This window comes from Oryctolagus cuniculus, chromosome 5 (assembly GCF_051225735.1).
Source record: "Oryctolagus cuniculus isolate XC-2025 breed Fujian yellow rabbit chromosome 5, ASM5122573v1, whole genome shotgun sequence".
NCBI classification, from domain to species: Eukaryota; Metazoa; Chordata; class Mammalia; order Lagomorpha; family Leporidae; genus Oryctolagus; species Oryctolagus cuniculus.
Window position 1 is genome coordinate 82,991,570 of NC_142871.1, and position 60,948 is coordinate 83,052,517.

Sequence of the window (60,948 nt, forward strand, 5' to 3'; positions counted from 1 at the left end):
TGCAGGGCGACTCGTGCCCACATATGCATGTGTGCACTCTCTCACCTTTCGAATAAAATGTGTTATTACTTGTGCACCTTAAGCACGTTTGCACTCAGAATGCTTGTCTTGGTGCAGGACAAGAGCCTGGAGTGAAATGAATACACCTCAGGCCAAGGCAGTTGAATGTCCCCTTAACTGCCCTGCTCAGTTAAAGACACAGCAGTGACGCCTGTTTTAAGATAGAATTCCATGCAATCCAATGCACTGTTGTAGGGGCACAACTCAGTGGATTTGATAACGGTGTACACTACATAACCACCGCACAGTCATGCTGCAGACTGTTTCTACCACCTGTAGCTCCTCTCTGTGCTGCCTAGACTGTCCTTAGCAACAGCAGGCCATAACCAGTGGGCTTTTTGTCACCATAGATCCATCTGCCTTTTCTAGAATTTCACAGATGTGGAATCATACAGGAGTGACTTTAGCTTTTATTGAGTGATCCTGCTGGCCCAGTGTCCAGTGTTTGTCCTTCAAACAACTCTTAGAGAGCGAAGGATGGGGAGGACTCCATTGGCCATTTTTTTCTAGTCATAGTTTCATACTGGTGTGAGTAATAATATGATTATCTAGAGACTAGGGTTACGTTTTTATGGATTCAGTTTGGGGAATGGAAGAATGCCAAACAGTATCCCTTATTATAGTGGCATTCTGTGTTTTACAGGTTTGAAGTCATCACAAGGGGTGAAAACTTCTTTAAAAGTCTGCCCTACCTTTTTTTTTATATAGATATACAAATATTTATCTTTGGGGCCAGCACTGTGGCATAGTAGGTTAAGCCTCTGCCTGGGGCACTGGTATCCCACATGGGTGCTGGCTCAAGTTCTGACTGCTCCACTTCCAATTCAGTTCCCTGCTAATGGCCTGGGAAAGCAGTGGAAGATGGCCCAAGTGCTTGGGCCCCTGCACCCTTGTGAGAGACCTGGAAGAAGCTTCTGGCTCCTGGCTTCAAATCTGCGTAGCTCTGGCCGTTGCAGCCATTTTGGGAGTGAACCAATGGATGGAAGACCTCTCTCTCTGTCTCTCCCTCTCTCTGTATGTAACTCTGCCTCTCAAATAAATAAATCAATTTTTTTTAAAGAAGATTTATCTTTATTTATTTGAAAAGCAGAGGGGCAGAGAGAGGAGAGACAGAGAAATCTTCCATCTGCTGGTTCACTCCCCAAGTGGCTGCAACCATCAGGGCTGGGCCAGGACAAAGCTAGGAGTCTTGAACTCCATCTGGGTTTCCCATATGAGTGGCAGAGAGACCAAATTACCGGGGCCATCTTCTGCTGCTTTCCCTGGGGCATTAGCAGGGAGTTGGATTGGAAGCAGAGCAGCCCGGACTTACACTGGTGCTCCAGTATGGAATCCCGCACTGCAGGCAGCAGCTTAACCCACTGCACCGCAAAGCCTGCCCATACCCTTCCCTATTTATTGCTATTAGAAGTGAGACCTGCTCAGATCCTTCAAATTGGCAATGATCATAGGTCTGCCAACACCAAGTGAAGAGAGGCTTTGTAGCATGAGGCACTGTTTCACACTGTCCAGTCACATTTAGCACGTCCATGCTTGCGACCCAGCAAGTCAGCTTTCAGGATAAGCCATACAGACCAGAGATTATCACAGTGTCACTGTACTGACACATACTTGGAAACAGTTGGAATGTGCATCAGCAGGCAGACATATGACAAATCATAGACTACCCACAGAATGAAATTTTGTACGGCCACTAAAAGGCGTTACAAGTGATGGTGTCGCATGTAATGGTGAAGATTACCCTGGCGGCGTCTGCATCCCATTTCTGAGTCCTAGGGTGTGAGTCCTGGCTCCCCTCCTGATTCTGGCTTCCTGCCAATGTGCACCCTATGGGGCAACGGGTAATGTCTCAAGAACTTGGGTGTCATCTACCCACATGGGAGACTCGGATTGAGTTCAGTACTCCTGGCTTCAGCCTGGCTCGGCCCCTACTGCTGTAGGCATTGGGGGAGTGAACCAGCAGGTAGAAAGTGTCTGTCTCTCTGTTTCTCTGCCTTTCAAATAAGATGAAAAGAAAACATTTTTAAAGGTAAGTGTATTTTGGTGCAAAAAGCTTTGAAATCAGTGCCTAGTTTAGTTCACGGATCATGAACCTTTTGAAGACCCCCATGCATGGACTTCAGATATTTCAGCAACAAAATAAACTTATCTTTTTTAAAAAAAAAAAAAGATTTATTTATTTACTTGAAAGGCAGAGTTACAGAAGTAAGAGGGAGAGACAGAGATCTTCCACCTGCCGGTTTATTCTCCAAATGGCTGCAACAGGCCATCCTCGATTGCCTGCCCAGGCCTCCAGCAGGGAGCTGGATGGGAAATGGAGCAGCCAACACTAAAACCAGTGCCCACATAGGATGCCAGCACCGTAGGGGGCAGCCCCACCTGATATGCCACAGAGCCGGCCCCTAAACTTATCTTTTAATTCCATTTTCCATGAACTTTTTGAAATACCCTCCTACAGGCCTAGGAAGGAGAAAAAATAGTATTGTGTTGTTTGGGGCAATTACCTAGACCGGGGACTGGTAAACTTTTTCTCTCAAGGGCCACATGGTAAGTATCCAGGACACTGCAGGCTGGGTCTGTCCCTGGGGGTTTTCCACAGAGGGCGGTCACTCAGTTCAGCCCAGTTACCACTCACAGGGGCAGGAGACAAGGTGTGAACAATGAACATGGCAGTGTTCCAACGTAACTTCCTTATAAAGACAGAAAGTGGGCCCGAGGGCTGTGGTTTGCTGACTTCTGTAGTCATTTATTTATTTATTTGAAAGGCAGAGTGATGGGGATGGGGGGGGGGATGAGAGAGAGAGAGAGAGAGAGAGAGAGAGAGAGAGAGAATATCTTCTGCAAGCTGTTTACTTGCCCAAATGGCCACAAGGATTGGGACTGGTGCAGGCCCAAGTCAGAGACTGGAATTCCATCCAGGTCTCCCACACGGGCGGCAGCACTTTAGCCAGCTTCTGCTGCCCTCGCAGGCACGTTAGCAGGGAGCTGGACTAGAAGCAGAGCAGCCAGAACTTGAACCATATGAGATGATCCCATATGGGATGCTGGTGTCGGGAGTAGCAACCTAACCCACCGCACCATAATGTGGACCACAAGGACCAGTGGTCTTCAGGTGGCTCCCATCCCCACAGTGTCCTGTGTCACATCTGCATCTCTAACCGTTCATCACAGTGCACCAAGAGATGCAAAAGGCTGGAAGAGGTGGCAATCCCAGGGGGTCCCAGGAAGTGCCATGTGGAGCTGGTTTCTCTTCCTTGAAACTCCAGCTCTGACCTTTATGACTGTCCTCGGCTTAAATCCTTACTGCCTGAGTTGGCTGCAGTTTTCTTTTAATTTTTATTTTCTTTCATTTTATTTGAACAGCAGAAAGAAAGAGATCTTCCATGGGCTGGTTCACTCCCCAACTGCCTGCACTGGCCGGGGCTGGACCAAGCTGAAGTCAGGAGCCTGGAACTCCATGCTGGTCTCCCACGTGGGTGGCAGGGGTCCTGAGCACTTGAACCATTGTCATCTGCATGCATCATTGTCCCATGGTGCACGTTAGCAGGAAGATGGACTGGAAGTGGAAGAGTGAGACACTTGGCAATGGGATGCAGATGTCCCAAGCAGTGACTTTTTTTTTTTAGGATTTATTTATTTGAAAGGTTAAAGGTCTTCCATCTGCTGGTTCACTCCCCAAATAGCTACAATGGCCAGGGCTGGGCCGGGAGCCAGGAGCTTCTTCCAGGTCTCCCACGCAGGTGCAGGGGCCCAAGCATTTGGACCATCTTCCACTGCTTTCCCAGGCCATAGCAGAGAGCTGGATTGGAAGTAGAACAGCCGGGACTTGAACCAGCACCCATACGGGATGCCAGCACTGCAGGCAGCAGCTTTACCCACCATGCCACAGCTCTGTCCACCCCCCCCCCCAAGAAGCAACTTTTAACTTCTGTGCCAAATGCCTGACAGCTGCATTTTGCAGCCTTACTTTTCTTGTCTTTGTTACCAAAACATACGTTTTCAAACCCGAATTCCATGAAGCCAGCTTTTTGAGGAGAGGAGACAGGGAGCCTTGGCACAGTCACCTTGAGGCTGGCAGCCACATAATTTCCAGATGAGCAAGGTGTGTGTGGGAAGTGCAGGCAGCACTCACAGGCCTCTCTCACCGGCGCTGCCTCTGTTCCCAGGACGACTACATGGAAGCCCTGGCCAGGCTGCACCTCACCGTGACCCGCGCCTACAAAGTGAACACGGACATCAACTTCGAGGTGTTCATTCATAAAGTGGACGGCCTGTCAGATGACCACAAAATTGAAACCCAAAGAGACATTCATCAGAGGGCAAACGACGACCTTGCTGACGCCGGACTAGAAAAAATCCACCTCAGGTGAGCATGAATACCCCTTGGGGTGCCAGGAATAGACGGGGAAGACCGAGGCTTGGGCCCCAGCGTCAGCCCTGCGGGCTTGGCGTGCCCAGTCATTTACCTCGCTCACCTGCACATGCCGGGTTAGGCCTTGGGAAACATGAGCTTTGCATGTGCTCATTCTAATCGCGGATAAAAGCAGTGGATTTTTGGTTTTTGGTCTTTTAATTGGTCAGAGTCAAGGTTTTCCACCCATAGGTAACATAAAACCAATGATTATAAACCAGGAAGTTAATTCGTGCTGAAGTGTGTGGTTCTCAAGAAACACGATACTCTCCATCATCTACAACAAAGGTATCATCTGAAAACGATTCAAGTGGAAAACCTCTCAGAGCAAAATGACTTGTTGGCCGTTTGTTTTGCGGGGTAGTAGATGCATCATTTCACTTTTCAAATCGGAAAATGGAAGTACATTTAGACACATCAGTGTGAGTGGTGCAGCAGCTAGCAGAGGCTTGTGTGAAGATGAGCTGGCGTGGCGCCTCCTGCGGGCCGTGGAGCGGCCGTGTGGCCAGTGCCGCACCTGAGACCTGCTGCAGGCCGTGGAGGGGCCTTGTAGGCCAGAGCCACACCAGGCACAGGGCTGGCTCATTGGCAAGTGGGGAGAAAGGACTTCTTAGGAAGTGCTTGTTTGTTACAGAGGTCATTGTGACTTCTGAAGGGGGCCAGCCCGTGTGTTAGAGCTATAGATACTGGGGTTATGACGTAGCTGAACCTCCTGTTGCTCAGTGGCAGGAAAAATGTGATGAAATATTGTTTCCTCTTTCAGCTTTTATCTGACAAGCATATATGATCATTCAATATTTGAAGCTTTTAGCAAAGTGGTTCAGAAACTGATTCCACAGCTGCCAACTCTGGAGAATTTGCTAAACATCTTTATCTCAGTAAGTAAATAGTTCACACCTGTTAGAGTCTGCAGACTCAGTAATATTGCAAGAGTGAAAACAATCTTATTTCTGCTTGCTCTCACATCATTTCGAGGTTGCTTAAGTATTACTCTTGAAGTTTACTGCTACATACTGGTTTAGATCCTTTACAGTTTAAGTCTTGGAACAGATTTCTGTACCTCACTAATTTAATTGGAGTGTTCAATTTGTAGACGTTCAATTTTTTTTTTTAAGATTTATTTATTTGAAAGGCAGAGTTACAGAGAGGCAGAAAGAGAGAGGGGTCTTCCATCCGCTGGTTCACTCCCCAAATGGCCGCAATAGCCGTAGCTGGGCCGATTCAAAGCCAGGAGCCAGGAGCGTCCTCTGGGTCTCTCATGTGGGTGCAGGGGCCCAAGGACTTGGGCCATTTTCCACTGCTTTCCTAGGCCATAGCAGAGAGCTGGATCGGAAGTGGAGCAGCCAGGACTCAAACTAGTGCCCACATGGGGTGCCTGCTCTGCAGGTGGCGGCTTTACCTGCTACGCCACAGCACTGGCCCCTAGACATTCAACATTAATGGGACCCTCCAGAGGCAGGGAGCACATACTTGGTACTGCGAGGAGACATGTACTGTTGAGTGGCTTGGTTGAGACTCTTGGTTGTGCTCACATTGCCTCTATCACTACACGATTTGGGGTTTGTGCAAATTTTCACAACGTAGTGTTTTTTACTTGGTCTTTTTCTAACTGCAGTTACATTTCTAAGAGTTAGGAAATACTGCCCAGTGTGTTCACCTAAAATAAATAATTTGTGATAATTTCATTTCTTTCTTTTTTAAAAGATTTATGTTTCTGTGTGGGAGCAAACTGTTGAAATCCTTACTTAATGTATACTAAGCTGATCTTCTGTATATTAAGATAATCGAAAATGAATCTTGATGTGAATGGAAGGGGAGAGGGAGTGGGAAAGGGGAGGGTTGTGGGTGGGAGGGACGGTATCGGGGGGGAAGCCATTGTAATCCATAAGTCGTACTTTGGAAATTTATATTCATTAAATAAAAGTTAAAAAAAAGAAAATAAAAGTTCTTTTCTCCCTTAAAAAAAAAAAGATTTATTTATTGATTTGAAAGTCAGAGTTACAGAGAGAGAGGAAGAGGCAGAGAAGAGAAGTCTTCCATTACCTGGCTCACTTCCTAAGTGGTTGCAATGGCCAGGGCTGGGTCAGGCCCAAGCCAGGAGCCAGGAGCTTCATCCAGGTCTCCCACCTGGTGGCAGGGGCTTGAGCACTTGGGCCATCTTCCCTTTTCTTAGGCCATTAGCAGGGAGCTGGATGGGAAGTGGGGCAGCCAGGACATAAGCTGGTGTCCATTGTGGCTTTACCTGCTATGCCACAATGCTGGCCCCCAATTTTCATTTCTTATGTAAATATAAAGAAGTTTATGCCAGTGAAGTTTAAATTGTAATAGAATGGTATGATAAATTTTTAGAAACTTGATTGTTGCTCATTCATAGTTTGTGCTGAGGATGGCATATCATGTTATGTAGCCGTCAGTGGCTGATATCAACTGTGGCTTCTAGGCAACATGTTCTTTTTGTTTCAGAATTCGGGGATTGAAAAGGCATTTCTATTTGATGTGGTCAGCAAAATTTACATCGCAACTGATAGTACTCCAGTGGATATGCAAACCTATGAGCTCTGCTGTGACATGATAGATGTGGTTATTGACATCTCTTGTATTTATGGGTAAGTGAAACCTTCTTTTTAAAAAAGATGTGTTTTATTTATGTGAAAGGCAGAGTTGGAGAGAGAAAGAGAGGAAAAGAGAGATATCTTCCATCTGCTGGCCCACTCCCCAGATGGCCACAATGGCCATGGCTGGACCAGGCTGAAGCCAGGAGCCAGGAGCTTCCTCTGGTTTCCCATGTGGGTGCAGGGGTCCAAGTTCTTGGGCCATCTTCTGTTGCTTTCTCAGATGCATTAGCAGGGAGCTGGATCAGAAGTGGAGCAGCCAGGACTCACACCGGTGCCACATGGGATGCTGGTGTTGCAGGCGACAGCTCAACCCACTATCCCACAACACCGGCCCCAAGTGAAACATTGTTAGAGGCCGTAATCAGCCTGTCCTTCTCTTTCATAACTTTGAAAGATTTTGCATGTACTTGTTGTCTTTAATACTTTTGAATGATTGAGATTTGTAAATAAATATACCATTTAGCCTCAGGAATAATAACATACAGTTGTGGAGCAAATCACACCTTTTAATCTTTTTAAAGTGTGTATTTGTTTTATTTGAAAGTCAGAATTGCAGAGAGAGAAGGAATGATAGACCATCGATTGGCTGGCTCACTCCCCAGATGGCTGAAAGTGCCAGGGCCAGGTCAGGCGGAAGCCAAGAGCTTCATCTGGGATTCCCACTCCAATGGCAGGGGCCCAAACCCTCGGGCCATCTTCTGCTGCTTTTCCCAGGCCCTTAACAGGGAGCTAGAAGGGAAGTGGAGCAGCTGGGACACAAACCAGCCCCTAATTTTTTTTTTAAGGCTTATTTATTTGGGAGGCAGAGCAACAGAGAAGGAGGGAGAGACAGAGTGAAAGAGATCTTCCATCTTGATGGTTCACTCCCCAAATGGCTGCAGTAGCCAGAATTGGGCCAGGCTGAGACCAGGAGCTTGGAACTCTAACTGGGTCTCTCCCATGGGTGGATTGGGCCCAAGCACTTAGGCCATCTTCTGCTGCCTTTGCAGGGCCATTAGCAGGGAGCTGGAAAGGAAGTAGAGCAGCCAGAATTCAAACTGGTGGGCCGGCACCGCGGCTCACTAGGCTAATCCTCCGCCTTGCAGCGCCGGCACACCGGGTTCTAGTCCCGGTCAGGGCACCGGATTCTGTCCCGGTTGCTCCTCTTCCAGGCCGGCTCTCTGCTATGGCCCAGGAGTGCAGTGGAGGATGGCCCAAGTACTTGGGCCCTGCACCCCATGGGAGACCGGGATAAGTACCTGGCTCCTGCCATCGGATCAGCGCGGTGCGCCGGCCGTGGTGGCCATTAGAGGGTGAACCAACGGCAAAGGAAGACCTTTCTGTCTCTCTCTCTCTCACTGTCCACTCTGCCTGTCAAAAACAAACAAACAAACAAAAAAAAAAAACAAAACTGGTGGTCTGATATGGGATGACGGCATTGCAAGCTGTGCCATAATTAACCCACTGTGCCATAATGCCAGCCCCATACCTTTTAGTCTTAACTATTCCCCGAGGCAGGCATTACTAAAACCAATTACAGATGGAGAAACTGAGGCTCTGAATGGTTAAGTTTCTCATTCCTGTTAAGTTGAACTCTGATTTGATTCTGATCTCTTGAAAAATCTGTGAACACATCATGACATTATGTACACTTGGGAGAAACCATTAGTTCCTTGGACTCCAGATAAATGCTATATTAATAGCATTCCTACTAACCTGTTCTATAGGAGTGAGCTGCTGACTTTTAAAAAATAAGTTTTGATTGTTCTATAGACAGCAGAAAATTTAAAAAATTAGCAAACAATATTGCCTGATGATTTTGATGTTATTTATAACCATAGCCTTATAATCTTAGAAAATAGAGCTTCCTGTATCTTTTTTTTTTTTTTTTTTTTTTTTTTTTGACAGGCAGAGTTAGACAGTGAGAGAAAGAGAGACAGAAAGAAAGGTCTTCCTTTTTCCGTTGGTTCACCCCCCAAATGGCTGCCGCGGCCGGTGCGCTGTAGCTGGCGTGCTGTGCCAGTCCGAAACCAGGAGCCGGGTGCTTCCTCCTGGTCTCCCATGCGGGTGCAGGGCCCAAGGACCTGGGCCATCCTCCACTGCCTTCCTGGGCCACAGCAGAGAGCTGGACTGGAAGAGGAGCAACCGGGACAGAATCTGGCGCCCCAACCTGGACTAGAACCCAGTGTGCCGGCGCCGCAGGTGGAGGATTAGCCAAGTGAGCCGCGGCGCCGGCCCCTGTATCTTAAAAGTATCTAAGATACACAAGGAGTGGGGGAAATTGATGACGTCACCAGACACAGAAATTGCAGATTTGCCATTCAGGTGTTACACTGAGGGACTGGGTATGAGCAGGCCACCAGGTCTGTCGTACAGTGTCAAGGTGCCGCTGTCTGTTGGGTCTCAGATCCCATCTGTTCCTCAATGAGGTGGCTTCCATTCATCTTCCTCTTTCCCCAGTGCAACCGGACGCTGCCGCCTCCAGCAGATTTTGCGAGAACCTCGGTCTCGCCATTCCTCCTTTCCACCGGCAGAGAGCCTGTGCTCACTCACTGTGGTTTTCCTGTTCACTCTTATACACATGGTCCCCCTGGGTATGAACTGGGGAAGGCAGTACTTAGCTCCCCTAGACGGTAGTGAGGTTAAAGCGTCTTCAGGCTCACTGCCATCTGCCTGGAGAAAGAGACTCCATTCCCTGAGGTTCCCGCCCTGCAGTATTCCATTATTTGTCAATGTAAGTGGATGACCTTGAAATAGTCATGGAAAATGAATGAGCCCTGATTACAGTCTAGATTGCTGTGGTAATCAAGTACAATGAGCAACACAATTAATCTGGCACACATTGAACGATATGCCTGCTCATTATTGTGCCATATGGTAATTAGATGTAAGTGGTAAGTTGTTCATGTAAATGATGTTAATCAGAGTTGCTTTATCCTAGCTAAAACAAACACAGGGAGGAGGGAGGGAGGGAGGAGGAGGAAGGCTTTACGTCAGTGTTCTTCTGTGGTGGAGTGCAGTGTTCCTGGAACCCACAGGATTTAGTCAGAACCAGTCTGGGTCGCAAATGGTCTGCCAGCGCTGGGATTTCTTCAGATCGTTTGCTGCAGTGGTGATGAGCCAGCCTAGTTAACTGGCAGGGGGCGGGTGGGGATGGGTGCAGTGCCAGAGGCCCACCTAGGCAGGGGAAGAAGCAGGGGTCCCTGTAACTGGAGATCTTGCTGCCCGTTCCCAGCTGCCCAGTGGAGACCCAGAAACAGGTGACCTGAGGGTCTGCTGCAGCCAGCAGCCATACCCACGCACTTGCACAGCACCAGCGTGCACGCGCACACGCTGGAAAATGTGCCCCATTTCCATTGCTTGTAGATAGAACTTGAGTAGAACATAGCTGTTGTGATCACAAAACCTCACCCATTTCTACTTGTAATTTCTTGAGGGTCTTTTTTGCATTTCTGATTTGTTTCATTTATTACTTTTTTCTCATTATGAAAATAATATATGTTCCTTGTGGAAAATTACAAAAATTATAAAATAATCTCACCCCTAGAGACAGGCATTGTTAACATTAAATATGTTTTATTTTTATTTGTGTGTAATTTATGAATGAGATCACTCTGTATATATAATTTTATATATGCTTTTCTCATTTAATGTCACCTATGAATTTTCCTATTATTAACTTGTCAATAAAACACAATATTTAATACCTGTATAGTGTTAGATTTGCTTGTAAGTTTTTTTAAAAGATTTATTTATTTGTGGCTGGCACAGTCTCTTCCTCCTTCTCTCTCTGTGACTCTGCCACAGAGTTCTCAGCATTAGGATCAGTGCTACATACGCATTATTTCATTTAATTTTCATTAGAAAGCTCTGAAGTGGGACCAGCATTGGGGTATGGGGAGTAAAGCCACCACCTGTGCTGCTGGCATCCCATACGGGTGCTGGTTCGAGACCCAGCTGCTTTGCTTCCAATCTAGCTCCCTGCTGATGTGCCTGGGAAAGCCGCAGAAGATGGCCCAAGTGCTTGGTCTCCTGCACCCACATGGGAGACCCAGAGGAAGTGCTGGGCTCCTGGCTTTGGCCTGGCCCAGCCGCAGCTGTTGCAGCCATTTGGGGAGTGAACCAGGGGATGGAAGATCTCTCTCTTTCCCTTTCTCTGTCTGTAACTCTGTCTTTCAAATAAATAAATAAATCTAAAAAAGAAAGAAAGAAAACTTTGAAGTAATTGCTTTTGGTGTGCAGCTGAGGAAGTTAAGGCTCAAAGAAGTTCTTCAACTTGTCTATACTCAAAGTGGTAAATAAGAGAGCTGGGTCCCTGAGTCATCCACGTCTATAAACCACATCTTTTCTTATGTAGACCAGAGTTTCGAAAAAAATCTCAGACCTACAGAAAAAAAGTATAAGAGTAGTACAATGAATTCTTGTATACCTTTCATTGGGGTTCACTAATTTTTATCAATTTGCTATTTTGACTGTCTATTTTTTTAGGGATTTATTTATTTATTTGAAAAACAGAATTAGTGGGGAAGAGAGAGATCTTCCATCCACTGGTTCACACTGGTTGTTTCACTCCCCAGGTGGCCGCAATGGCCAGGACTGGAGCAGGCTTAAGCCAGGATCCTGGAACTCCATCTGGGTTTCCTGCATGGGTAGCTTGGGCCATCTTCTGCTGCTTTCCCAGGCGCGTTAGCACGGCGCTGGATTGGAAGTGGAGCAGCCAGGACTCGAACTGGTGCTCATGTGGGATGCTGGCATTGCAGGCAGTAGCTTAACCCTGTGCCACAACGTCGGCCCCATTGGTCTCTTTTTCTAACACTTAGTGTTTGATTTTGCTTAATCACTTGAGAGCAGGTTGCGGATACCATGCTGCTTTGGTCCTGGCCACTTAGATCTGTTCAGAACAAAACATCTCTCTTCCAAGATCACAGTTAAACAATCACATTAAGCAAAGTTAACATGGTTAGACTACTAATGTATATACCACATAAAAATTTTGCCAGTGGTCCCGATTGTGTCATTTTTAGCAGTTTTTTTTTCTTCCTGATCCAGAGTCTAGTCCAGCACCTGGCTGTCTCTAGATTCTTTGCATTTGGAAAGATGTTCTGTGGCCCTTCTTGGTCTAACGTCAGACCGTGCTTCTGATGGCTTGGCTGTTGCATCACAGGAAGAGAGGCAGCTGGTGGCCCTGGAAAGAAGGGCTGACCCGCTGCGGCCACAGGCGCTCCACAGGGAGTGTGTGGCATAACCGTGGGCTGTGTCTCCTCGTGCCTGTTTCCGAGACTGTTTGCTGGAAGGCAGCGCGAGTGCAGACTTAGCCTTATGCTGATCACCTTTTGTGTGCGAAAGCCAGTGCTTTCTCATCGATCCAATGAACCTGGGCTTCTGTCCTCTTTCAGTCTTAAAGAACATGGAGCAGGCACCCCCTATGACAAGGAATCCACGGCTATTATAAAGCTGAACAACACAACTGTGCTGTATCTGAAAGAGGTGACAAAGTTCCTGGCTCTCGTCTGCTTTGTCAGAGAGGAAAGCTTTGAAAGAAAAGGTAATTTCCTGGGGTGATTTTTATGGCTTGGATAACAGTGTTCCCCTTGGGTGTCCGGGGGCCTGCAGGGCTAAGGGAGGCCAAGGTGGTGGTGGGGGGTGCCTGCTCAGCGGGGCTGCTGCGGGGTCAGTGAGCCAGCCCTGTGGTGCAGGAGAAGGCAGTGGAACCAGGTGAGGGTTTTTAACTTCTGGGCCAGTGAGGCTGGCAGGGGACCCTGGGCAGGGAGAAGACTCCCCTTCAGCCCTCCTCTCTAGGAAGTCTTAGGTGTGTGACCCTTTGTTCTCCTTGGGGAAAGGAGGGGACAAGGACTCCTGCACTGTCAAAGCTGGAAGGCAAGCATGCAGCCTGCACTCAGTTAGGTCCTCAAAACGCAGGGAACTGGCATCATGTTTCCAAAAAAGAAGACCTGAGACTATTTAGTAACCTCACCGGCTGCCTTTTCAGGACCAAGTTCAATTTTATTTTAAAATAAAAGCAGTGAACCTCATTTTCCCTCTATTGTCTAAATGAAGAAATAGCCACTTACTGATGCGGCTAGGTAGTTTTGCTGGTAGCCAGAGTATGGTTCAACAGTCTGTGCGTAAAAACCAACTGGCGGTAGTATCATGCTGGAAAGGCCTTTTTTTCCCTAATAAATCATAAATGTTTGTTATTAAGATGCTTTGAAAAATTAAGAGTGCATAAAGGAAGAAGTGAAACCACTCATTTCACCACCTAGAGGTCAACCTCTTGGTGAATGTTCAGGAGTTTCTCTCCCTGCCTCTCTTCCCTCTTCCTTTTCCTTCCCTCTCTTCATCTTGTTTGTCCTTTCTTCAACACAGCTGGGGCCGTATGGGCCAGGTAGTTCTTTATCCTGTTATCTTCACTTATTATATCAGGAAATGTTCCTGATTCTTGGCCAAGAAAAAATAATCTGATTGTTTTAATCACAAAAGTCATAGATTCATTTAGAAAATTTAGAAATAACAAATAAGGGAAAAAAAAGTGTTGGTAAGCTTCTTATTCAGATAACCCCTCTTAATATTTTCTGTGTAACTTCCCAGCCTTTTTCCTGTATACATATAATAAATATCATACATATATACATACAGAAGTATGCACTGTGCAGGCATATATGCAAATAAACTTGTTATTGCCTATACATTTCATGTGTGTATATTCATATATAGTATGTACTTTCCCCTGCATATATTATATTTACATATATATGTAATACATGTATATAATATATACTATATATACTTTTACCTGCATATATATTACATATATAGGAAAAAGTAAAAATACATAGCAAAATTATATGTATATATAAGTAAAATTATATCTACTTTTCCCTATATATAATATGTATATATACTTTTTAAAAGAACTAGGAGATTGAGTCGGCACCGTGGCTCACTAGGCTCATCCTCTACCTTGCGGCGCCGGCACACTGGGTTCTAGTCCCGGTCGGGGCGCCGGATTCTGTCCCGGTTGCCCCTCTTCCAGGCCAGCTCTCTGCTGTGGCCCGGGAGTGCAGTGCAGGATGGCCCAAGTGCTTGGGCCCTGCACCCCATGGAAGACCAGGATAAGTACCTGGCTCCTGCCATCGGATCAGCCCAGTGCGCCGGCCGCGGTGGCCATTGGAGGGTGAACCAACGGCAAAGGAAGACCTTTCTCTGTCTCTCTCTCTCTCACTGTCCACTCTGCCTGTCAAAAAAAAAAAAAAAAAAAAAAAAAAAAAACTATGAGATTGAACTACTTTATAGCACCTACTTAAATTATTACAGACATCTTTGTAGTTCACCATGCCTTTTTTAACCACATTTTAGCGACTGGATTAGATTCTTCCACTTTTACACATGCATATTGTTTCTAGAGTTTGGAGGTATAAATAGTACTGTGGTGACCTTCTTTGCACTAAATATTTGTGTGCATCTTTGGTTATTCCCTCAGGAAGAATTTTCAGTGGAATTATCAAATAAAAAGGGTTGATTCCTGTTACATTTTGAAATGTACAAAGATGGCCGGCGCCGCAGCTCACTAGGCTAATCCTCCACCTTGCGGTGCTGGCACACCGGGTTCTAGTCCCAGTCGGGGCGCTGGATTCTGTCCCGGTTGCCCCTCTTCCAGGCCAGCTCTCTGCTGTGGCCAGGGAGTGCAGTGGAGGATGGCCCAGGTGCTTGGGCCCTGCACCCCATGGGAGACCAGGATAAGTACCTGGCTCCTGCCATCGGATCAGCGCGGTGTGCCGGCCACAGCGCGCCGGCCGCGGCGGCCATTGGAGGGTGAACCAACGGCAAAGGAAGACCTTTCTCTGTCTCTCTCTCTCTCACTGTCCACTCTGCCTGTCAAAAAAAAAAAAAAAAAAAAAAAAAAAAAAAAAAGAAAAAGAAATGTACAAAGATGAGTAAGTTCAGATTTGTCAAGAACTGTCAGTATGATGTCTGAAAGTCCCCAAATTGAGTATTTAATTGTAACTTTCTCACTGAGCCAAATTCCTCTCATGAGGCTTTCTTCCTAAGGCAGTTTGTTGCAGATACAAGCAAAGAATTGTTGAGGTTGTTTTCACATGTCGTATCCAAATCCCCACTAAGTTAAACCATTTCCTTGCTCTTTGCTGCTTTCCTACTGTGTTCCCCCACTGCTTCCCTGGTCTCAGCACCCTGGTGTGTGGCTCACTACCTCTATAGAAACAGCAGAGGGCGCCACACGGGATTTCCTGCTCTGGAAGCTGAGCTGGTGATTCCCGCCCCGCACTGTCAGTTGCATAATTTGAAAAATTCCATCCTATGCCAGGAACTCCAATTATTTCTTCAGAAAGGGCTCTGGAAGCATCCATCACTTGATAGATGCAAATACTTGTTGAGCGAGTTATTTTAAGAAAGCTACAGATAGCAGATAGCACCAACCACTGCATCCTGACCACATAAACATACTCCACATTGACCTCCACACTTTTACAAATGAATGATGAAAAATGCATTCCTGAAACATAGGGTTATCTTTTATTCCATTCCATTGTCATGCCTCTGATTTATTTCTGACACAGAATATCCTCCTCTCCTCCAGCTCTCCATGTAAAATTTGCTAACATTGAAAAGCTGTGGGCGTCATTGGTTGGTGGGTCCCTAAGCATGGAGTTGACACGAGCAACTGTGATCTCTTAAATCTGGGACTTTCTTTTCCCTGGGGCTTGTAAGAAAGGTTTAAATATAATAGAAACTCATGGTTGGGTAATTGATTGGTACTGTGGCTTTGAGAGCCCAGCAGATCAGGATTTGCCTCCACACAGAGTCAACTTAACAATACCTTTTTGGGGGGGTTGATTTTTTTTTATCTTTTTTTTTTTTTTTTTTTTTTGACAGGCAGAGTGGACAGTGAGAGAGAGACAGAGAGAAAGGTCTTCCTTTTGCCGTTGGTTCACCCTCCAATGGCCGCCGCGGCCAGCGCACCGCACTGATCCAAAGGCAGGAGCCAGGTACTTATCCTGGTCTTCCATGGGGTGCAGGGCCCAAGCACTTGGGCCATCTCCACTGCACTCCCTGGCCACAGCAGAGAGCTGGCCTGGAAGAGGGGGAACTGGGACAGAATCCGGCGCCCCGACCGGGACTAGAACCTGGTGTGCCGGCGCCGCAAGGTGGAGGATGAGCCTAGTGAGCGTGGCGCCAGCTGGGGGGGGGGTGTTGATTTTTCATCAAAGATTAATCTTCAATTCTGAAAGATTAGAAGGTGTAGTTCAGTGTTTTTCAAATATTTTGAGTCATAGACACTTTCAACCATGGGTGACTATTCGGAACCTCACCTCAGGAAAATAAAATTTTTTTTTCCCAAAGAAACCTTTTATTTAGTGAGTACAAATTTCATAAGTACAACTTTAGGAATATAGTGATTGTTCCCACCATATCCGCCCTCCCGCCGCCACTCCCACCCCTCCTCCTCCTCTCTCTCCCATTCCCAACCCCATTCTCCATTAATATTCATTTTCAATTAACTTTATACACAAAAGATCAACTCTATGCTAAGTAAAGATTTCAACAGTTTGCCCCCCCCACACACACAAAACTGAGAGCAAGTTTTACTACAGGTCAGCACACGTTCCCACAGACTTACACCTAAGGGTAAAGCTAAAAACTTGCCATGGGACTCCAAATCCCATTAAGTTGGCAGGTACTAATGCCATCTTACTAGTTAAAGTGATCATTTTAAGTGCATAACTGATCATAGAGGTAGGAATAAGTGTCAAAGGGATCACATAAATAAGACCAGTGTCTGCTAATAACAATAGATAGAAATAAAAAGGAAAGAATGATCCAACATGGGAAGCAGGCTGCACAGCAGACTCAGAATGATAAATGCCCTAAACAGTACTCAGGCCTCAGAATCAGCCCTTACGGCATTCAGATCTGGCTAAAAAGCACATGAGAGTATTTCAGGCATGGAAAGCCAGGACACTATGGCAAAAAATGGCCTACATGAAAGATCTCTGTGAGTGAGATTCTAGTGGAAAGAAGGGCCATCAAAGAAGGAGGTATCTTTCTCTGAAGGGAGGAGAGAACTTCCACTTTGATTATGGCCCTGTCTAGATAATGATGGAGTTTGTGGACTCAAAAGGCTTCCCTAGCCTTGGCAGCTCATGACAAGAGCCTCGGGTGATCACTGACATCATACATAAGAGTCTCAATTGTTAACAACAGGAGTCACTGTGCACTTGCTCCCCATATAGGACCTCTGTCCTTAATGAGTCATACTATGAGAGTTAACAGTAAAGAGTACTTTATACTTTGTGTGTCTGTGTGGGTGCAAACTGTTGAAATCTTTACTTAGTATAGAGTTGATCTCCTGTATATAATTAAAATGAATCTTAAAGCAGAATGGGATGGGAGAGGGAGTAGGAGGTGGGATGGGAGTGGGGATAGGAGGGCAGTTATGGGGGGAAGAACCAGTATATTCCAAAAACTTTACCTATGAAACTTGTATTTATTAAATAAAAGCTTTCTAAAAAATAAAAAGAACAATTTTTACTATTAACTCTCATAATACAACTCATTGAGGACAGAGGTTCTGTATAGGAAATAAGTGCATAGTGACTCCTGTTGTTAATTTAACAATTAACACTCTTACATATGATGTCAGTAATCACCCAAGGCTCTTAACATGAGCTGCCAAGGCTATGGAAGCCTTTTGAATCCACAGTCTCTGTCAGTATTTAGACAAGACCATAAGCAAAGTAGAAGTTCTCTCCTCCCTTCAGAGAAAAGTACGTTGTTCTTTGATGGCCTCTTCTTTCCACTGGGGTCTCTCTCACAGAGATCCTTCATGTAGGACATTTTTTTGCCACAGTGTCTTGGCTTTCCATGCCTGAAATGCTCTTATGTGCTTTTCAGCCAGACCAGGATGCCTTAAGGGCTGATTCTGAGATCAGAGTGCTATTTAAATTGATTGTCATTATATGAGTCTGCTGTGCGGACTGCTTCCCATGTTGAAACATTCTCTCCTTTTTGATTCTATTATTATTACCAGACACTGGATCTTATTTACATGATTCCTTTAACACTTAATCCTATCTATATGATCACTTAAACACTTAATATGGTCATTTTAACACTTGATATGGCATTTTTACCACCCCACTTAATGGGATTTGGGGTCCCATGGCAAGTTGTTAAACTGTACCCTTAGAAGTAAGTCTGTAGGCATATATACAGAACTAAAGAGTTTTACAGTTACAAACTTCCTCCTCCCTCTCTTACCCCCACTCTTGTTTTTTACTGAGATCTATTTTCAGTTGACTTTATGCACATATGATTAACTCTATGTTAAGTAAAGAGTTCAACAAATATTATGAAGAAGAGAAAAAAAAACTCTTCCTCGACAGTCAAGACAAGGGGTGTTCAAGTCATTGCTCCTCAAAAGTGTCAATTTCACATATATAGATTTCCTTTTAGGTGCTCTGTTATCACAGATCAGGGAGAACTTACAGTATTTGTCCATTTGGGACTTGCTTATTTCACTAAGTATGATGTTTTCCAGATTCATCAATTTTGTTGCAAATGACCAGATTTCATTTTTTTTTACCTCTGTGTAGTATTCCATAGTGTACATATCCCATAACTTCTTTTTCTAGTCTTCAGGTGATAGGCATGTAGGTTGATTCCATGTCTTACAGCTATTGTGAATTTAGCTGCAGTAAACATGGGGGTCCAGATAACTCTTTTATTTGCTGATTTCTTTTCCCTTGGGTAAATTCCCTGGAGTGGTCATATGGTAGGTCTATAATCAGATTTCTGAGGCATCTCCGTACTGTCTTCAATAGCAGCTGCACCAGCTTATATTCCCACCAAAAGTGAATTTGGATACCTTTATCTTCACATACCACTAGCATTTATTGTTTGTTGATTTCTGTATGAAAGTCATTCTAACTGGGGTGAGGTGAAACCTCATTGTGGTTTTATTTTGCATTTCCCTGACAGCTAGTGATCCTGAGCATTTTTTCATGTGTCGGTTGGCTGTTTCAATTTCCTCTTTTGAAAAATGCCTATTTAAGTCCTTGGCCCATCTCTTAACTGGGTTGTTTGTTTTGTTGTTGTGGAGTTTCTTGATCTCTTTTTATATTCCGGTTAATAATCCTTTATCAGTTGCATAGTTTGCAAATAATTTCTCCATCCTGTTGGTTGTGTCTTCACTTTCCTGAGTGGTTTCTTTTGCAGTACAGAAGCTTCTCAATTTGATGTAATCCCATTTGTTAATTTTGGCTTTGATCGCCTGTGCCTCTGGGGTCTTTTCCAAGAACTCTGCCTGTGCCAATATCTTGCAGGGTTTCCCCAGTGTTCTCTAATAATGTGATGGTGTCAGGTTGTAGATTTAGGTCTTTAATTCATTTTGAATGGATTTTTGTGTAAGGTATGGGTCCTGTTTCATACTTCTGCACGTGGAAATCCAGTAGGAAAATAAAATTTAAAAAAAATCCCCATTCACAAAGCTTCACCTGCAGGTCTCCAAGCCCAGCTGTGGCCTCCTGACCTGGAGCAATCTGTGGCTGTTCTCTTGTCGCCCCCTGCTGGCTAGTTCTGGCTATGGCGACATGAAAAGATGGAGATGATTTCTGTGTGACAATTGTAAACACTTTTGTTTCTTCTCCAGGTCTGATTGACTATAATTTTCACTGCTTCCGGAAGGCCATCCATGAGGTCTTTGAGGTCAGAATGAAAGTGGTGAAATCGCGGAAGGTTCAGAGTCGGCTGCAGAAGAAAAAAGGGGCCACCCCTAATGGAACCCCTCGAGTTCTGCTGTAGGTGAGGTTTCAGGAATCAGGCCAAATCTTCTGGAATCAGGCCTTTGCCATGAGGCTTCTGCACTGTGACGCACTAATGGAAGAGGAAGGAGGAGCCTGGGACTCATGACACATATTTGTTGTTAAAAAAAAAAAAATCCTGGATCCCTCTTGATCTTATCTTTTTTTAAATAAAGTAAGCACTTTGAAGCAAACACTTGTATATCAACAATGAAGTGGAACCCACTGTACTTTCGTTACACAAATGTAAACTTCTGTGATCTGTAGTCAGGAAAATCCCAAGTGAGAACTGCCAGGAACTGTACATATGTTGCACTTTTTCATGTTTTTTTCCTCAGTGAACTGAACTTTGATAAAACGACTTTTCTAAGCTTTTTTCTGTACGTGGTGTCAAGGACGTGCATACATGTAAAGTATAACACTATGGCAATCAGCAAGGAATCCAAAAGGGATGCATTGGTAATGACTTTTTGTAAATTTGGGGATCTTTGCTACCAGTTGTTGAGAAAAATCATTTTTCAGTGGGGCTGGAACAGACCGGGGCTGTAGGCTCCTGGAGCAATAAGAATTGTTCCCTGTTTATAACCAGTGTGAACAGGAATTTTGTAGAATGTCGTTAGCAGCAAACTGACCTACAAGTTTCTGGCACTGGGGCTGTGCCTCCTTGCTCGGTAGTTTTCGCGAAGTTCTCGGCCCCCCACGCCGCTCTGTGATCACGTGGTTCAGGGGGATGATCTCTCTATGCTACCTGACTATGCTTTAGAACCTTTGGGACCAGACCTCCACAGTGCTGCCGGTCACTGGGGAGAAACAAGGGTGCAGCTGAGCTGCAGCGTGTCGAGAGGCTTTCCTGTACCTTCCCCCCGGGGCTTAAGTAGCTTCGGAGGCCAAAAGGTCTTCCAAATGTAGGTGACTGACAGCTACAGACAAAGCCCCTGTGTAATAGCTGGCTGGCCCCTGTGTAATGGCCTGTGGTTGTGCTACCTTTCAAATGGCTATATAGGACCAGTCCCAGCGAATGGAGAAAAAACTCAGCTCCCCACCATAAAGCATCATTCAGCTGGTCACGCCGGTCACCTCCGCGTCATCTTGTCCCCTCTGATCATGTGCCTCAGGTCTGTGTGCTGGCTGCAAACCCCTGGCGGCCAGTGGGAGAGGCGGCCTGGAGCAGACATTCACGTTCGCTGTGTCATTGTTTCTATGACATCCTTTTACGTATGTGTATTTTCACTAACAGGAGATTAAAAGCCCTAAATCCACCGGAATGCCGAAGCATTCCAAGTAGGTAATTCTGAGTCCTGTCAAGGGGTAGCCTGGAGGACTTGCTTGTGCAGCATTAGAACATAGTTGTTTTTGTTTTATTTTGTTTTTTAAAGCAATCTTGGGGATATCAAAGCTGCTCCTGGCAAAATATAAAGTCTCAAAAGTAACTGTTCAAACTCTCCTACTTCTCCCTATGGCTTCTTCCTGTCCTTTCCCCTTTGTCTCCCCAAATCCTATTCCTTTCAAGCTGGCAACTGCAAATGAAGACAGGAGCTGAGTGGGGTTGAGGGTTTGAGCCTTCCATGGTGTCAATATTTCGAAAGGAGAGTTTTGAACATTGTAAAGGCACGCTAATGCTTCCTCTGATTCCTGCTCATAAACCTGGATGGGTAGGACTCCAGGGTTCCAGGGGAGTCTTCTTCACTTCCAGAGCTATCCACTGTTGGATGTTTGCCAGTGGGTCTGCACATGTGCATTGTCCTTATAAATCTAATTCTCTAGTGTTTTGATTTTTTTTTTTTTTTACAGAATGTTTCTCTTTGAATAAGCAAAAGAATCACTTTTCTAATGTAACTTTATCCTTAAGAGAGAGACATTTGCCTGTCGGGGAAACCACATATTACTTAGGTATATATTAGTATAACCAGGAGGAGCTTCCATTTTTAAGCTGGGTGTATGATGAGTTTTTGTTAAACTGTGCCTTAAAGAGCCTATTACTTCAAGAGCAAATGAGTCTTTGGGGGAAAGGCAAAAATAATCCTATGGAATAGGACCCAAGTTCATGGTAATAAGTGTACCCTTTGATTAATCCCATGTTAATAATAGATTATGGCCTCAAACTTTATGTGGCAATGACCTATGACCTCTTAATTAAAGGAAGATGTAGAAACTACGTCTAAGCATTCAAATTTTCAAGTCTCTGCTATTGGAATGACAGCATTTCTTCACTTTTTTTGCATTTTATTTCTGATATGGGAGTTAGCTTATTTCAATGTGTATGGCCGTGTTTTGTTCTCAGATCTGATGCTATAAGTACAAAGCTGAGACACATGGCTCCCGTGACTGCCCTGGAACATCTTTGCTTGGTTTTAAGGGTTGAGAACTTGAACCGTAGGTTTCTAGAGCCGGGCAGTCCTCTGCCTTTTGAATCCGTTAGAACTACCTAGAAGCAAGACTCTGAATTCTAAGCTTTGGTTATTTTCTGGGATGTAGGTTAGTGTGAGTGACCAGTATGGCGTTTTCTTTTCTTTTTTTTTTTTTTTTTAAGAAACATAAATAAAAAACAATCACAAATAAGTGTTATTTTGTGAACATAGTCTATTTTGGACCCTTGAAATGCCTAAGATCACAGCAATATTGTTACGTACGGGTCGTATGCCAACTCTGCTTGAAACATGCTCCAGAGGAACACAGGACTCTTGACCAGTGTGTGTGCTGCTTGTACAGCCTGGGCGTGGTTTGTAATCAGATGTGCTCTATGCTTTACTTTAAGCACTACAGCATTTATAACGATTGTTAAGCTGTTGCTTTTAAGGATGTGACTGCCAATTTAAAAGCATGTGTCATGTTTATGATTTCTAAGGCTCTCATTTTACTTCAAATGTACTCATTGCTAAGCTTTCTGGGAGCAGAATGTCCTCTTGGGTGAAGAGGAAGTGTGGCCTTTCATATCTGTGAGGTTGTTTACCATACACATAAGTCACTGTTCCATTGGCACTGTTCCATTTAGGAAAATGTGTGTGTCCTGATGAACCGGCTCTCATTTTATGGAAATGAAGACAAATCACACTACTTAAACTGAATTCACACTTTAGTTTTTAAGTCATCTTTCTGTATTTTTATGGGGACACGTCTGTTAGGATTTCTAGAGCTGTTGTTTGAGTAAACTTCAGATATTAATTCTTGCTGCGCTGGCCCTCGACTCCTGTGTGTCTACAGATCCATTTGCCAACAGCCGACTGCATCATTCCTCACCTTGCTAAGATTCCACTCCACGGTGGGCTTCACAGATGCCCTCGGAGTTCTCGGAGAGGGCTGGCATTAGATGCCGTATCTTACGTAGGAAATCCTCTTTCTCATAGGAGAACCTGATCTGAAATCATTATTTCCAAGATTCAGGATTGGTGGCGATGCTGAATTTCAGAGAAAGAAAATGCTTAATAATAAATAACAATGACTTCATACTAGTTGTTACCGATTGAGTGCATCCAATACACCAGGCGTTGCTCTGAAGTGCTTTCACAGAACTAATCCTCATAAATCCAGGAGGTAAGTATTAATCCTTTCTATTTTACACAACCAAGGGCAAAGAGACAAAAGAATTTGGTCCAGGGCACTTGGAGTTTAGGGTTTGCTGCTGCATGGACTTATCTTCTGGGGAAGTTAAAAAAAAAAAAAAAAGTGCTGATCCTGCCATGAGCTCCCCTTGCCCACTTAGAGAACTTACAGGAATGGTGTCCCACATGTACTCCACACAGCAGAGAGGCAGCAGAGGTGGCATGGCTGCCTTCCTAACCCCTCCAGTCACTCTGATGTTGAAGATAGCAAAGTGTTTACCAGAAGGAAATTGAAATATATTTCACAGCCATTTGGTTTTTAAAATAGGAACAGTATATCAAGCTCTGAGAAGAGAGAATAGGCCTTTGGTTTTAGCTGTATTCAACTTTTTACCTTGAGTTTGAAACATGCGTAATGATGACTTAGAGAAAATAAAGCACTGATGTGAACTGAAATTCAAAGAGGTGCACTTCAGCCCTAATCCTCTCCAGCTTCAGACCTGTGTCTACAATTGCCCCAGCCTCCAGTTGCGGCCATCTGCTGTGAGTCTTATCTAACATGTCTGGAATTGGCTTCCTTCTTGCCTGATAGTCTGGGGAGTGTGACCCCACCTACACCGTCCTTGTCAGACACATGGGCTTCATTCTTGACTCCCCTCCTGCTCATCTGTGGTCGCTCGCTGGGTTTGTTAGCTCAGCCTTGTACAAGCATCTACTGAATCTGTTCTCTCCTCTGCTTTGCCACTGTCCTATGCACAGCCCTGTCTCTTCTTTCTTGGATCTCAACAGCATCTTAACCAGTACATCGCAACCTCCCCCACCCTCCAAGAAGACCTAGAGTGATCTTTTTCTTTGCTTTTCACTAATACAGAAAGAACAGATTTCCTGCATTGCAAAGATACAATTTTTTTTTTTTTTTTTGACAGGCAGAGTGGACAGTGAGAGAGAGAGACAGAGAGAAAGGTCTTCCTTTGCCGTTGGTTCACCCTCCAATGGCCGCCGCGGCTGGAGCGCTGCGGCCGGCGCACCGCGCTGATCCGATGGCAGGAGCCAGGAGCCAGGTGCTTTTCCTGGTCTCCCATGGGGTGCAGGGCCCAAGCACCTGGGCCATCCTCCACTGCACTCCCTGGCCACAGCAGAGGGCTGGCCTGGAAGAGGGGCAACCGGGACAGAATCCGGCGCCCCGACCGGGACTAGAACCTGGTGTGCCGGCGCCGCTAGGCAGAGGATTAGCCTAGTGAGCCGCGGCGCCGGCCGCAAAGATACAATTCTAAGAACATCCTGCATCCTGATATTTCTCTCCTTCCTTCCTTTTTTTTTTTTTTTTTTTGTGATAACAGACTTTCAATTTAGTTTATAATCACAGGCTTAATACTCCACTAAATATAATGTTCAACAGATGTAAAAGTAGAGAGACTACTGTTAGGAATATAGGAAAGGGCTGTAAACAATAATCAAATCTAAACCACCACAATTCTGACTTCTCCATCCCTTGTTAACTATCCCCAGCAGCTCCCCCCATCTTGTCCCTCCTCAGCAGAACTGGACAAGCATGTGGGAAAGAAATCATAAGCTCCCCTGCCTCCCCCCTCCCCCGTTTTATTTATTTGAGAGGCAGGGGGAGCCCCCATCTGCTAGCAAATTCACCAAGTGCCCTCAGTAGCCCCTAGCTGCGGTTGGAGCTGGGTACTCGGTCCAGGTCTCCCGTGTGGGTGGCAGGAACCCAGTTATGTGAGCCATCACTGCTGCCTCCCCGGGTCTTCATTAGCAGGAGCTGGAGCTGGGAACTGAACCTGGGTACTCCGGGTGGAGGCATTTTCAACCCAAAGCCAAACACCTGCCCTGGAGCCATGCACTTTGATAACTTTGTCAAATCGTGTTCTAAGAGAAATTACAATTTGCTTTCTCCCTACAACTACAAATACTTACAGGGCACCTGTTAGATGCCAGACACTGCTAGTAAAATGGCTAAAAGGCAGATGCTAGAGATGAAATGATTGTATATCTAAAAAAATAAAAATAAATTTTAGGTGGCCCCCTAGATGTCAGTTTTTAGAACTGCATTGTGTCTGACTTCAGCACTCTCCAGTAGGAAACATGGATAGTAATAACAAGCATCCAAGAAATTGTAGCAGATTGGTAGCTATAGTTAGTATTATTAATTTAATGTAAGCTTAAATTTGCCATAAGAAGTCAGCTATAAAAGTGCAAATAAATTAAAGTAATGCCTTAAATTTAGGAGGTGAAATACCTTAAGTGAGGAGTTTTAAATATGGTGATTTCATACTTTTCTAACTGCACATACTAGAGTGTTTTAGAAAGTGTATGGAAAATGGAGTTAAAAGATAAGTTTAGGCCGGTGCCGTGGCTCAATAGGGTAATCCTCCGCCTTGCGGTGCCGGCACCCCAGGTTCTAGTCCCGGTCGGGGCTCCGGATTCTGTCCCGGTTTCCCCTCTTCCAGGCCAGCTCTCTGCTGTGGCCCGGGAGTGCAGTGGAGGACAGCCCAGGTGCTTGGGCCCTGCACCCCATGGGAGACCAGGATAAGTACCTGGCTCCTGCCATTGGATCAGCGCGGTGCACCGGCAGCGGTGGTCATTGGAGGGTGAACCAACAGCAAAGGAAGACCTTTCTGTCTCTCTCTTTCACTATCCACTCTGCCTGTCAAAAATTTTAAAAAATAATAATAATAAGTTTAGATGCCGGTGCTTTGCCATAGTGAGTAAAGCTGTCACCTGTGGTGCCGGCATCCCATATGGGATTTGGGCCATATTCTACTACTTTTCCAGGCCATACCAGAGAGCTGGATCGGAAGTGGAGCAGCCGGGACTCGAACTGTGGCCCATATGGGATGCCAGCACTACAGGTGGCAGCTTTATCCACTATGCCACAGCACCAGCACAAGATTTATTTTTATTTATTTGAAAGAGGTACCTGGAAGAAGCACCTAGCTTCTGGCTTCAGCTCAGCTCAGCTCAGGCCATTAATGCTATTTGTGGGTCCTTTCTTAATTCAGGTGAATATTGGTCTTATCTCATGCTGAGAGTCAATGAATTTGCCCTTTTTTGCTATCTTGACCCTCCCAAGAGTCAGCTGGACATGAACTTTGTGATGAAAGGGGATTTAGCAAGCTACATGGCTGGAAGAGGGCATCTGAAACCGTGATAACCATTCTGTTTCCCCAATCTACTATGCTCTGGGGCAAGCAGGATCATTCTGATCTCCCAGAAGAGTCAGAGCGAAGGCCCCTCTTGTAAGGGGCCCGCTGTAGAGCAATCAGATCTCAGTCCTATGCATTCCATTCTGTTTGCTCTCCCTTGGGCTATTGGTCGTTGGTCTTGCAGAGAGAGAAACTTATTTTTTTTATTTTTATTTTTTGACAGGCATAGTGGACAGTGAGAGAGAGAGAGAGAAAGGTCTTCCCTTTGCCGTTGGTTCACCCTCCAATGGCCGCTGCGGCCGGCGCGCTGCGGCCGGCGCACCGTACTGATCCGATGGCAGGAGCCAGGTACTTATCCTGGTCTCCCATGGGGTGCAGGGCCCAAGTACTTGGGCCATCCTCCACTGCACTCCCTGGCCACAGCAGAGAGCTGGACTGGAAGAGGGGCAACCGGGACAGAATCTGGCGCCCCGACCGGGACTAGAACCCAGTGTGCCGGCACCGCAAGGCAGAGGATTAGCCTAGTGAGCCACGGCGCCGGCCGAGAGAGAAACTTTGTACAATGAGTACTTGAAGATCAATAACCTGGAATAATTATGGACTTGCCCCCTCCCTGGGAGAAGGGCAGAGACCAGTCCATCTCAAAGAGCAGAGGAAAGAACCCAACTAGGGGTTAAAATGTTCAAGAACCAGTGCTGCTGGGGCCTGCGCCATGGCGCACTAGGTTAATCCTCTGCCTGCGGCGCCGGCATCCCATATGGGTGCCAGTTGTAGTCCCGGCTGCTCCTCTTCCAGTCCAGCTCTCTGCTATGGCCTGGGATAGCAGTAGAAGATGGCCCAAGTGAAGAAGCACCTGGCTCCTGGCTTCGGATCAGCACAGCTCTGACTGTTGCAGCCATTTGGGGAGTGAACCAACAGAAGAAAGACCTTTCTCTCTGTCTCTCACTGTCTGTAACTCTACCTGTGAAATAAATAAAATCTTTTTTTTTTTTTTTTTGACAGGCAGAGTGGACAGTGAGAGAGAGAGACAGAGAGAAAGGTCTTCCTTTGCCGTTGGTTCACCCTCCAATGGCCGCCGCGGCCGGCGCGCTGCAGCTGGCGCACCACGCTGATCTGAAGGCAGGAGCCAGGTACTTCTCCTGGTCTCCCATGGGGTGCCACAGCAGAGAGCTGGCCTGGAAGAGGGGCAACCAGGACAGAATCCGGTACCCCGACCCGGACTAGAACCTGGGGTGCCGGCGCCGCAAGGCGGAGGATTAGCCTATTGAGCCACGGCGCCGGCCATAAATAAAATCTTGAAAAAAAAAAAAAAGTGTTGCCAATTCACAGAACTCATTTAATGTTCTAGGTTAGTACTTTATCTGATCTTAAGAACCATTTAAGGTACTTAAAAGCACAGATTCCCATCTGTGCTCTGGTCTTGTTAAATCGGATTCTCTTGGGAGAGGTCTGGGACTCTATCTTAAACAAATGCCCCAGGCCTTGTTTTCCCTGCAGTTGTTGAAAGGGATAGGGAAGGAGAGGCTGAGAGATCAGGTTTGGAGGCTCCGGGTGGAGTGGGGTGGGGATGTGCTTTCTTGCCTCCTCCACCCCAACAAAAAGTTATGGAAAACTGGACCTAAACTATAGGTTTATTTTGATGCAAAAGTTTGAAAGCCAGGCAGATTTTTTCTAATATGCATTTTCTTGTTAAAGACCCCTTATATATCTACAGATAGTCATACGTAATATTTGTATCTCAAGTGCTAGTATCTTTTTCCAACTTGATTATGTACCTTTTTAAAAAAAAAGATTTATTTAGTGAAAGAGACACAGAGAGATCTTCCATCTACAGGTTCACTCCCCAAATAGCTGCAATGCCAAAGAACTAGGAGCTTCATTGAGATCTCCAAGTGAGTGGCAGAAGTCCATGTAATCGGGCCATCTGCTGCTGCTTTCCCAGGAGCATTAGCAGGGAGCTGGATCACAAGTGGATCTGAGACTAGAACCGGTGCCCATGTGGGATGGGATGGGTAGCTCTACCTGCTACACCACAGTGCCGGCTTCTGATTATGTAGCTTTTTATTGGGGTTGGTGCTGTGGTGCAGCAGATAAAGTCCACGTCTGCAGTGCCGGCATCCCATATGAGCACCAGTTCTAGTCCTGGCTGCTCATCTTCCGATCCAGCTCTCTGCTATGGCCTGGGAAAGCAGTAGAAGATGGCCCAAGTCAGGCCCTTGCACCCACGTGGGAGACCCAGAAGAAGCTCCTGGCTCCTGGCTTCGGATCGGCGCAGCTCCGGCCGTTGCGGTCATCTGGGGAGTGAACCACTGGATGGAAGACCTCTCTCTCTCTCTCTCTCTCTCTGCCTCTCCTCTCTCTGTGTAACTCTGACTCCCAAGTAAAAAATAAATAAATCTTCAAAGATAACCAGCAGCACCCCCAGCGGGGCAGAAAGCACACTGTCTACCACTGAATAAAAACAATTAATAAAAAAAATACTGCCGAAGTGCCTTGTGGCTGCACAATTACTGTGAGAAGTTCATGGTTCATGTACAGGCTGAGCATCGTTTATGGACTGAAGAATGTTTCATAAGCTATGACTTTTGGGAAATCTGTGGATGCGAAAGTGGCAAATAAAACACAAATTTGTTTAGAAATACGGAAGTCAGTAGTTTTTTTGTTTTGCGTTTTCCCTGAGAATAGAAACTGAAACTGCTCTCGAGGTGAGGAGCATACTGCTAAACTACTTTGGTTTTATCTACCAGCAAGTGGCTAAGAGGGGCCCCGAGGGTGACAAACTGGGGTATAGGATATGGGACACAAGAAGGAAGGCCTAAGTTGGAGTGGCAGAGGAATGGAGGGGCCCCAAAGAACTTTTAGAAGGGGAGTCAGAGAAGGGAGGGAGAAGCCAGAGGTGGGCGGGCACCTCCGAGGGCCTGGCCTCTGGCCCAGCAACAGCAGTTTAGTCTCAGTGGAGGTGTTTCCCTTAGAGCTAAACTTGGAAATGACTCTGGTCTAACTCATCTGTTCATCAGAACTTAGGAAGGTGAGTATTGTAATTCCTGTCGCTAGTTTTAAAAACACCTTTAAATTATGAAAAAAAAAAAAGCCACACAATATAATCCATGTAAGTAAAGCAAAAGCACACTATATACTAAGCAGCAGGTTTCTTTTTCCTCATCCTTAATATCAAGAGCTGTAATTTTGGGTGAGATATCAGATAACAAGCCAGCATTTTGGGTCTCATACAAAAGACATAAATTAAGAAAGCCACTTTAAAAATCATTTTAACACTGTTGCAAGCAACTATTTACTACTGTATTTAGAAAGCACTTTTTTACTTATTAAGAAAAACATTTAGAAATGGTGTGGTACAAGTCCTCTGGTGGAAGAAGCCTACTAAACGAATATTCTAAGCCCTCCACTGGATCTCAAGTATGCTCACTTGATAATTCTCCACAATCTTTCTTCTGAAATAAAGTGCTGGAAAAGTGTGACACTAGGATAAGCAGGTAAGACATATCCTGAACATAGCAGAAACTGAGACGGAAAACAATGAAGAGGCATTTTCTCTCGTGGGTCTCCCAGCAGGCCACCAGCCGGCCACCAGCCGGCCAGCAAAGCGTGGTTGATGGGACTGCAGTGCAGTAAGGTGGGGCATGCAGAAACGAAGACCTCCTTCCTGTCTGACATTTTTGTTCAGGTAACCAGACTTTAAACTTGCACCCTGATAATCACCATTACATTAATACCAGCTATATCCCAGTAGGAAAAACTAACCCACAGGGGAAATCCTGAGAGTAAAACACTAGGAAAAATGATGCCAAGTTCTATTGTGACTTCTTTCCTGAAAACTCAGGGCTGGTGCTGTGGCGCAGCAGGTTAAATTGCTGCCTGTAGCACCGACATCCCATATGAGTGCGGGTTCAAGTCCCTGCTGTTCCACTTCTGATCTGGCTCCCTACCAATGCGCCAGGGAGAGCAGCGGAAGATGGCTCAAGTACTAGGGCCCCTGCACTCACGTGGGAGACCCAGATGAAGCTCCTGCCTCCTGGTTTCCGCCTGGCCCAGCTCTGGCTGTTGTGGCCATTTGGGGAGTGAACCAGTTGTTGAAAGATTTCTCTCTGTCTCCTCCTCTCCCTCTCTGTAACTGTGCCTAATAAATAAATAAAATCTTTAAAAAAAGGAAAAAAACACCAAAAACTCTATCATAAAATAATCAAAATAATTAATAAAATACTTACAATAAAGTCCATAAGTGACTTTTCAAGGGCTTCCTTTTTAAATTTTACTCTAGGAAAACACTGATAGAAAATTAGCCTACTCATACTCTCATTTAACTGATAACAGCCCTGCTAGTTACAAAACAAGGAATCCAGTTAGCTTTTTAATGTCAGATATTTTTGGCGTGGGATTTAAACCCTTAAAATACATATCCTATGTAAATAAAGGCTCAAGGTAAATACACCAAAATATTGATTATGGTCATTTCTTAATAGGAGAAGTATGGGAGATCTGCCTTTTGTTCATACTCCAAACCTAAACAACAATCATTATTACTTTTATGATCAAGAAAAAAATTGTAATAAAAGTTTTAAATGTTGGAGAATGTTTTTTAAATTTTACTTATTTGAGAGGCAGGGAGAGAGAGAGAGAAATAGAAAGAGCTTCCATTCACCAAGTCCCTCCCTAAATGCCCATATGGACAAGCCAGGAGCCTAGAACTCAATCCAGGTCTCCCACATGGATGGCAAGCAAGAACCCTACTACTTGACCCCGTCTGCCTCAGGGTGAATGTTAGCAGGAAACTGTCATCAGGGAGCAGCGTATGGAGTGGGAGGCAGGGGTCCCAACCAGTGGTTCAACGGCCAGGCCCAACGCCCACCCTGAAGTACAAATAGTTTGAGTTACGTGATCTAAGAATAGCAGTGAGGCTCTAAGAAGTGAATCGCACTTTCCAAATGGTGGGGGAGAAGGATCGCATGACACAGACAGCCTGATTCTTCTCCGTGTAGTGAAAACCACCCGGGCTTCAGAGTCAGAAGACTTGGACTTGAGCCTGTGTTCTTTCATTTTCTAGATAAGTCACTGGGGCTTTTCTTGAGTAAGTCGTAGAAGCTTTAAGAACTTCTGAACGACAGATTTCAAAGTAGTTAAACCAGATCAAGAAAGAAATGAAGTCTAGAAAAATTTCCTTTCATCAATATGATAAAAATAATATGCTAGGAAGATAAGAACATGTAGTGTGGATGAAAAAACAGAACGTAACTAAATCACGTGATTTCTCTGAGCCCTCGATTGTCTTCATCTGTTAAATGGGAATAAATAATCTGTGCCACTGCAGCACTGTGAGGAAGAATAATGAGTAGTACATACCACGTGCCTAATACACAGTAGCTGCTAGACACACGCACACACAGACACACACACCCCAAAAAGCCCCAAACCACATTTCCAAACCTTAAGCTAAGATGCGAATGTCAGTAGGGAACAGACCTGCACTTTGGGCTTCCTGCTACTGCCTAAGGAAAAGAGGTTAAGGATCGTGGCCCTAAAATGCTTTTTAAGAATCTGAAGTGCTTTAAACGTCATCTTGTCATTTTGTTGTTGTTGTTGTTAACTCTGGAGTATGTTTTAAGTGGGGGGACTTTAAAATGAAAAAGTATTTACTTAGTTGCATTTTTATGCCAAAGGCAGAGAGATGGAGTTCTTCCATCTGCTGATTCACTCTCCAAATGTCTGCAACAGACAGGGCCAGGTCATGCAGCTAGGATCCCTAAACACAATCCAGGTCCCCAAGCAGGGACCCAAGCACTTGAACCATCACCTGCTCCCTCCCAGGGTATGCGTTAGCAGGAAGCTGGACTTGGAAGCAGAGCCAGGCTGGAAGGCACCGGCACTCCAATATGGAATGCAGGCGTCCCATATGGTATCTTAATAACCACATCAAATGCTTGCCCCTCTCTGTCATTTATAACTGTCTTCTAGGGAGAAATTAGTGTTTCTGATCAAATAACAGCAATGGGAAAACAAGCTCCCTTCTCACCCAGCTGTCAGTCAGGAACCTGGCGACCTTTACATAGAATTACTCATCTTTTTTGTGTGTAAATACTCTGTTCTCTGTAAATGGCTCTGCCTAGGAGAAAGTTGGAATTGGCTTTGCTCTGGCAGCAAGAGGATAATTAAGCTTTGACTTGTGCTCATAACTAAATTGTCAGGTAGATTTTGTGTTGCTGTTGTGTTCTTAGTTAACAACAACAACAAAATCTCAACAGCTAGTACTGAGCCAGCCTCATAGGGAGAAGAGTCTGCTCAAGGAGCAGGCAAGATGGTGGTGGCTTCTCAAATGACAGAAAAGGAAGATTCCAGACCTCCGCTGAAAGGAAAAGGAGAGTCCAGAGGACAACTGTAGCCAGAAGCTGATGGTGGATCTAGATGCTAGAAGGTGTTCAGTACTGCTTTGTGCAGCTATTTGGGATCACATATACATAACAGTATAATAATACTTGATACACATCAGATGTAGTAATACCTGCTTTGGGGGCCAACATTGTGGCATAACAGGTAAAGCCACCGCCTACAACGCTGGCATCCCATATGGGCAACAGTCCATGCCCCGGCTACTCCGCTTCCAATCCAGCTTCCTGCCCAAATGTCTGGGTCCCTGCTGCCCACCATGGGAGTCCCGCATGAAGCTCCTGGCTATTGCGGTCATTTAGGGTGTAAACCAGTGGATGGAAGGTCCCTCTCTCTCACCCTCTCTGTGACTCTTTCAAATAAATAAATACCCTGCTTTGTCACCCTGGCTATTGCCCAACCCAGGGGCTTCTGTAGAGCTATGGCAGGAGACAGTGTGAAGTGTTGCACTATTTGAAGGTCCAACACAAAGAGAGAGTGGATGAGGGAAACAGCACATTGGAGTTTGGTTTGTCTTTGCGAATGTTGGCCAATCAGGTTATCAGTTTACTACTCAGAAACCACTATGGAATGGTTTAAAAGAGCTCATCTAATTTTAGATATTCTTCACTTTTTTTTTCCTTCCAAGTTCGCTCTTTGCAAAGATTGCTAGTATGATTCAGATGCCAAGAAAGGCACTTAAGAGATTGAGACTGTTATCTAAATTCACTACATATATACAGATTGTGGTAAACTCTAACAGAAAGCAAATCAAACCAAGGAGTTTTCTATCTAATATAACAAAAGCCTTGCCAGAGCTGTGGAAGCTTTATCCCACCTGGAATTCGCCCCTCTCCCGGCACTGCTCCTTCCCGGTCCTAAGGTCTTTGTGCTCCGTTAGCCTTCCAGAAGCCCCAGTCCTCTCTCCCCAACCTCTCATTTGACAGGGAAGCATGAAGTGTGTCTTTGAGGCTTCATCTTTCAGATGTGTGAGAGCTCTCGCAAATTCAGTGGAACCCCCTACTTTATATTTTCAGACCGGTTTAATTTTTTTTAATCTTTAAATTTAAAGCCTAAAATGGTATCTCATATTTAATCACGTTATGGGGGGGGGGGATGCTATAAAAACCCTACTCAGGGGCCGCCGCCTGCAGTGCTGGCATCCCATATGGGCACTGGTTCGAGTCCCAGCTGCTCCACTTCCAATCCTGCTCACTGCCTGGGAAAGCAGTGGAAGATGGCCCAAGTTTCTGGGGCCCCTGCACACATTTGGGAGACCTGGATGAAGCTCCTGGCTTTGCCTGGCCCAACCCGTTGTGGCCATTTAGGGGAGTGAACCAGCAGATGGAAGATAAATAAATAAATCTTATATTTATATTTATAAATATTTATAAATAAATAAATAAGTCTTGTAAAAAATCCTATGGATTGAATTTTAAACAAACCAACCCTTCTTAGTTTCCTTCTCCTCGCCCCTCCCCGCCCTCAGTGACTGGATCTGAACACAGCACCTCACAAACCCCCGCAACCCAGCGCGCGGGCAGCTTTGCGTCGCGGGCTCTGCGCCCGCTGCGAGAGCTCCAGAGAGCCGAGAGGTGCGGGCCCGCCGGCAGCTGTCGGGGTCGGGCAGCTTCCTGTGAAATCCCGCAGAAGGGCGGCCTTGGTGGGGGCTGAGGCCAGCGGACGAGGAGGAAGCCGCTGCCCGCTCTTGCAGGTTCCCGAGCGGGCTTTTCGGGGCAGGCGGCGGCCACGGAGTGACCGACCGCCACGAAGCGACTGCCACGTCAGGGCAACTTCACAAAACCCTGACGAGGGCGGGTGACGCAAGCCGGGCGGCCGCGGCGGGGTTGGGCCCGCGGCCACACGTGGAGGCTGACCTCCAGCCCGGGCCCCAGGTTCAGCGAAGCCCCGGCCGGCGCCGGCGCCTGCCCAGCCCTCAGGGAGGCGGGGGAGCAGCGGAGGAGGCGGCGCCATCGCGAAGCCCGCGCCTCGCCCGCGCCCTCACCACCCCGCCCGCAGTCCGGGCTGGGCTGGGCGGCGTCTGCGGAGGCTCCCTCGGCCGGGCCCAGTGTGCCCGAGCCGCGCTGAGACCCGGGCGGCGACCGCGGCGGCGCCGAGAGGAGGTGGCAGCGAGCCGGGAGGCCGGGCCCGCGCCCCGCCATGGAGACCCGCTACAACCTGAAGAGTCCGGGTGAGAAGGGCCAGAGGGCGGAATGACCCGGGTTTCTGGGGCCCGGCGCCGCGGTCCCCTAGCGTTGGCCGCCACTCGCGGCTCGGCTCCCGGTTTCGCGCTCTACGCGAGACCGCCGCTTGCCAGGGAGGTGCAGGCCGCAGGGCGGGGCGGCCGGGCAGACACCCGCTGCAGTCCCCGGGACCTGCCGGCGCCCGGCAGCACCAGCTTCTCCCTTTCCTCATCTTCGTTCTGGAGAGCTGGCTCATCATCCCAACCGCAGGAGCAGGTGGAAAGGTGATGTGCCGGTGGGTGGTGGCCCCTTGCGGTACCTGCAACCTGAGCACTATCCCTGCCCCTCCCTGTCGCTGCCGCCGGACTTTTATTAGCACTTTGGCTCTCACATTTTGAGGCTTTGGTGGTTTAAATATCCTGTTTGCAGCATTTGGTGTGAATAGAAGTTCAAGCAAAAGGAGACGTTTAGTAACTAAACCAGTTAACCAGGGAGCTAAAATAACCTAGTTGAGCCGTGCACTTGAGAGCTAACCATGATTTGTGCCAAAGTGGTTAAGATGATACATCTCTGTGTTCAGCCACAGAGATTTTTCTTTCCTGCATACACAGAAGCCGGCCCGACACTCCCAGCCTCCAGTTGTCTTCTGGTGGTGCCTCAGCAAGAGACAAGAAACTCCACTGTTTAGCTCTGAGTGGTAAATCCCAGGATCTTAGTGATGACTTGGCCAACTCTTGCTGCTGCTTAGTTTTTCCTTCCCCAAAAGCTGCTTCTCAGTAGGAATCAGCCAGGCTAGCGTCTTTATGCAAAGAATTGTCTACTGAGAATCTTTGATTTTAAAAAACATTTCAGCATATGCAAAAACTCTAGAAACTGATTGAATAGAGTTAGTCTGAATGCTGCCAGGCTACGAAATGTCCCTAGTCCCTAGGTGACCAAGTATGTAGAATTGGTTGTGGTATTGGGGGGGTATAGACTCCCTAAAAAAAATGTGGTGAAAGCCATGGGCTTTCCAAGAATTACATTTCCAGTGGGTTCACAACCCTCCCCCAGCTCATCTGCTAAAACCTTTTAGGGGAGTGTACGGGAGATCAGAGGGAAAGAAAAGCTTAATTTTTAAGGTTAGATGGTAGAGTGAATTATTTGGATTGTGGTAGGTTTAAATGAAACTATTTGGATGGAAACATATGGTGACTCCTTGGTCACATGGTGCCTTAAGTCTGCAGAAGTACTTAGTGGAATGTCCAGGGAGTGATGCAAACGTAGTAGTCCAGTTTGGAATTGGGAACTGGGGCGTCCCAAGAGGTTGTAGTCAGCAGACATTGCTCAGTGTTGATGGATTATTGTAACTGAGATTGGGATATTCTCCAGTATGTGACTTACTGTTAGCTGGTTGAGCTTTGGCTGACATTCTTGTAGCCATATCATGCTTTGCTTCGTCTCTTTGGTTTCATTTCTTCAAAAGTGGTACTGCTGTTCCAAAGACAAAAATAAATGAAAAAAAAGATTGTAGATGATTTGGGGAGAAGGTGAGTTAGATGAAATACAGAATATACAGAAAAATGCTGGGCGGCAGAGTGAAAGCACTTCCTGCCTTTGTTTTACTCTTGGTCCTGTAGTATTTTTAGAATCATGCCTATGTAAAAGGAAATGACTTAAAATGCCATACAGTCTAGAGAATATAACCCTTTCCTCTCTGTCTGATATGGGGTTGTCTTAGAAGTGTGGATGGGAAAGTTAAATGAAGACAGCACAGATAACTGGTTAAGGGTCTGGGTAGTGTGGAGAGTATATTTGTTCATTTCATAGCAAGAAAAACTTAAGATTTTTTTGGGAATGAACTTGTGACTGTGGGCAGAGCTCTGTGTAGGGCTGTTGCATAAGCCTCTGACTAGCCAAGCAGTGGTTGCCTCTGGATGAAGCTCCCCGATCCCTGTGTGCATCTACTCTGGGTAAGGGAGGAGGATCTTATTCGTACAAAGTAGGGAGACCTGTGTGTAAAGAACCTCCTGTGGCAGCTTTTCTCACAAGGGCCATGTGTAGCAGGTGATGGGAGCATAGGGGACTAGTGCAAAGGTATCCACTACCTCCACCAGACCCCTAGGGATTATCCTATCTGTGCCATTGGTGTCAACTGTACCTTGGTGCTGATCTTTCAAGCTTTAATGTCTAATTCTGACCCTTCTCCTAAGCTATCGAGTCATAGAATTTACTAGTGACTCAGCGTCTTCACCCAGCTTCCCCACAGATTGGGCTGGGGGGGGGGGAGGCAATGGAAAGATATAAAAACCAAACTCTGGTTTTCTCTGCTTCCCCAAACTTGCACCTCACTCTAATATTGCTATCTAGGGATTGACAGCACTCAGGCACCCATGGGAGTCATCCATGATTTCTTGGTCTACCCCCTTGCTCAGCTTCTGTCTCAAAACACATAACACAGACACACACACACACACACACACACACAGATTCATGTGACATGCAACATTTGAGCACACAGAGACTTACTTGCATCTAGTCAGTCACTACTGCCACCAGATCGATGAAAAGAATACAAAAGTGATTAGATTACTCTTCAAATGGAAAATTCGCCAGTAGCTTCCTGACAGCTGCAGATAGTGTTCAGAGGAAACCGTGCAGCTTGGCCTGCAGGGCTGCTCATGATTTGACCCTTTGCCTGTCTCACCAGCCTCATTGCCCACCACTCTGATATTCCTTTGCATTTTAGCCATCTGTCTGTTTTGCCTGAACTACTCTGCAGATGGAATTGAGAAACGATGAGTTCCAGCTTTTCTCACTTGCGTGTGGGTCACTATTGGAACCTCTGCTTGGAATGCCTTTCCTTTAATCCTTCTGAAGTTCCTGTTAATTCTTCCAGCTTTTTTAAAGTTTGGCCTGGTCCAGCTGCCTTCGGCAGATATGGTTGTCCCTATACTTGCACATACTTGGTTAGCATCACCATTTTCTGTTGTAATTGTTCTCATGTCTTTCTCTGCTCACTGTGAGCTTACTATAGGGCATTCTTCCATCTGTAGCACTCAGATATTCTTCAGGTGCTTGTTGAATACTTTTGCCGAGTTTTCCTGAGCGGAAACATCTTAAACGTTTGCTCAAGTTCCTTCATCTTCAGAGCACAAAGAGGCAGTTGGGGATCATGACATTGGGTTCATGTTCTCAGTCTGCCTGCCTCTTCTGGTATGCTTCGGCAATTGACGGTGTCAACATATTTGCTTTCCAAGAGAAACTGATGTAGGGCAGACAGTAGCCTGTAAAGGATTCCTTTATTTCTAGCTGGCTGTTGGCTCCAAGCCCCAGTATAAGCCCAGTGAGCTTGGCTGGACATAGGAAGGCCCATAATGCTTAGGTCCATGGAGCCCAGGGCTTGTGTCCAGAGTAACCATGTGGCCTTCCAAAGAAGGAGGAACAAGGGGCCAGCGTTATGGTGAACTGGGAAAGGCCTGTGACACTGGCATCCCATATGGGTGCTGGTTTGTGTCCCAGCTGCTCCACTTCTGATCCAGCTCCTTGCTAATGGCCTGGGAAAAGCAGCAAAAGATGCCCCAAATGTTAGAGTCCCTGACACCCATGTGGGAGACTTAGACATAGCTCCTGGATCCTGGCTTCATCCTGGCCTGGCCCCGGCCATTGCAGCCATCTGAGGAGTGAACCAGCAGATGGAAGATTCTCATTCTATCCCCCTCCCTCCCTTATTCCCTTCCTCCCTCCCTCCCTCATTCCCTCCCTCTCCCTTTCCCTGTCGCTCTCTCTCTGCAACAACCCTGACTTTCAAATAAAATAAATAAATATTAAAAAAAGAAGAAGAAGGAAGAACAGGCACGTGGGTGTCCTCCTTTGCCTTCCCTGGCTCAGCTATTCTCCCCACAGTAAGCGTTCCGTGGAATAACCTTGCAAAGCATTAGGAAAGGAGCTGGAGTGGAAAAACGTCCCCTGCAGACACGTGGAGACAAGAGATGGAGTATCAGGAGTGTCAGACTGTGCCCTATCCCTGTGTGCCAGGCAGCACTTTGGACTTTGTCCCATAGCAGTGCTACTTCTTAGGTGCCAGGGAGCCATGCCTCAGCCAATTACATGTGCAGAGGTGTGGTTCTGAGCCAAAGAGATCATGGAGAAGGCCTGATATCCCAGCCCATTTTTAACCTTAATAACTGGTGACCTGGGGGAGGCGGAGGAGTGCAAAGGAAAGGAGTATTATGGGCAGAAATTATTGACTCCCATTTGACAAATGTAAACATTGAGCCATAGTGAGATTAAGTGTCTCGTTCAAGGATTTAGAGCTACAAATGTCAGAGCCAGCTTTTAGTGCAGCTTTAAGTCCAGAGGCCCTGTTCTTTTTCACTAAAGCATTCCTAACATGTTATTTCTGGAAAAAAACGAAGATTATGAAAACACTAGATATCTTACCTTCTGTTTGGCTGTGTGGTTTTAGCTCTCACACAGTATGTGCTATGTGGCCTAGGAACTAATCAACTTCTTTAGTTGTTGAGCCAATGATTCTTCATTTATAGGATTGGTACAAATACATTTTTATAGCAATCTTTGTGCTTTCATACCTATATTGAGGTACAACTATTGGGTATTTATTTGCTTCTCTCCTATTGAACTGAACTGCATGGGGATAAGGCAGAGAAAATGTGGTAACCATCAGATGAAGAGTGAAAGAAAAACAGTCTCTTTGGTATCTTTCATTGCTCATGGTAGCCAAACTTTATAACAGCTTCCATGGTTTTATATATATATATATATATATATGTATACATATATATATATGTATACATATATATATATGAGTGTGTGTGTGTGTGTGTGTGTGTGTGTATATTAATTGAAGAGAATGATATCTTTCTATGGCTTTAAACCGGAGGTTTTCAACCCTTGTTTCCTGGGACCCCTTCAGGAGTAAATGAACATAAAAGAACAGTCAATAGCCTGCAGACCTTTCCATGCTGACCTGTCTAACCAAAGCAACTCTGCGTTATTAATTTTTCATATTGGAGTTCTCCTTAAGCTTTTCTTTAAACAAAGGATTTTATTTTCTCATCCACCAAGTAAGTTTGAAAAACATTGCCTTTAATCAGGAAAGAGATATTTTGAAAGATGATAATAAAATTCAACTAATATTTGAGTATGCATTATGTATTAAGCCTTCGGTGAAGGAGTTATGCACCGTACTAACGGGCGTTTAAGCAAGAAGGATGGATGTTTGGTAGGTAGTTACAGATGAGATGAACTCCGGCATGTTAACGGTGCACACAGCAAGGGCCCAGCCTAGTCTGGGGCAGTGGTTTCCGAAGCTGACTGTCCATCAGAATGACTTGGAGAGCTACCCTGATCTCCACCCAGGGCTCCTCAGAGGTTTTGACTTGCCCAGATGGGACTCTAGTCACTCTTCTGAGGGAGGCTGAGGGTTCACGGAGACCTTCTTGAGAAAGCTACTTAAAGTTCTGGTTGGAACCCATCTAGAGATTCCGTCTAGATGGTGAGGTGAGGGCTGGGGGCCAGATCAGCTTTGCAGGTTGAGGCAACGCCGTGAAGGAAGGCCTGGAGTAGAAGAAAGGTGGGGTGTGTTCAGAGATCTGAACACAGCCTCATGTCCAGAACTTGGAAGGAAAGGCTGTCTGAATATACCTGTTTCTAATGCAGAGTCTACCATGCTGTTTTTTCCTCTTCCCCCTACTAGAAGCTCTTTCATAACCAAACCTCTGTATTTTAAAAATTTTATTTCAAATTATTCAAGAGACAGATATATGGAGGAACAAGAGACAGAGAACTGTCCATCTGCTGGTTCATTCTCCAAAATGCCTGCAATAGTCAGGCCTGGGCCAGGCTGAAACTAGGAGCCAGAAATATAACCTGGGAATCCCATGTGAGTGGCAGGTACTCAACTACTTGAGCCATCATCTGTTATTTTCCAGGGTGCATATTAGAAGGAATCAGGATCAGGAGCGGAGCCAGAATGTAAACCCAGGCACTCTAATATTGGATGTGGCATCCCAGGCAGCCAAATGCTTGCTCCCCAAACTGTATTTTAATTAGGGTTATAGCACTTAGTAGGAATGCAATAAATATCTGATAATCAAGTACATAAGGGGCTTAGTTCAGAGTAGGAGATGGGAAAGAATATTAGTATTTATGAGATAGGATAGAATCTTAGAAACTTATTTTTAAGACTAAGAATGCTTGATTAAAATTAAATTGTATGCCCAGAGTCCTGATACATACCAAATCGCTCTAATTATATATATGAGTGTGTGATGCTTATATGAGGGGACTTCAAAAATTTGTGAAAAGAATTAAAACGTAAAAATACAAATGTTATTTCTCAACATAAGCTTCATCAAGTTCAAGACACTTTTGTAAGTGATAACACTAGCTATTTTGTCCAGCCCCAAAGAACTGGAAGTTCTGAGAATTTAACCGTGTCAGTGCAGTCTGTTTTATATTATTAACTGAAGAAAAATAGGTGCCCTTTAAATATTGTTTTAAAAGTTGTATTTGTCTGTTCGAAAGGCAGAGCAACAGAGAGAAAGGCAGGGGGAGAGAGACAGAGAGATCTTCCATTTGCTGGTTCACTCCCCAAATGGCTGCAATAGCCAGGACTGAGCCAGGCCAAAGCCAGGAGCCTGGAACTCCATCCAGATCTCCCACATGGGTGGCAGGGGCCCAAGTACTTGGGCCACCTTCCACTGCTTTCCCAGTGGAAAATCTCCATTAGCAGGGAGATGGACTAGAAGTGGAGTAGCCAGGACTTAAATTAACTCTGATATGGGATGCTGGCATCACAAACTGTGGCTTTACTTGTTGTGCCACAGTGTCAGCCCCTAAAGATTTTCTTAAGATTAGGAAACAGGAAGAATCAGGAGGCGTGAAATCAGGACTGTAACAGGATACCTAGTGATTTCCCATTAAAATTCTTTATAAAAAGTAAATGTTATCATTCTTGTCCCTTCAGAAAAAGTCAACAACCAAAATGCCATGAGCATCCTGAAATACTGTGGCGTGACCTTTACTTTTGACTTGTGTGCTTTTATTTTGATTGGACCACATCTAGCTCTTGGTAGCCATTGCTTTGATTGTGCCTTGCCTTCAGGAAAATACTGAGAAAGTCATGTTTCATCTCCTGTAAACAATTCTTGGGAGAAATGCTTCAGGATCTTGATCCCACTTGTTAAAAATGTCCATTGACAGCTCTGCCCTTGTCTGTAGCTGATCTGGGTGCAACAGTTTTGGTGCCCATCAAGCAGGAAGTTGTTCACCTTTAATGTTTCAGTCAGAATTGTGTAAGCTGAACCAGTAGGGATGTCAGTGGCAGTGGCTGTATTTCTGCTGTTAATCATCAGTCCTTTAGGGCATGAGCAAGCGGTTTTCGCTTGCAAATTCATGTGAATGATCTGCTGCTGTGGGTGTCATCTTCAGCTCCATCTTGTTCCTCCTTAAAACAAGTCATCCATTTGTAAACTGCTGATTTCTTTGGGGACATTGGCCCCCTACATTTTTTAAAAGCATCACTGATTTCACCATTCTCCCATCAAGCTTCATCATAGATTGGAGCATGAAATCCATTTTATTGATACAGACATTTTAATAAGATAGACTCACACTACTTGCATTCTCCATGTCTAAGTTTCCTGATATGGAAAGTGGGGATCAATAGCACCTATCTAGTAATGTTTTGAGGACTGAATTAATATGGCACTTAGATAAATGCCACCACATAGGAAGCAGATATGAGTACTTATTGAAGTGGTATCTTCCTTATATACCTAAATTAGTATATAACTCTCTAAAGGATGCCATCTTTTAGTGCCCAGCTACCACTTGTTATTATATTAGCCCCGGTTGAACCTGTGCTATATGCTCAGTATGTATATGAACTACATATTCTCCTTTGTAGCAGCTTTTTCTCTAGGCTTGTTAGTTTCTCGTACTTAATTGCTCAGAAAAGTGTATTTTAAATGTCTCTATTTTATGAATTTTATTTTAGCTGTTAAACGATTAATGAAAGAAGCAGCGGAATTAAAAGATCCAACAGATCATTACCATGCGCAGCCTTTAGAGGTTAGTTTCTATCTCCATACTTTTCATACAAATTTTTAAGACTTTAATATTTAAAACAAACTCTTAAAAATTGCTTTTTCATTGCTTTGAGCCATTACAGATGTGTTTAACATAGTTTACTGATAAAGTTTATTCCCTGTGGTTCATGAGTATTTTATTAGTCATTCATTTTAGAAGGAGCAGATTCTGGTCTCTTGACAAGTGGGTCTCAGATGCTAAGTTGGTGTTAGGTCTTGAGTATGAGCTGGTGGGGGGCGTGGTGGTGGGTGTGGAACTTGGAAACTTCAGTCCCATGACGGGTCTCTGTAGCCACCCTGGGCTTTTTGTACAAATGTCTCTACCTTTTTTCAGTCTTCTCATTTATAAAAGGAGAACAGTTAAAGCTGGTTTTATAGTTATAGTTATAGTTATAGTTAGAAAATAATGTAAGAGTGTTATGTACAAGTATTTTGCAACTGAAAAGTGCTTGGTAACTATAAGCTGACATTAATAGCAAATGTGCTAATGTTACTGACCATTTATAAATAAGCTCATAAGCCTTTTTAAAAGATACTGTTTAAAGGCTTACTTAATCCAAATTTATGGTTATCATTTCATTGTATGATAATTGGTATTCTTTCAAGGACTTATTTCCAGTTAATTAAATCAATCTGATTTGTGAATATGTAACAATACTCAGCTTTTTAATTTGAATAGCAGAGATAGAAAGGGATAGACAGAGCTCTTCCATCCACTAGTTTACTTCCCAAATGCACAACAGATGGTGCTAGGCCAGGCCGAAGCCAGGAACCTGGAACTCATTCCAGGTCTCTCTTGTGAATGGGAGGGACTCAACTATTTGAGTCATTACCACTGCCTTTGAGGGTACACATTAGCAGGAAGCTGGAGTCAGAAGTGCAGCTGAAACTTGAACCCAGGTACTTGGACATGGGGTGCAAGCGTCCCAAGTGGCATATTAACCACTGTGCCAAATGCCTGCCCCTTGGAAATTTTTTTATGTATTTGCTTGAGAAAGTTATTAGCTCTTACGGCACATGAAAACTAGATTAAGTAGCTTTTATTTTCAGTTTTTATTTATTTATAACTTTCATCCTTGAGACATTTTGTATATTAGAAACTGTCCATCAATAACAAAACATTAAATTTTTCTTACCCAATATTTCTAATATTCATATTGATAAAAATGGTGCAGCTTTTTAATGTTACTGATTCCTTGTGGCCTGTTGTTTTGGTTCAGGATAACCTGTTTGAATGGCACTTCACAGTCAGAGGGCCTCCAGATTCTGATTTTGACGGAGGAGTTTATCATGGACGAATAGTACTGCCACCAGAGTATCCCATGAAACCGCCTAGCATTATTCTCCTCACGGTAAGAATTCTTGGCTATTTGGAACACTTATGGCTTACCTCTTTTTGCTGGCTGCAAAGTATAGTGAGGGCATGTGTTTTTATCAAGAAGGAAAGTAAAACATAATAATTTTGCTTGTGTGGTCCGGACCCTGGGACAGCAATTTGCCCTCCCAAAATAATGTCTAGGAAGCTGATGCATCTGGGATATGCTAATGATACTAACGAATGGGTCAATGTCCTAGCACGGGTGTTAGGAGTCTGTGAATTAAGGGGTGCACAGAGCCGGGCACAGCACATGATGCCACAAAGAGTCATGTTGTCATACTTTGTAGTGACATCATCTCCGTGTGCTTCCCATCTTCCCCACATTCTTTCCTTCAGTTTCTTCATCTCCACAGTGACAGTAATGATACCTACCTGGCTTGATGTGGGAGGACAAGTGTAATTTCTTATGGGTAGCTTGTAGGATGGGACCAGGTTCAGTGTCCTCAATAAATGGTAGCCAGCCATATTTCTTCTTCTTCTTTTTTTTTTTTTTAAGATTTATTTATTTACTTGAAAGTCAGAGTTACACAGAGAGAAAAGGAGAGGCACAGAGAGAGAGAGAGAGGTCTTCCATACGTTGGTTCACTGCCCAGTTGGCCACAATGGCTGGAGCTGTGCCAATCCAAAGCCAGGAGCCAGAAACAACTTCTGGGTCTTCCACATGGGTGCAGGGGCTCAAGGACTTGGGCCATCTTCTCCTGCTTTCCCAGGCCATAGCAGAGAGCTGGATCAGAAGTGGAACATCTGGGACTCGAACCAGCGCCCATATGGGATACTGGCACTGCAGGTGTTGGTTTTACCCACTATGCCACAGTACTGGCCCCAAGCCAGCCATATTTCTGTCTCAGATTTTCTTCCCATCTTTACAGATGTTATCTTCATGTGAAGGAAAGCTGTTGATCCAGTTTCTCTCTCTCTCTCTTTTTTTTTTTTTTAAATATTTATTCATTTATTTGAAAGTCAGAGTTACATAGAGAAAGGAGAGGCAGAGAGGTCCTCCATCTGCTGGTCCACTCCCCAATTGGCCGCAATGGCCGGAGCTGCGCCGATCTGAATCCAGGAGCCAGGAGCCAGGAGCTTCTTCTGGGTCTCCCATGCGGGTGCAGGGGCTCAAGGACTTGGGCCATCTACTGCTTTCCCAGGCCACAGCAGAGAGCTGGATCGGAAGTGGAGCAGCTGGGACTTGAACCAGCGCCCATAAGGGATGCCAGCACTTCAGGCCAGGCGCACCGGCCCCAATCTAGTTTCTCTTGTTAAACATTCCTTCCTTCTTTTCCTTTAAACTATATTTTGTTAATTCTTCCCTAAGCTTCCAAAACATAACAAAATACAAGAACTTTTCTGGAAAAAACAAAAACAAAAACAAAACCCTTTCTGAATCTTTCCACTTTTAAGCTGTCCCTGTTTTCTCTTGGTAACCTCAGTGACCTCTTACTGTGATTTGGCCTGTTGTAGTCTGACTTCCACCGCAAGCACAGTTGAAACAAGCTTACTGCTCCGGGGTCAGGCCACTCTAAGAAATCCCACTGCTTCCTCTCAGTCTCATGTTCTGTCTAAGTTAAACATCTGACTTGAGGCAGCCAAAGGGAAGCAAAATGTATTCAGAAGTACTAGATCAAGGGGCCAGCACTGTGGCATAGCGGGTAAAGCTACTGCCTGCAGTGCCAGTATCCCATATGGGCACTGGTTCAAGTTCCAGCTGCTCCACTTTCAATGTAGCTCTCTGCTATGGCCTGGGAAAGCCGTGGAAGGTGGCCCAAATCCTTGGGCCCCTGCACCTGTGTGGGAGATGCAGAAGCAGATCTTGGCTTCGGATTGGCACAGCTCCAGCTGTTTTGGCCATCTGGGGAGTGAACCAGCGGATGGAAGATCTCTCTCTCCCTCTGTTTCTTCCTCTCTATAACTCTGCCTTTCAAAGAAATAAATAAATCTTTAAAAAAAAAAAGTACCAGATCAAGGCTCCTTTTTGCCTAGATTTGGCATACTGGAAAGAGCATCATTTTAGAGTCTTCCATTGCAGCACAGATTACATAATACCTATGAAATTCTATTTTGTCATATATCAAAAGGAATGTTGTATATATAATATATATTGTAGTAAAAGGTATGTATAATCACACTTATTCTAAAGTTCCCGGCATACTAGAAGATGCTTCACAAGCATTTAATGATAATGAGAATTGTTAATGTGGGCAAAAAGGCTGGCTCAGGGTCTCAGAGGACCCTACTGCATCAGGAATCACTTTAGTTGCTGGATCATGCAGAGAGCCAGGTAGCGTGATACAAGGGGCTGGTGCATGGGGAAACTTGGTGGTGATGGGGAGGTAGCAGCACCTGTTTACCAATAAGTAGGGCAATATCTCAATGATCTCAATGGTTAGACCAGTGGTATGGTCATATTGAACACATTGGCTGAGAATCAACCCCGCCCTTGCAGTACTCAGTGTTGGGTACTCTCTGGTTCATTTCCTTTCTTCCAGAAAGTCTTCTCCAACTTTCATTGAACAAATATTTATTAAATGTAGGTCCTTACTAGGTCCTGTGGGTGCAGCAGTGACTAGGTCAGTCTCTAGGTCAGTACCCAGATGGTACTTATATTCTAACTTCATGCCTCTCTTCCTTCGTTTTTTCCCCCTAAAATATTTCACAAGTCCAGACTTCAGCTGCTTTCTCCTATTTCTATAAGATTCTTTCAGCGGTCACTGGTGACATCAGTGTACCTACACTGCTACCTGACTGCTGGACAGCATCAGTAGCTTTCCTAGCGAGATGGCAGGTCCATGTCCAAAACTGAAATCTTTACCTCGGATCTTCATCTTGTTAAATGGCGTCATCCTTCTGAAAGTCACTTCTGTCTCAAAGCCTTTGTCTCCACGCCCTTCCCTACCAGTATCTAGTCAGTTGACATGAAGTCCTTCAATTTTATCTCAGTCTCTTTCATGTCTTCTCAAGCTCCTTAACTGAGCCCAGCTCTGTACTGGGCACAGGGTAGCACCTCAGTGAATGTTCATATGTTAATTAGGTTCCAGATATACATACAGCTCAGTTTTAGAAAGGTGCTGTAACACTTAAAATCTACTTTTATTATTAAGTGTCCAACAAATATGGTTTGGGGATCTAAGAGGATACAATATGTGCACCCCTAGGGTTAAATTCTTTTAAAAATTCTCTTTATTACATATATAAGCCTATAAAATATGTTTATATTTAGAAAGTATAGAACACTAAACACACGCATGTCATTTTTGTAAATGCTTTATTTATTGCCAAGGCTAATGGACGATTTGAAGTGGGCAAGAAAATCTGTTTGAGCATCTCAGGACATCATCCTGAAACCTGGCAGCCTTCGTGGAGCAGTAAGTGTTCACTTACAGGGAGTTGAAGTCTCGTGTGACTTCAGTCGGCGCATAGTAATAATGAGACTGAAGCTGTTTGAGATACATACTTTGATGTTTTCAAGTATGTAATAAAAATGCTCTCATGTGTCTGGATTTCTGCCACCATGTTAATACACTGTCCCTGCTTGTACCCCTTCTATGAAAGCCTTTAACTGTTTTTCTAGAGTATACTTACTTCCTTTTGCAAAACAGCTTAAACTGATGTTTTCATTTTCATTTCAGTAAGGACAGCATTATTAGCCATCATTGGGTTTATGCCAACAAAGGGAGAGGGAGCCATAGGTTCTCTAGACTACACACCTGAGGAAAGAAGAGCACTTGCCAAAAAGTAAGTTTTACATTTCACTCTTTGATAAAGTCTGGTCACTCTTCGTGGTAATGGCTATTTGGAGATGGGTTCTCTCTCTTATCTTGCAACTCCGTCTGGGTTGTTTTGGCTACAAGATTAGATCTTCACTTACTACTAATTTCCTTGAGGTGATAAAGATCTAATGAATTGATTTCATGCTATCTAGTTATTGAAAAGTGATAGTATTTCCCTAAGGTTTATTTTCCTAACATGGGATACATATTCTCCTAGAATATAGTATTGGTCATTTGTCTTCACTTGGACAGAATTACAGATAGTAGAAAAACAGAGCAATTATTTGTATGGTGTATTCCACAAGATTAAAAACTCCTTGAGGACAGGGAGTAGATCCACATAACTGGCTTCTCTATTCAGTCTGACTAATAGCAAGTGCTCCATAAACAATCTAGAATAAAGCAAGGAGATTTTATTAAGTTGTGATTGTCCAGTGCTGTTGACATCTCCACTTTTTCCAGGGGCTTTTTGGTCTGTGTAACCATGATTAGTCATTTAGTTCAAAGTATCCTCTGCTTTTAATAGTGGTGAGGGCTAATTCTTTTCTTTCTTTCTTTCTTTTTTTTTTTTTTTTTTTTGTAAGACTTAACTTCTTTATTTGAAAGGCAGAATGACAGAGAGATCTTCTATCCACTGGATCAGTACCCAAATACCTGCCTCAGCTGAGGCTGGGCCAGGCCGAAACCAGGAACTCTGTCTAGGTCTCCCTGTGGGCGGCAGGGGCCAAGTACTTGGGCCATCACCCACTGCCTCCCAGTGCCATTAGCAGGAAGCCAGATTGAAAGTGCAGAATAGCTGGGATTTGAACTGGCACTCCAATGAGGGATGTGGGTGTTCTAAGCAGCAGCTTAGCCAGATGTGCCAAAACACCCCATTAAAGGCCTTTTTTTTATTTTATTTTTTTAAGGTTTTTATTTATTTATTTGACAGGTAGAATCAGAGAGAGAGAGAGAGAGAGAGAGAGAGAGAGAGAGAAAAAGGTCTTCCTTCCATTGGTTCACTCCCTAAATGGCCGCAATGGCCAGAGCTGCGCCGGTCCAAAGCCAGGAGCCAGGTGCTTCTTCCTGGTCTCCTACACAGGTGCAGGGGCCCAAGTACCTGGGCCATCCTCCACTCCTTTCCCAGACCACAGCAGAGAGCTGGACTGGAAGAGGAGCAACAGGGACTAGAACTGGCACCCATATGGAATGCCGACGCCACAGGCGGAGGATTAGCCAAGTGAGCCACGGCGCCGGCCCCCTTGAAAAGCAGAGTTGTATATATATAGAGAGAGAGGGAGTGACAGAGAGAGATCTTCCATCTGCTGGTTTACTCCCCAAGTGACCGCAATGGCCCGGGCTGGGCCAGGCTGAAGCCAGGAGCTTCTTCCAGGTCTTTCACATGGGTGGTGGATCCCAAGCATTAGGGCCATCCTCTGCTGCTTTCCCAGGCTCATTAACAGAGAGCTGGCTCGGAAGTAGGGCAGCTGGTATGTGAACAGACGCCCATATAGGATGCCCGCCTTGCAAGTGGCGGCTTTACCTGCTATGCCACAGCACCAGCTCTGAGGCCTTTTTAAAAAATGATTTTGTTTTACCCATGGTAGCATACTATCTTTGTAGAAAGACTAATACAGTTAAACACTCTCCTTTAAACTTCCCTGACTTCTCAGTTAAAAGCGAGTACATTTTAAAGGCAAATAATTTGTATACAACAGATTCTTAAAGGAATATAAACAGCAATGCTGCCTCTGGTGAAATAAAAAATACTTATCAATAAATACTAAGTTAATGTTTTTATGTAGATTTTGTTTTTACAATGCTATTTCATAAATTTAAATAGTACATTCTTCAAGATCCAAGGCTTTTGAATCAGATTTTAGTATACGTACCAAAAAATAAGTTTTTTGAAAAGTTCTATAACAATAATCCTCAAGTTTTTCAGAATAGTTTTAAATTTACAAAATAAAAATTGTGAAGTAGTACAGAGTTCCCATATACCCTATACCTAGTTTCCCCTATGGCTAACAGCTTATATTAGTATATTTGTCACAATCTATCCCTATTAACATCTCATATATTTGTCCCAATTAATGAGGCACAGACAATATATATTTCTACATATTTACTTTCATTCATTCAAATCTTTACAGCACTCTGGTGAGCTATAGGGAAAGTTTGGTTATACCTGGAATAGGAAAATGGAAAAACATATCTTAGGAAATGGCCTATTTAATAGGCTTATCTTAATAAAATATAGTGATAGATTTGGTCTTTGGGTTTTCCATAGCTTCTCCCAAATCTTCCAATTTGAGTGCTTTCCAGATGAGTAGGATTTTTGAGTTTTTTTCCTTAGGAATATCTTCAAATTCAATTTTTAATTGGATTATTTACTGCTTTATATGTTTTTCCTAAAAAGATAACTTGAGCTTTATAATGTACTTTTCACAGACTTAGAATAGACCTGTCATACATGATCTTGAGGACAGTCTAATAGAGAATGTATATATTTTGTTGTATAAATTTAAAGCTTAATCCTCCTTAGATACTTGAGAAAAAAATTGAATACCTGAATGCTTTTTTGTGTGCCAGCTTAACTTACATACTTGTGTCAGAACTATAATTACTGTTTTAATTGTCTAATTTATAGCATATAGATAAATGTAATGTAGGATTGTCCAATGTTCCTTTCTTTTATTCTTCAGTATTTGAGTATCTCAATGAAAGTGAATTAACTTATTCAACTATTTGATTTATAGTCATCAAAAAATTATTTCCTACCAGATCACAGGATTTCTGTTGTGAAGGGTGTGGCTCTGCCATGAAGGATGTCCTGTTGCCTTTAAAATCTGGAAGCCATTCAAGCCAGGCTGATCAAGAAGCCAAGGAGCTGGCTAGACAGATCAGTTTTAAGGTATATAAATTCTTAAATAAATTCTAATTATCTGGCTCTTTTGTTCACTACTGAATTGTGGATGGAAATGAAAGCAATAAACTTCTATTACAATAGTCTTAAAATGTTGTCGTTACATAACTCAAAGGCATAGTGTTTAACACTTGGGCTCTGACTTCAAATTCTAATTTTGATGTTTGTTAATATATGACAGCAGATATACTGCTTAATCACTTTGTGCCTTTTTCTAATATGCAGATATTAATGATACATATTTTACGGGATTGTTGTGAGGATTAGAGTTAATACATGTATTTCCTTTGGAACCGTCCCTGGTACTTAATAACGTCTAGTTACTGGATCCATTGTGGCATGGTGGGTCCAGCCTCTACTTGGGACAGCTGTATTTCATATCAGAGTGCCAGTTCAAGGCCTGGCTACTCCACTTCTGAACCAGCTTCCTGACAATGCATCCTGGGAGACAGATGGTGGCCCAGCCACATAGGAGACCCCAATGGAGCTCCAGCCTCCTGGGTTGGGCCTGGCCTGGGCCTGTTCTGGGCCTGGCTGTTGCAACCATTTGGGGAGTAAACCAGTAGATGGAAGATTTCCCTCTCTCTGTCACTCTTTCAAGTAAATGAAAATAAGTAAACTTAAAAAACATTCTCTTAAAATAAATTGTAGCTATTACTATAGAAATAGAGATAAGAAATAAGAAGAGAATAATAATCAGATTCATCTGCAGGTTAGTTATTAGATATGTACAGTCTTTTCTAAAATCTGAAAAATTCTGATGGATGAAACGCATCTGGCCCCATGAGTTTCCATGTCCGAGGAATCCTCAGAAGGAACAAGGTAGTCACAGTTATTGAGCACCTCCTCTTCCAAGCACTGCAGTAAAATGGAAGGGCGAACTTCTCCCAAGAACAGGACCTGGAAGGGCCGGCAGGATGCAGAGAAGTGGACGAGAGGCAAGGAGACAGAATTTTGTTTAATGCAGTTTGATCTTTTAGTGGTGCTAAATAAATTCCAGAATAATGTGTGGCTACTTAAAGTATTAAAATACTGCCTAAAGTCAGTGTTTGAGGAAATTGTATGCAGAAAAGAATGCAAAGGAGATATACCAAAATATTCATAGTATTTCTTATTTTAAGATAGCTTCACATCAGTTCATGTCTGCCTTTGCCTAAACATTACACAAAAGCTTTGGTTTTCAGAGCTTTTTAGAACGGTAGCTTGTGACCCAGGGTATTGGTTTGTTCCCTCATCAAGGACAGCTCCTTGAGAACCAGGATTGTGTGTGCCTCATCCCGTAATAACTAACACAGTGCCAGACACACCAGTGCTCAGTTCTTAACTGCTAGGCAGTGGATATTAAACCAGCGATCAAGCTAAATCCAAGACAGAAGATTGAGTTGGTGTGTGCTCTTGTAATACTGCTCTCGGGTGTGTGTTGTTCACAGGCAGAAGTCAACTCAGCAGGCAAGACTCTCGCTGAGGCAGACCTGAACCACTCGTTTTCATTAAATGATTTACAAGATGATAGACCTACAACATTCCAGGGTGCTACAGCCAGCACGTCGGTATGGCTTTTGTTTTCAAATGTTATGTGTGTGTTTATACTGTCATCGCTGTGTGGAATAGGAGGAGAAGACTCCTAGATCAAATATTTGGAACAGCTGGATTCTGACCCAGCTGTCTGTCTAATGAGTTAATTACATTGAGCAAGTTATGCATGCTTTCTAGGCCTCAGGTTTTTGTTAAATGGGATAGAACTAAACAAGTTTTTAAGTCCTGCTGTCCCTCTATAATTCTGTAATTTCTCTGAAAAGTTAGTTTTAGCACAGTGTAAGACTCAGAATGAAACAAGATACATACATGTTAGCCACTTTCTAAGTAGACACTATGTTGGGCAAGTTTGTTAAACTGCAATGAGACACTCACTTAACCAACTATCGGCCTCAAACTTGCTCTAATACAGTAGCTGCCTGCCACATGGAGCTATCTAAATTGAAACTTAAATTAATCAAAATTAAATAAAAAATGCAGTTCTTCAGTTACCCCAGCCACATTTCAAGTGCTACAGAGACACCTGTAACACATAGGTGCCGTGCTGGACAGTGTAGACACAGAACCTTGCTGTCATTGTAAAGGGCTTTTGGACAATGCAGCCTTGTCCAGATGGCACATGTAGGGTCTAGTGAATAACTGTCGGAAGAATCAGTGAATGCTGCAGGTGGTGTCAGTTGTACCCTGACCTGTTAAAAAATAAGTGGTGGGCCCAGGTGGTCGGAAAGACTGATTAAAAGATATTACTGGATCAGTGCTAATAATTAGGACTATGGTGAAAAACAATGACTGTTCTTTTTCTCTGTAAAAAATTAACTGTCTTTTGGTACCATTGGTTATGTAGGCACATCTTTTATTTTTTTTAAATCCTTTCTTCAGTTTATAGATTACTTTAAGGGGCAAGTAAATTAACCAGGTGCTGGGCCAATACAGCCTGTCTTTTGTGGGGGTGTCCCTTACTAAAGAGTGCGCTCAGTGGTCTTGAGTGGTTTCTCCTGTGGACACAGGGAGCTAGGCGTGGTGGGGGAGCAGAAGGCCCGGAGATAACAGATGGAGGCGTGAGAAAAACGTGTAGGTGGGCGAGAGTAAACCATGTTTACATGATCCCAGTGTCATCGTATGAATCGTAGAGGGACATAATGAGTTAATTATAAAGTTAGAATGTTTAGAGCCGGCGCCGTGGCTCAATAGGCTAATCCTCCACCTTGCGGCGCCGGCACACCGGGTTCTAGTCCCGGTTGGGGCGCCGGATTCTGTCCCGGTTGCCCCTCTTCCAGGCCAGCTCTCTGCTATGGCCAGGGAGTGCAGTGGAGGATGGCCCAGGTGCTTGGGCCCTGCACCCCATGGGAGACCAGGAAAAGCACCTGGATCCTGGCTCCTGCCATCGGATCAGCGCGGTGCGCCGGCTGCAGCGGCAGCCATTGGAGGGTGATCCAACGGCAAAGGAAGACCTTTCTCTCTCTGTCTCTCTCTCTCACTGTCCACTCTGCCTGTCAAAAAAAAAAAAAAAAGTTAGAATGTTTGAGCTTGAAATATTAAAACTTCTGGATTACTTTTCGTCTCCAGTATTCTAATCATTTTTACTATTTTATGTTTTTTTAAAATAGCACAATTCTGTTAGAAAGAAGGTGGTTATCTTGTTTCAGCTATTAGCACAGGTACTTGTGATATAGTAAATCTTTTATGTATTTTAAATCTGTGTCAGGTCCTCTTGTTATATATTCTGGTTATACCTAGTCCAGTTGCAGTTTTCGTTGTAATCGTTCATAGTCTGTCTCATGTCCCAGAATGTAAGCTCTCCGGGCGTCCTGGTTTACTTTCCACTTCCCTGCCGTATCCCAAGTATCTTGCATAGTGCCTTGCATATAGTAAGCAGTCAGTATGTATTTGTCGTTTGATTGTTTTGGTACTTTTAAAAAATGCTAAGAAAAGGGCTGCTGTTGTGCAGCAGGTTAAGCTGCTTCCTCTGATGCCAGCATCCCATATCGGGTCATCCCATATCAGGGTACCGGGTTAGGTTCTGGCTGCCCTGCTTCCAGTCCAGCTCCTGCTAATGTGTCTGGGAAAGCAGCAGCAGCAGCAGATGGCCCAAAAACCTCAGGTTCCTGCTGCCCACATGGGAGACCAGGATGGAGTTTCAGGCTCCTGGCTTTGGCCTGGCCCAGCCTTGGCTGTTTCAGCCATTTGGGGAGTGAGCCAGTAGATAGAAGATCTCTCTATGTCACTCTGCCTTTCAAATAAATAAAATAAATCTTTTTTAAAAATTGCATTAAGGGGCCAGCTCTGTGGCATAGTGAGTAAAGCCGCTGCCTTCAGTGCTGGCATCCCGTATGAGCGCCAGTTCGAGTCCTGGCTGCTCCACTTCCAATCTCGCTCTCTGCTATGGCCTGGGAAGCAGTAGAAGATGGCCCAAGTCCTTGGGTCCCTGCACCCGTGTGGGAGACCTGAAAGAAGCTCATGGCTTCAGATCTGCTTAGCTCTGGCCTTTGCAGCCACTTGGGGAGTGAGCCAGCGGATGGAAGGCTTCTCTCTCTCTCTCTGCCTCTGCCTCTCTGTAACTCTGCCTCTCAAATAAATAAATAAATCTTTTAAAAAATCTGCATTAAAAATACTAGGAAAATAGGGGCCGGCGCCGCGGCTCACTAGGCTAATCCTCCACCTAGCGGCGCCGGCACACCGGGTTCTAGTCCCGGTCGGGGCGCTGGATTCTGTCCCGGTTGCCCCTCTTCCAGGCCAGCTCTCTGCTGTGGCCAGGGAGTGCAGTGGAGGATGGCCCAAGTGCTTGGGCCCTGCACCCCATGGGAGACCAGGAAAAGCACCTGGCTCCTGGCTCCTGCCATCGGATCAGCGCGGTGCGCCGGCCGCAGCGCGCTGGCCACGGCGGCCATTGGAGGGTGAACCAATGGCAAAGGAAGACCTTTCTCTCTGTCTCTCTCTCTCCCTGTCCACTCTGCCTGTCAAAAAAAAAAAAAAAAACAACAACAAAAAAACAAAAAAAAACTAGGAAAATAGGTAAAGAAATTAAGAAGTTTACATTAGACTGTACAAACAGTGTTACTATTAGGCTAGTATCTTCCTTTTTATTTTAACTTATGCAAGACTTGGAATTCTTTTTCATAGATACAGTTAATTGAGACCAGTTTATGTCAAAATACCAAAAAACAATACATTATCTACAATTATAAGTTAAATTTTTAATTTGCTATACATATAAACTCAGATTAATAATTTGACCACTAGGGAAGTGACTGAAGCTTTGTTTTGGCTGCGGGTGACTGCCTTACTTGCAAGTGTGATATTAATTCACTGAGGTGTTACGCATCAAATCCCAGATCAGCTCTGCATATTTTTTTTTAGCCTGGAAGGGAGAGATTGCCAGGAGTCTAAATACAGAAGATAACATCAGACCATCTGTTGCTTTTTCATGCAGATTTTTTGCTATGGGAAAATACCGACAGTTTTATGTTCTTCTGGTACATCAGATTGAGATTCTGAATAAATCACTCCATTTTATATTAAAAAGCAAACAAAACTCCCTCATAGATGCTGGTTATTCTAGAAAAAGTGATTTATATTACTAAGGACTTAACTATGATTATGAGTATCTTAAGTAGGAAAAATTGTAGACAAGGTACTTAATAAGTGATACCATCCAGGCCGGCGCCGCGGCTCACTAGGCTAATCCTCCACCTTGCGGTGCCGGCACACCGGGTTCTAGTCCCGGTCGGGGTGCCGGATTCTGTCCCGGTTGCCCCTCTTCCAGGCCAGCTCTCTGCTGTGGCCAGGGAGTGCAGTGGAGGATGGCCCAAGTGCTTGGGCCCTGCACCCCATGGGAGACCAGGATAAGTACCTGGCTCCTGGCTCCTGCCATCGGATCAGCGTGGTGCGCCAGCTGTAGCGTGCTGGCCGCGACGGCCATTGGAGGGTGAACCAACGGCAAAGGAAGACCTTTCTCTCTGTCTCTCTCTCTCACTGTCCACTCTGCCTGTAAAAAAATAAATAAATAAATAAATAAGTGATACCATCCAAAAGGCATCTAAAACATAGGAACCTAATTAAAATGTAATATCTGTATAATACTTAAGTGTATGTGCTATGCCATCTACAGTCAATGTTTTAAGGGATTGTTTCCCTGACTATATTAATTGAAAAGCTGTCCTAGATGAGGTTGCAACTATTTTTGAACCTAAACGAGATGCCTCCCAGAAAGATACACTAATAGCAACAAATGAATAATACTAATAAACAGCTGTATATCCTAAGCACTTTTTATCATTATCCCATTTAGTCACAAGTGCCAAATTGGATATTATCTTCATTGTACAGAGATACCACATCTTGATATTGGCTGGCCAGAAATTGAAGTGGTAGAAAGCAGTTGTCATTTGGTGCTTTGAGGAGGCAACCAGTGTGCCAGATAGAGGGTACATTCAGTCACACGTGACTGCCTCCAAACTTCTGAGCATATTCCCAAGGAACTCTGACAGCACAGAATATGCAGTACTAAGACAAGGACACTTGTGAACTTGTGCTCCGGTCCTGCAGCAGCGACTGTGACGAAGGGTAAGCCTGGTCTGAGCACCACAGCGAATCTTCACAGCAGCAGTGCTGGGAAGAGTTGTGATTTCGGGGTGCTGCCTGGGCTCTGCTGTTCTGGTCGGAAGCATGTTGACATGGTAGGAGAATGTTGGAAGAAGACGAGTCACTGTTTTGCCATTTGAAAGTGGAAATGAAACTGCTTCCTCCCTCGAATCTCCTGGAAAAAGGGAAGTGCTCCATGTGTAACCGACGCTGCTGGAGAGCAGAAAGCCACGCATGGAGAGCCTGGGAAGCCCTTCCTCGTCGTGCTTGTCGTGCTTGTCGCTGGCAGGCTCCTCCTCTGCCTCCATGACGTGGGAGTACTCCCTCCTCCTCAGGAAGGAGGGCGTCTCAGGCCGCTCTTGGTAGTTTTGCCCCGAGTTGTACTTGGTACTTAAGATTCTGCTGTATTCTTGAGTAGGCAACAATATATACACAAGCTGTCTTTGCCAATTTCCAACAAAATTTCTTCGCATTTTCCTAGCTTGGAGTCCAGAATCCCTCGGCAGCATCCTTTGAACAACCTACCCCGCCTGCAGCTAAGAATACCTCCATGAGCCCTCGACAGCGCAGGGCCCAGCAGCAGAGTCAGAGCAGGCCATCCGCTTCCCCAGACGCCACGCCAGGCCCGCAGCCCAGAGACAACCACACTGATCACGGCGGATCGGCTGTTCTGATCGTCATCCTGACTTTGGCATTGGCCGCTCTTATATTCCGACGAATATATCTGGCCAATGAGTACATATTTGACTTTGAGTTATAATATTGTTTTGTGACTTAAGAGCTGTGACTCACTCAACTGCTTCATTAAACATTCTGCATTGGGTATATCTCAGAATTGTTTACAAAAAGATTATTTTGTATTCACCCTTCATTCCTTTTTTGATCTTTATAAATTCATCACAGTGTGGCTAGACATTCAGACCGTGTCCGGCAGCGGGTCCCACTTAGTTCTCGGGGCTGGAAGTCGGCGGTCCTCGGCTCACTGGCTGATCTGCTTGCCAGGGAGATAATTTTTTTCTCATGCTTCAGCTGCTTTTTATGCAGGACTTTTTTCTGTGTAGCCCGGTGACATTTTGGGCTAGAAGAGGGTGTTAAGTTCCCATGAGTGCTAGCAGTTACTCAATAGTATTTATTGGGTGCTGTGTTTCTACTTATGGAGAATGACACGGGGCAGAAGAGCTGAAAAGGAAGAGCAGAACTCCTCAAGCAGCTTCCTTAAAATGTCGAGAGCTCCCATTCTGTGAGTTTATGTCCTAACCATTCTTCACCGAGATGAGGTCACATCTTTCTATTGGAGATTACTTGAAGAGGAAGTGCTTTGTAACGGCTTTGATATGCTGTTCCCCTGCTGTCCCCAGTGCACACCAAACTAGAGACAGAAAACAGTCTTCAAGGAAGATCTTTAAGGAAAAAAGGGTCCAAGCCAGGGAATTGTTTGATTTTTCTTCTCCAAGTAAAGTGGGAAGATCTTAAGGTTTGAATGTTTGTTCTGCTTTGAATTGTATATCTTTTGAGATGTATTATATGCCTAGCATTGAAATCACTATAAATTTAATTATTTCAGGAATATGCATAATGTGGAAATATTTCATGCACCATTTTAGTTGAAAAGCTCAGGGCTCAAGTAACCGTGACAGAATTAGGAGAACCTTTACTTAGAATTGTCCACCTAATCGAAGCCCAAGGAAGAATTTCTGGTGGAAAAATCAAGATATAACTTGTGCCAGCCAGCTCCACCAACCCTCGTAGATATTTTTATCATTGTAACGCCTGGTGAGACCCATACAATCACAGGAGATGCTGCCTCCAGTGTGTTCAGTTAGCAACGCTGAGGGCATCTGGAAGTTCTTGATGAGGATTTCAGTTTTAAATGTAAGCAGTCCCCAGCTTTCAAATAGGTGATGCTCTGAAAGTGCATCAGAAGTTCATGTGTTTTTCCAACTCAAACAATGTAGCTGTCCTTCAGCTTCTAGAGCAGTCCACATAAGATAGCCCATGTGGATCTTGGATAGTTGTGGGGAGGGCATTCATAAAGTCCTTACGTGGTTTTGAGTAACTGAAATTATGGGCAATATAAAAAATTATTAAATCATTTTAAAGGCAAATTTAATTTTTACTCCTGGGACTTTTAATCTGTTAACTATGAGGCACAATTCCTGTTTTCATTTGACAGCCAATTTTTCCTTATGTCTGCATCTAAAATAAGAACTTACTGTATACTGTGATATAATACAGAGTTGTCTTAAATTTTCATAGATTAGCATTTAAAGTTGCTTATAGATTATCTCTGTCATATCTGTAACTGAAGTTGGTAGAGGCTAAAAAAAATCCCAAGGACTTTATGAAGACCTCGCATGTCATGAAAATTTTGTCATCATTTTATAACTTTATTGTGTTGAGAAAATGCATTCTGAGCTCTTGATTTGGAACACAAGATAAAAGAAATGTTAGTTCAGAGGTCAGTGGTCTGCTAGCAAGAGGTCCGTGACCCACTGGGAATACCAGGTAGCAGCGGCATCTCAGCGTTTGCTGGGCTCAGAACAGGCTGGCTTCTGCTGCCTCCCTCTCAGCCTCTTGCCAGCCCCTGGGTCTGCGCGGTCGGTCGCGCTGCGTGTTTCCATGGCGTGCACTTACATGGTAAAATCGAGCACTGTGCAGATCCCTCTCATTGGCTTCTTGTCCCTCACCTGTCAACTAACCAGCAACTTGCTTGGTTGTGCTGGGACATAGTGACGGCTGATACATACATCTGAAAGGGGCACACTTCACTCTCTTCTTTTCAGGTCACCTGTGCTCCCTAAAAATCCTTAAATTGATCCCCCATTGTGGGCAAAGTTGGTCTTTGGGAGCCTTCTTAGTGAAACCCCACTGCAGGGTCTCTTCAGAAAACGATTATTTTTAAAGGCCTACCCCATCCCCATAACTAGCATGAGACCAAAATCGAGTGTATAATCTGGTTTACACAGCGCCAAGGTGTAGGATTTCTTCACCCCCCAGTTTTCAGATTTTGGAAACCCAAGCCTTTTTCTTTGACCAACATAACACATGACCGCATATCAAGGTAATTAAAATAGCATGCTTGAAAAAAAAATCTGTTTCACCTGTAACTTTCTAAACCAATGAACCTTTCAAGTTTCTGTAATGTGGGGCTTTTATGTAGCACTTTACATTTCCATGCTGCTTATTGTTTTATTCTGAAATAAATAAATTCCATCAAGATTGTCAACTAATTTTTTTTAAAAACTTAATTATTTATTGTTTCGACTATGGAAACTTCCTATTTCAGTAAAATAAGAACTCATCAGTTTTTGGCTATGAATCAACTTTCTGGAATCATCAGAATTGGCAAATAAGTAAACCTCACACATTTGGACTTAGAGCTAAAGCTTAGGCTATTGAAATGCTGAAAAAACAATATTGTTTTATTACTTGCAAGTAAGCATATTAAGTGAATGCATTTAATGAACCTGACTTTGACCAAGAGCAACATGCACATTAACGTCAGTACGGTGAGTACCCGCGTGGGAGGCCATGCACAGCTCCAAAGCCTGGG

General features: G+C 44.6%; 2 protein-coding genes across 5 annotated transcripts in view; both read left to right on the forward strand.

Annotated features, from left to right (window-relative positions):
* The window catches only part of RRAGD (Ras related GTP binding D), a 48,472-nt gene extending 26,030 nt beyond the window's left edge, over nt 1-22,442 (forward strand). The window contains exons 3-7 of the mRNA XM_008263205.5: nt 4,227-4,426; nt 5,235-5,349; nt 6,935-7,077; nt 12,462-12,610; nt 19,733-22,442. Coding sequence (XP_008261427.2) covers nt 4,227-4,426; nt 5,235-5,349; nt 6,935-7,077; nt 12,462-12,610; nt 19,733-19,884 — 759 coding nt within the window. The 3' untranslated portion in view covers nt 19,885-22,442. The remainder of the gene's footprint in view (nt 1-4,226; nt 4,427-5,234; nt 5,350-6,934; nt 7,078-12,461; nt 12,611-19,732) is intronic.
* A 12,354-nt stretch (nt 22,443-34,796) lies between these two features.
* Nucleotides 34,797-60,612, forward strand: UBE2J1 (ubiquitin conjugating enzyme E2 J1). Of its 4 annotated transcripts, none has more exons than XM_002714578.6 (8): nt 34,797-35,149; nt 43,144-43,217; nt 44,455-44,586; nt 47,884-47,968; nt 48,233-48,338; nt 51,137-51,266; nt 52,709-52,828; nt 57,877-60,612. In XM_002714578.6, exons 1-8 carry the CDS (start codon nt 35,119-35,121, stop codon nt 58,153-58,155), a joined length of 957 nt encoding a protein of 318 aa, XP_002714624.3. In that variant the 5' UTR covers nt 34,797-35,118; the 3' UTR covers nt 58,156-60,612. The 4 variants fall into 4 exon arrangements, with proteins under 4 accessions (XP_002714624.3, XP_089189031.1, XP_089189033.1 ...); XM_089332907.1 differs by having other exon boundaries at nt 34,979-35,149; nt 57,103-60,612; XM_089332908.1 differs by having other exon boundaries at nt 34,979-35,149; nt 57,141-60,612.
* Nucleotides 60,613-60,948: the final 336 nt, after the last annotated feature.

What these genes read in the sequence shown, in the direction of transcription:
- UBE2J1 (XM_002714578.6), top strand. Translation starts at nt 35,119, where the DNA reads ATGGAGACCCGCTACAACCTGAAGAGTCCGG. An exon ending in CTACAACCTGAAGAGTCCGG is followed by an intron (nt 35,150 to 43,143) that starts GTGAGAAGGGCC and finishes ATTTTATTTTAG; the next exon opens with CTGTTAAACGATTAATGAAA. An exon ending in AGAAGAGCACTTGCCAAAAA is followed by an intron (nt 48,339 to 51,136) that starts GTAAGTTTTACA and finishes ATTTCCTACCAG; the next exon opens with ATCACAGGATTTCTGTTGTG.